Source organism: Embiotoca jacksoni, unplaced genomic scaffold (assembly GCF_022577435.1).
Source record: "Embiotoca jacksoni isolate LCO1_2020_lvr unplaced genomic scaffold, fEmbJac1.0.p SCAF_6, whole genome shotgun sequence".
Classification (NCBI taxonomy): Eukaryota; Metazoa; Chordata; class Actinopteri; family Embiotocidae; genus Embiotoca; species Embiotoca jacksoni.
The window spans coordinates 1,852,305-1,923,058 of NW_027185414.1; the positions used below are offsets into that span (position 1 = coordinate 1,852,305).

Consider the following 70,754-nt stretch of genomic DNA (forward strand, 5'->3'; position numbering starts at 1 on the left):
CCTGTGGTTTGTGTTGTCGTTGAGAAAGATGAAAAACTCCAGCTAAGACAAGCATTGAAACATAACACCAGAGGCTAAGCCTAAACCCCAGGAGCAACACGCCAAGATGTGTGTGTGTGTGTGTGTGTGTGTGTGTGTGTGTGTATGTGTGTGTGTGTTTCGGGGGATTTCTACTGTAATACCGGTGTTTTTATTTTCTGCTTCAGATCATGATGCTTTCATGCAACAATGTACACGAGAAGCAATCATTCCAACGAGTGGCACCTCATTCTGACTAATCAATATCAAACGTAAACAGCTCAGTTTTACTGCTATTTTTAAAGCCTTGTTATTAATATACGATGCAGTACTTACGGTATAAAAACGTGTGCTGATCACTCAGAGCGGTTTATATTCTGGGGGCACTTCTGTTACACTACACTACATTACACTACACTACATTACATTACATTACATTACATTACATTACATTACATTACATTTAGCTGACGCTTTCATCCAAAGCAACTTACAATAAGTGCATTTCAACCATGAGGGTGCAAAACCCAGAACAACAGGAATCAAGACAATATAATTTCTTCAAGAAAGCCAAACTACAAAGTTATATCAGTAAGTGTCATTTTAAGTTCTACTAAAGTTCTACTATTCAAGGTAAAGTCTGAAGAGGTGTGTTTTTAGTTTGCGGCAGAAGATGGACAGAGTTTCTGCTGTCCTGATGTCGGTGGGGAGCTCATTCACCATTTAGGAGCCAGGACAGCAAACAGTCGTGATTTTGTAGTGTTTAGCTTGAAGTGAGGGAGCAACAAGCTGATTGGTGGAAACAGAGCGGCGTGAGTGGGCTGGGATGTAAGGTTGGACCATGTCCTGGATGTAGACTGGACCTGATCTGTTCACAGCACGGTACGCAAGTACCAATGTTTGGAAACGGATGCGGGCGGCCTTTTACATTACACCACTGACATCGAGTGTGAGTTTCTGTGAGACTGTGGATTGTATATTTATATATAAACATATATAGGTCATATTGTATTGAAAATTCTGATATGTAAAGGTTTGTATCCCAAGTCTTTGTAGTTATTTTCATATACATATATGTATATATACATACATACATATATATATATATATATATATATATATAAAACTTTTGTTGTTTTTCAGAATGCCCGTTTGTGTGTCTACACATACAAAGCATCTGGAAAGTATTGACAGCGCTTCACTTTTTCCACATTGTGTTATGTTAGTCTAAAACTCCAAATAAACACACTGAGTGTTTGACTGCAGTCATTACCATATATTGACGTTATAAAGAATATTTGCATAAAACAAATAACCCCGGCGGACCCAACACAAGCACCACTGTGTTTCACAGAAAACTCCCAATAATGAGATCACTGAGCTCACTGATGCTTGTTTGGTTCATCCTGTTCACTTCAGAGGAAAGAACTACTCAATTTTACTGTGAGTTGATTTTATTTTTTTTCTTTATCTTGGTGTGCAAAATGTTTTTATTATCATGGTATTGTGGACTCGTTTGTCAGATTCAAAAAATTACATTTTGTAAGGTGGTGGAATTTAATGAAAATACAGAAGTTTAATATTTTAATTTGTGTTTTAAATTGATTTGGTTAAAATCTTGAAAAAGGATGTCAGAGCTCCATGAAATATTTTCCTCTTTGCTGAAACTTAAATGAGTTATGGCAAATACTGTATGTGTGATTTTTACTTTTGAGTTTTTAATGTTTTTGAGTTTATAATTTTAGAGTGGACTGAAAATCTGGTGTTGCTGTGTGGAGAATTTACCTCAAACGTGTCTGTATTGGTTGTGAGTGGACTGCTGTGTTCATGGAAGAGCAATCTTTCTACTAGAAGAGTTTAGACTTTAAAATGTAGTCAGGTTGAAGAACAAATTATTTGATTAAGGTTAGGTCAAAACATCACGGTTTGGGTTTAAAAAGGTTTTTGTGTGGGTAAAGTTACATATGTCATGTAAGTGTAGTCTATGTAACACTAGATTTCCTGTGTTAAGTTTAGGACGGTCTTTAGGTCGCTCTGGGAGTGAATGAAACACGGCAAATGTTTGCAGTTTAAAACAAGGAACTGAACTGCAAGTTATTATAGTTATTAACACAGAAAATCAAGGGAACAACATAAAAGAAAAATAACAAATTCAAGTAATAACCTCAATACTGGTATTTCTCTCTCAGTCAGTCAGTTTCAGTCTCTTGTCTTTCAGTCTACTACCAGGTAGTTTATGTCTGGAGGCTCTCAGACTAACTCTGATCTCAATCTTTTGCTCGTCGGTTCCTCGGCAGGAGAATCCAAGAAGACCAAATGCAGCTTCACCCACGGTGAAGATGATCAGGGGTCACAGGGTCACTCAGCTCCAGCGCTCTGTGGAGGTTTCTGGGGATCGCTGTCTCCACCACAGATCATACAGAAAAAACAATCTGCATACAGCAGAATTTAATACGATGTCAGTACTATAATTTATAAACTCTATTGTTGGTGTAACAGTAAATAACCAGTAATATAGTATTACACACATATATAATAATATTCACTATGGTCAATATTAACATAGCAACATATTTCACACACACATGTCCTCATGTCTCAGTGACATCTATCACTTATACCTAACAGACATTATTTAAACGTCCACCGTTACTAAGCAACACACTCAACAGCTGTTCTCAATCTGACCGTTTACTTCTGGCGCTAAAAACAAGAACATGATGTCATCGTTCCCGCTCGGTTCAACAGGTCCCGACGCATTAACATAAAATAATATTCATCAACAAATTAATATTTATCTCCGACTGGTTGTTGTTCTCTTCTCTCCTGATCGGTATCTTTAGCCCAACTAACAACTGTTACAACTGGAGTCGGTCTGGTTAACGATCAAATAAATAAAGATCCTCAAAAACAGTGCGCAGAAATCAACCAGACATAAAGGGTCGTCTCCAGGGAGACATGAAGGGTCGTCTCCAGGGAGACATAAAGGGTCGTCTCCAGGGAGACGGCTTTGCTCTTCCGACGTGCACGAGAGCGCCCCTCTGGTGAACGTCGGTACTGCATGTGTGAGTTAACCCTTTAGTTGCTGGTAAAACTAATGTGGCTTACATTAGTAACAACATTTCCAAAGTGAAATACATGACGCTGTGTATGTGACTTTTATATTTATTTATATCACTTAAAAAACCCTCACATGAACTTGAACACCAGTCTCCTGGGTGGAGGTCCTGGGTTTGTTCCGAGTCCCCACTTAGACTTCCTTCTTTGACTTTGTACCTCTTACTTGTACTTCATCACATGACCGTCATCCTTCTTCGATCCTGGTTATACATGTGTGCACGCGTGGCAAAATGTTAGCCTGACATACGATCATCTGGAGGAGTAATGAATATACTGTATACCAGGCACTTCATGTTAAAAGAACATGGTGTCATATACTATATGTTGCTTCTTTTTTTTTTAAAGTGACTTTACAAAAGTATTTCCTTTGGAATAAAAAATAAATGCATACAGTTGAGGTGAACACTGAATGAGTTTATTTATTTTTGCTTTTTAATTCAATCTACTCAGAGGAAGAGAAAATGGTTCCCTTACTGCTGTTACTGCTGCTGCATGAATCCCCGGCTGTCGAAGGTATGAATATCAGTTTTGCTTGTTCAGGTTTTCAGGAAAGAAAAATACCAAAATATTACGGTTTGGTAACTTGTGGTACATAATCCAAGAACAAATATTGAGAGCTAAATGATTGTGCTTTTAGGGGTCTGAAATTCAAGTGTGGTTCATTGTAACATGTACCCTCCCGGTACCAATTTACTTTTGCTATCCCAGCCAACAATTAGATGTAAACCTGTTGTTCTCTGAAGAATGTTTTACCTTCAGATCTTACCTTGGAGCTCCTATTTTTCCTTACAAATATGACACCCAATTAAAAAGGGTGAAAATAAAAAAAAACCAATTCATGTCACAGTGAGTAAAAATGAGTACGTTACAGCGAGTTGGATCTGTTTCTCATCATCTATTTCTGTGTTCAGTTTGTGTCAACATTTCAGATTTCCATGTTACTGTGACTGGGATCAGTTCATACGCTGTTGAGGACCACCACTTTGTTGTGAGCTGCAATATCGATGGACACGCCTGCGTCCCTCTTTGCAAACCTATAAGCCAGGAATGGTTCAATATATTACATGACTGCATAGATGCTGAAGTGACAGAATGTACCAACAACGTTGTGTATAGCGCAGAAGAACGTAAGTACACTGTCTCTTAATTAGACCGCTGGCCCTGCACACTCTTTAAAAGCTGGACAACCATGCGCCCTTCCGTATGTAGCACAAATTATGTCTGATGGGAGACCTTTACAGAAAAATCACGTTAGTTTCTCATGTTTTCCCCATGATACTGATTACATGTAGGATATGTATGTTACAACATATGTAACAACGTGTTACAACATATATTGTGTCACAAAAACTGATAACTTCCACCAGCAAATTTGCAACAGGTGCAGTAATGTGAGCACTGACAAACACAAAGGTGCAGCAATACTGATCAATTAAAGGAATACATGCATAACCTGTAAAAAAAAACAACAACTGTATATACACCACACCGTCAGAGGAAAAAGGGGGAACAAAGGCAAAGAGGATAAAGTAATTGGTAAACATGCCAATAAATAAATGTTCACTTGATTTGTTGGGGGGCATTTTGATCCTTTTTAAAGACAGTTTTGATAATAGATGTGCATTGCATGTTTAAAAAATTAAAACTTGATTTTGTTATGTTTGTTTTTATTTCTTTGTCCCGGTTTGATGGTTTTGTAATCCCATGATGGCAATGCACATGGGTTCCACATAGGTACATGTGAGTTTCATATGGGAATATGCATGAGTTTCTCACGTAATGTCATTGGTTTCTCATATATATCAACGGGTTTCACACAGGTAAAGGTTGTGGTTTTACATCACAATATACAAGAGTGTCACATGTAATACCATACAGTATATGGTATTAGAAAAAAAACAATAGGTTTTACATATAATTTCATGGATTTCACATGAGTGGGGAGGTAAGGGGAGTTCAACAGCTGAATCGTAGCCATGCGTCGTTAAACATATATGCCTTCATCTGATTCCTGTCTCAATTCTAAGATTTTAGATGCTCCAGAATCCCGTGCAACGAGACGGAAATCTTGGAGCTGATGGAACCTTTGAAATGTGACATCTGTGGCCAGGAGGACATGGTGCTGCTCTTCTACATCAGGAATACGTGTGTACAGCTCTTCCGCAGTAATCATGCAGTCAGGAGATTCTTCATAGAGTAAGTGTGCTCCTCTTTCTGCTGCTGATTAGACAAACATATTTCATTCAGATTAGTTTTTTTCTGGGGTAGTTTGTTTTTAGCCATGTAAGCAGCATGTTTCTAGGGATGGCCGTGTCTGTGTGTCTATAGGATGGCTTGGCACATTTTTCTCTACATTGCCTGAGGATGAATCCTCATGAGTTTTGGTGATCCCCTACATAAGGCCAACATTTGTGGTCCAGTATTATCATCTGCCCCCGCTGTATTTTGTTTTAAGCAAATACTAGCATGCTACCACACTGAGCAAAAAGACAAATACGGTAAACATTAAGGGAGATGCTTGCAAATGTCTAAGTCTCTTAAAACAATTGTCAGACGCCCACATAAATATTGAAAGAACATTTTTTCTTGCTGTGATAATTATCCCTGTTCATACTGACTATTTTTGCCACTTTCAATATAAGGGCGGGTCTTTCGACTGTTTAATCATGTTCAAAACCAGATGTGTTTATAATCTTTCTGATTCACTTTAAGGCAGATTGAAAAGAAAGCCATTGGTTTTACCTGCTTCAAAATCTCATGCCACTTACCTGTCTGCGCGAGTGGTTCTTACATGTTACGTAATGTCCATTTCCTTTGCAGAGTAGAGAGACATCTTATCCATAACATTATGGGGAAGACTCAGTTTGAGGCAGGAAACATCACCAACTACAGCCTGCAAATGTTGTCTCTAGCTGTGGTCAACGTCTCTGAGGCAGCCCTCAGCTCTGCAGGAGATAACAACTCCATCCAACTAGAAGCTCCACAGGTACACAAGCTTTGATGAAGATGTTGTTGAGGAATTCAGAAGGAACGATGCTTTATTATATCTGGCTAATGAAGCGATATTACACGAGAGGGTGTGATGCTTACGGACCTTGATGCAAGCGCCTTGATCCTTACTGCATCACTGTCGTGCCAATCATGCACACCCTCCAGTGTAATATTGCGATTATACAACAAGTTACCATCTAAATAAAATATGTGATCAAAATGTATTCACATTGAGACAATTCTCTCTTGAAATATAAAACTTTTTGTTCGTGGGATCTCCGTTACCATGGCAACACATGGGGTATGACTAACAACTAGAAAACAATCAGTCACATCAGTAGACTCTTCTGTCATGTTTACTACTCCAGGAAGTAATACGACCCTTCGCAACAACCTAGCAACTGAAACTATTTCTAGTCTGTTTTATTGCTTTCTGGTGATGGTTTCTTAAACTGAATAAATACAGCACATAGAAACATCGGCTGAAAATTTTTATCGTTGCAGTCATGTATTTTGAATACATTTTTATCACAGCGTGATGTGTTAAAACCAAACCGGTCAAACTTTAAGTGCTCGACTACCCGTGGTGTTACGGTACGGGTGCTCGGAGCGACAAATAAGGACCAAAAGAGACCTAATAGACCTATAACAAGTAAAAATAGCACCATACTGCATATTATAGGAAATTCAATTCCAATTATATATTCCCATTGAGAAGCTGGAGTGACATTTACTGGTGATGATGTCATGATGATTCGAGCACGGTCCAAATGTTCAGTTGACCAATCAGATCTCTGGGTCGGAACTACTTGTTGTATAATGTGACGTTAAGATCAGTGAGAACCTTGTTGACCAAGGTTCAGATTAACATTGGTGATTTCTGTGTTTTGAGTTCAAGCCACAAAGGGTACTGACATCAACATCATTCTTTTATATCCGCTATCAGCTGTTGCCAGAGAACAGGTCATTTGTCCCTCAGACTTGGCTGCCTGTGAACGCCCTGCGAGACATCAAAAATGAGGAAAGGGTTGTTGGATTGGTCAGCTACATGGAGCACAGCCAGTTCCAAGTATGTTCTATAGCCTTCTTTTTTATCGTCCATCTAATCCAAAGTCGTGACTCCCTCATGTTTAAATCACATACATTTCAAATATAGTCCGGGTCGCTCATTTAAAAAAAAAAAAAAAAAAGGGCATATATATATACTCTGCATATGCACAAGCAATAGCAGCCTGTATTTCCATCCATCCCTGTCCCGTAACTGTCCTCTTATTAGTTTGACCAGGAGGAAATTGCATCAATGGTTCTCAGGATCGAGCTGCTCGGCGAACGACACCTCAATGATCTGAATCCGCCAATCAAGATGATTTTCAGAGTTTCTGAACACACAGATATGGATGTAAGTTTGTCTGTGAAAGCATGTTTCAGCGTTTAACATCAATCTGTTTCATAATCAACTGCGTGTGTCTGATGTCTGAGAAAGCCCTGTGTTGGACTGACCTTTAGGCTATAAACAAGACTGACCTGTTTTCCTAATGAGGATATATTGTCCCTTCTCAATGTAATCTCACTGCTCTGTTCAAATTATTTAACAAATTGTCATAATCTTTGTTGACAAAGAGGAACGATTTGATTTCGCCGGAGTTGACCCCCACTTTTATTCTGGTGGAGAAACTTTTGTTTTGACTGTGCAGCATGGACCATTGGTAACTTAAATGTAGCTCTGCATGTTTCTATTTCCACAGAATGACTCACAGTTACTGTGTCACTACTTTGACGAAGACGGTAGGTGAATATCTGTTTTTGCTTCCAGCAAGATCACCAGTAAAGCACTGAAGTTGTTTTCTAGATGTCAATTATTAGATCAGTTATTAGTGTAATGATAAAGTGAAGAACTTATTAGGTTGTAAATATTTGATCATCTCTGCAAAATTAGAAAGCTGGGAAATTAATTTCAAAAATATGAATAACTTTGTGATATGTAATTCTTACATTTAAGCATATTCAAAGATGTATGTAATAAAAGCATATTTCATAATATTTTCAACACTTAATTATCTTTAATATTTATTTTAAAACCAAAAGACTTTCAAACTGCACACGTGAAGTGTATGTGTGTAACAACTGAACATCACGTGTTGTAGAAATGTCTGCCGTATAAGACGTGCAGTATAAGCAGCCTGCACAAGAACATATTTTTGTTTTGCGTCAATGACGAGCAGTTATAAGGAAAGAAGGCCTTTTTTCATGTGTCACTGTTGCATTAGTTGTGAAACAAAAGAAAAGAATGCATGTTTAGAAGTGGATTTTTCTATACAAACAAAATATCAGAGTTTGCATAATTACTCCGTGTTGTTCACATTTCCAGATTGGGGCTGGAAAACAGACGGATGTGAGACAGTCAACAGAAACGACGGTGGCCAAGAACACATTATTTGCCACTGCACCCACACAACTCCCTTTGCTGTACTACTGGTAATGAGACACCTGACTAACTTGTTGCTAATGACATATTTTCTTTTCAAAATATTTCTAATAATAAAGCAATTTCCCAATCAAATATTTATACAGAAAAATAAAACAGCTAACAGTTGTTTTTGAATGATCTTTATTATCTTTTATAAACGTGTTATGAGAAAAATCTTGTTGCCTATTTCTAAATAACTAAATCAGTAACTGGCGCCCAGTTGACCACTGTTCCATATTCTTTGCAGGTCAGAGGACCAATTGCAAACATCCACTGGAAAATACTGTCGTACATCAGTTACATAGGCTGCGGACTGTCAGCTTTCTTCACTGCTTTGTCCCTTGTGATATACGTATTCAGATGGTAGGTAGACAACTCTTTGAAGGAAAAACACTGATATCATATGTGGTTGGAAGTGCACTCATCAGGATTTGACTGAATCAGTCTAATGACAGTTTGTACACTTTTTGATAGCTGTCAATTAAAACTAAGAAACCTCCTACACCTCTGCACACACCTGTCAGATCAGATACTGGAATAACTGAAGATCAATACAAGTTTAAGTTATTAGTGGAGTGTTGAAGTGTATTAATTGGGTCATAATGCTGCATTTGCATATTATGTCTTATCTTGCCTGTGAACTTGTCATATGCTCTTGTGTTTTTGTTTTTCTCTTTCTCAGTAACCCGAAAATGGACTACTCCATCTTCATTCATGTCTGTCTGAGCGGAGCCTTGTTTCTGCTCAATGCCACCTTCCTGCTGACCGAGTGGGGGGCCAGGGTGAAACCCGACTGGGTGTGTGTGTTTGTTGCAGCGTTCATGCATTACTCCCTGCTCTGCTGTTTCACCTGGATGGCCATCGAGGCGCTTCACCTCTATCTGCTGCTTATTAAGGTGTTTAACACCTACTACAAACACTACCTGCTCAAACTGTCTCTTGCTGGATGGGGTGAGTGCTTCAAGATCGACTAATCTATTTATTACGTGCTGATGTGGCGTATCAATGTGACACTGGAATTTAAGATAGAAAATACCATGTTGCAGTTCTTAAGAAAGATGGGAAAAGAGGATTTTTTTTTTTTTTTCCGAAAGCAAAAACCCACTCTGCCAGCGACCCAGTATCACTGCAAAGCTTGAAATAGACGCCCTCGTCCACAACAGCAAAACGTGAAACATCCATGAAACTTACACGCACGTACATTTCATGTGATGCTGGATCAATGTGATCAAGGTCCCGCAACAGAGGCAACCTAGGACATTATCTGGCAGGATAATATTAGGAGGCAGGAGGCTTGCTGGCATTCGTCACAGACTGCCATGTGGGACGAAGAGGTTTGAATCCAGGAGGTTATAACATTTCTGTTGAGTTGTTTTTTTGTTTCCTAACCCCAACCAAATGTTTTAGCTATAAGTTTCATCTTCCTGTAAATCACATGGCTCTACGCATGCTGTAGGTTTCATTTTTTTCCACTTCAGGAAAGCCTGTAACTTTCACGCCTAGACAGCCCAAAGCGTGTCTATTTCACATTTGCCGTGACACTGGGTTGGAGCCAGCGTTCCACAAAAAGCTACTAATCCAGAGGATAGCAAGACAATGACTGGGATCTCAGTGTATGTGAATAATAAAGGTGTCCACCTCTTCTGTGAGGCTGCTCTATAGTGTATGGCTGTCTAAAACTGGTGCCCTTCATTGTTGTGAATGATACAAACACCTGAGGACTGAGTGTTTCCTACCATCAATCTTCACTGTCGCATTTTTTTAGAAATATCTTAATATGATACCAAGTTGTATTTGCTTGATCAGGCACCTTTCATAACATCTGCCACATACTTGATGTTTAAACTGTGTGTGTCATTGTGTGATTTTTAGGGATTCCTGGTGTAATCATTGGAGTCTCTTTGGGAGTGAAGGACTTCAAACAGTTTTACGGAGTATCGGAGATGACCATGGCCGATACTAACCAAACTAACGCCATGTAATCAAATTTACAAACATAATCCGTCTCAGCAAAGTGATTCGAAAGCCATTTTTTCATCAGTATCTGATCATCCACACAGTATAATGTCTTTTGTATGTGATCATTGAGTGTTATTGTATTTTTTTTGCAGGAGTTTTAGCCATTTTCATACAGCTGTAGTACAACATTTTTCATTTTACTTAAATTACTTTTGAATACATTTGCATTTCCCCTCATATTGTGTCGGATGAGATTTGCCCATTTCCAACATAGGAACCAGGCTGTGAATTAAATTCTGGAAAGTTATAATCATAAAAATCTCCCTCCTCTGCAGCTAGTTCTTTTAGAAGCTTCAAGAAGGTTTGGGGGATTTGCAGTGCTGGATGCCAGTGTTTTACTTATTGTTATACTTCAAGCACTTAAAAAAAAAAAAAAACAGTAATGCATTGTGGTTTGCACTCAACAATAATCAGGATTGAGGAGGCCCAAAGTTTTTGCAGCTGAGAGACTGACAATACAGATTATTGCTGCTAAATCTTCTCGCTCCGCGCCCTGCGGTGGAAAGGCAAGTCAAAATGCACTAGACGAACTTTGACCCCAAAGTCTTAAACACTGGTTCTTGGGAAAGTTCTTTGATGTTTGATGGCAAACAGAACCCAACACAGGATTGTCAGACTCCGCCACAAATAAACAAAAATATTATCTAAAAAGGTAATTATGAGGTCTAAATTCATTGAATAGCGACTGTAGGAAAAATGGCAACCATAAAGTAACAAACTCTCTTTGATTTCATAAAAATCTCAAGGTTGGTTTTAATTTAAGCCTTTAAGATTATGTTTCTGTTCTTTGTGCATACGGAATTGTAGATGTCTTGTATACACAGAGATTATGTCTCTTTGCATAGTTATGAAACGTTATTGTGACAGCCCTCTTCCTGTGTCGCAGCTGCTGGATCACAGACGATTCCTTCTTCTACTCTTTGAACCTGATGTATTTCGCCCTCATATTCATCTTCAACTCTGGCATACTGATGGCAGTGGCCTCAAGCATCTGTAAGATGAAGCAAGTGTTCAACAGAAACTTAAAGCTTGGACCAGAGACTGAGGGACGGTCGTGGGGAGACTCAGAAAGGTTCAGTGCGTCCTGCAGACAAGGTCTGACTTTGATGGGTCTCACCTGTCTGATGGGGACCAGCTGGGGTCTGGCCTTCCTGGGCTCTGGATACGTCAACTACCCCATCCTCTACCTTTTCTGCATCCTCAACTCCACACAAGGTCTGCTGTATGATTTCAGTCTTTTGATTAATTTAAGGCTAGTTTGTTTTTTTGTTTCTGAGGGTCTTTAACCAGTTTGTTTGCCATCTGACTGCATTTAGAAGTCGATGGATCTGTTCAGCTCACATCTCTGCCTGTCATGTGTGTCTCTTTGATTAGGTGTCTTTATCTTCCTGTGGATCTGTCTGTTAGTCAACAAACAGAGGAAGAGGGATTTGGAGGACAGGATGAGTTCAACTCCAGTGAAGACTTCAGGTGTCAATTCTACTAGTAGACCTCCTTGACTTTTGTTATTCTGGTCTGATTTGTCCCATAATAACCCTTTTCTACATAATAACAACAACATTAACGCCCACATCCAAACCTCCCATCACGTTATGTTGAACATTTCCTTGACTGTACACTTTAAACGCAACTTTTAAAAACATTTTTCTGTGTTATGTCTGAATTCTTAATTTTTTGGTTTCATTTATCTAAAAAAATGTAGAACATTGTACTGCACAACAAAGTTTTAATCAAGGAACTGAAGTACATATGATAATTGATCAGCAGCTGCCAAACATATACAGCGATTTAATATAGACAAAAACATAAACACGCTTCAATAATCAGTTTAACAACAAGAGAACTGATTATTAATGGGGGAAGACTTGGCATAGACTCAGTCTGGTGCAGAAATGCTTGTAACTCTGAGGCTGGTCTACGACACTGCACCAATATTTATAGTAGAACCCCCTTCTGGCTCATTGGTGTAGTTTATCCGCTGCTGTTTGTCCTCCGTGTTTGGAGCTCAGGAGGAAGGTTGATGTCGAGATGAAGCAACAAGAACAAAAATAACAACAAGATGATAATGATGCAAAGAAAAAACAAACACTGTTTGTGTTTCATAACAGTGTCAAATATCGTCACCCTACTGTGACGAGGATGTGCAAAAAAAATAAAAAAAATCATCATTACATTCTTCTATGCAATACTCGCTCACATTACAAGCACTAGAACGTTTGGTTTATTATTATACATGATTTTAAATAGTGGTATTCGGATAAAGTCACTTCAGAAAGTGTTCAGACAGCTACACCTTTTGCATCCTTTATTGAATTGAACATGTAATTATTTTTAAGTTTATAAAACTGGAATCAGTCTACACTCAATAAGTCAATAACCCATAATGACCAGCAACAAAACAAGACATGAAGTCTAAGGACCTCTTCACCATTTCTAAAACCTTGACTGTTCTCAGTAAAACAGCAGCTTCTAAAATTGTGAAAAGGAAACAGTTTAAAACCACTATGACCAGGAAATACCAGAATAAAGCGGACTCAAAACTGATGTATGACCAAGATGTGAGCTTTATTACTTTATAAAAAATAAAAAATATCTCCAGTTGACTGAATAATCCAACTAAAACACAGGGGAAGATAAAGGGGTTGAAACAACTATGTTTAATGAACAACCAAAGATATAAAGAATGTGAGTCGAAACTGCACTGGCAGGCAGACTGGTGGAAAGTAAGGTATACAACAAATAAACACCACTGCAAAACAAACTAGTTCACAGCACTACAATATGCTGAAACTTAAAAGAACTCAAACAAAACATGCATGAAGACCGCCACCATTTTGTTTTCCCTGGCAGAAATGAAACCACAAACGGCCCAAACAATTTTGTATTTAAAACCAACTAAAACCTAACAAATGGTGGAAATAAAGAACAGTGGCTGGCTTCTCAGAAGTGTCTGGTAAAAGAACTAAGGAAACAAACAAACAAATTAATATACAAAAGAAACTTTAGAACCACATTTTACAAACAAAAGCAAATACCTTCCAGGCCTGAAACAAAGCCCTTCCCCTGGGTTGGGAGCATGCAGGTGCCAAAGACTATTTATTAAAAAAAAAAAAAAAAGGCCAAGTTAATATGTTAAAAAGACAATTGATTAATACATCTTTTATTTTGTCTAAAAAGCTGAAAGGCACAGTGCATCTAGTAAAACCATGTCTTTCAACAAACAATTTAAAACAAAGGGAGCCTACCAAAATCACCACAAAGGTGGGCCTCAGCTTGAGCTCAGATGTGCAGGAAAGAGGCCCATGTGAGCTTCCCGTCTCCCTTTACAGCCTCTCCTCCCTCCCTGGGTCCTAGTGCTCGACCGGTATCTGCCCGGCCACGCCACGATGACCCTTCCTACATCTGTCCTTCCGTCAAACTGAGCGAGTATGTCGGGGAGTTGACCAAGAACCCAGCAGTCACTCTAAGAGGCCTCAGAAGTCCTAAAGAGGTCGAAGAACCTACCAGATGACAGTCGTCTCAGCAGTACTTTATCAATCAGGCCTTTATGGTAGAGCTAGATGGAAGTCATTCTAAATATTATAGCTGCAAGCAACAATAATCAAGGTCCAAGCAAACTGCTAGCAGTAAAGGACAAGAAGCACATGACAGTTAACCATCGATTAATACAATGGACAAGTGGATTTGATTCATGGGGCTACAGAGAAGGTGACTTTCAGACTGTGTCATGCATTTTCACAACCATCTTGTAAATTGAGGGAAATATATTACATGTGCTTATGATTCTGATTATGTCAGGTGTATTGTAGTGAAGTTGGCAGCATGGTGGTGCAGTGGCTAACACTGTTACCTCACAGCCAGAAGGTTATGGGATAGAGACCTGCCAGAGGCTTATCTTGGTAAAGTTTGTTCAAATATTTGGGAAAATAGAAAATGTTGTGCATTCAGTGCAGATTACAAGATGTAGAATAACACTAAGGGCTCACCATTTGACCAAACTGAACCCCTCAATTATATTTCATATCCATAGAACTTCTCTGTCAGTTCTGGTAACGTTTGAATAAAGTTTTGTGGAGTTATACATGTTTAGTGACTTTGCATATTTTAATAAATAGAGTAACGGACTTCTGAATTGACCTTTTCACCGTATAGGTTTTACTGCAAAATCACTTTTAGTGGAGAAAAATGCTAAAAAGCGGGAATATAGCCACAAGTCGTAATAATCAGGGTCCAAGCAAATTCCAAGTAGTAGAAGACAAGAAGCACATGAAAGTAAATCACAGGCACACGGTGCAAGAAAGTTCCACTTAATATTCTGCATGTTTGTTTAAAGCAGGACATGAACCTCTGACATTTTGTACCACGGGCAAAGTCTTCAAACCTGTCTCCTAAAGTATTCACCCTGTCTCCTAAAGTCTTCAACCTGTCTCCTAAAGTATTCACCCTGTCTCCTAAAGTATTCACCCTGTTTCCTAAAGTCTTCAACCCTGTCTCCTAAAGTCTTCAACCCTGTCTCCTAAAGTCTTCAACCTGTCTCCTGAAGTCTTCAACCTGTCTCCTGAAGTCTTCAACCTGTATCCTAAAGTATTCACCCTGTTTCCTAAAGTCTTCAACCCTGTCTCCTAAAGTCTTCAACCCTGTCTCCTAAAGTCTTCAGCCTGTCTCCTGAAGTCTTCAGCCTGTCTCCTGAAGTCTTCAACCTGTCTCCTAAAGTCTTCAACCTGTCTCCTGAAGTCTTCAACCTGTATCCTAAAGTATTCACCCTGTTTCCTAAAGTCTTCAACCCTGTCTCCTAAAGTCTTCAACCCTGTCTCCTAAAGTCTTCAACCCTGTCTCCTAAAGTCTTCAGCCTGTCTCCTGAAGTCTTCAACCTGTCTCCTAAAGTCTTCAACCTGTCTCCTGAAGTCTTCAGCTTGTCTCCTGAAGTCTTCAACCTGTCTCCTAAAGTCTTCAACCTGTCTCCTGAAGTCTTCAACCTGTATCCTAAAGTATTCACCCTGTCTCCTAAAGTCTTCAAACCTGTCTCCTGAAGTCTTCAACCCTGTCTCCAGAAACCAGATTGTGACAAGCATCTTTGCCATCATCGGGGTTCTGTCAGCACGAACAGACAACACTCAGCCAAAGTGCCGCTCAACGTGTTTATTCCAATACAAAAGCTCCACATCAATGTCCGTGTTCTCTTCTGCCGAGCATCCGATCACACGTCCGGTCTGCAGCCAAAGTACAGATTTAATCTGTCTGTTACTTGAACCCTGGGATGCCTCGAAGTATGCGTGAACCTGTGCTGTAGGTAATTGCCAATTTGTGAGGCTAGTAACTACAATGAATGTCTACTTCTGCAGTAGAGGTCATTCTTGGTCATGATACAGTTTCATCACAGCATTTGATTGGTTTTCTAACTCCATTTGTAGAAAACAAAGGGTTGTGTTTTGGTGTGTTTTAACAAGTCTGAATATACAGGAATATTGTTTTCAACATAGTGTATATAATATCGGTGAACCAGATTACAACAACAACCAGATTCAATCATTTGTGTGTCTGTTTAAAGTTTGTGGATCTGTCTGTCAGCCAAGAAGCAGAGATAAATATAGAACACAGAAAGTCTTCAACTGCCTTGAAGATCTGATTGGATTCTCTTTCCTGACATTAGTCCAGATCATGAACTCTTGACACAATAACTGATGGTAATCTCCCTTTATGTAACCACAGCACCAATGACTCATACATGTCATGCATGACTCTTTTTTTTATTTTTTATTTTATTCACTTTATTAATCCCCGAGGGGAAATTTCTTCTTGACTTCTTGAGAATGTCCTTAAATTAATGGAAACATAGTTCTCTGTAAGTTGGAACATTTCCTTATTTCATCATCATCGACAGTTGTTCCTGTTAAAATAAATGTTTTATTTTTCTTGCCCCCTTTTATAGAATCATCAATAAATTATTCAGATTATATACTGAAGAGCATTTATATGTTCTCATGGGCTCTGCCAATTTAAAAAAAAAAACGTCATTCGGTTTCACTTCTCCTCGAGGATGAGTGTCTGTACCAATGTGACTTGAGTAGTTCTTTTCTCTTGCGTATGTAGATTATCAGTAACATTTAGAAACTTCCCATTTCTTCTTCCTGATGTTGGGAGGCTTAGTGACACAGCTAAACTGTTTTACATGATATACAGAATTCACATCAGGCTCCCATACAGACTTACTACTAAACTCTAAATCCTCAGTGTGACATTTTACTATCTCTAGGTAATTTCCAATATAAAATTTAAGCAAAAAACTAAATCATGACACTACCTTTGGAAATAAATGAATCACTTCCTGCTTTGAGCTGTCAACCGCTTCTCCACGGACAGCATGTGATATTTGTAGATGTGAAACTCTAAGCTCACCTCATTAAGCAAAACTCAACCAGGCAGAGCAGCGCTGCGCATGAGGCTGTAACACACAGGGCTCAGTGAGACACGATGCGGATTCATTTTCTTCTCGTCACATTCGTCTGGTTTTCTACATCCCAAGCCAGCAGTGAGTACATTTCACATGTGATTGTTGTTTTGTTTAAAGCTGTGTGCCATTTCAACTGTTAATATATCAAGGTGGTGGATTATCTAGAAGAAAGTTAAAATATGTTAAGGCTCTAAGCACCACGGTGACGGAATCTCTAACCCAACGAGTAGTGTGACGCTAAAACCAGGACCAGGTCTCAAGAGTAAGTCCAACGCAACATTTTGTCTCTCCTCTTTCTCTGGAGTCAGATATGACACCTCTGAGTTTGATCACCTGTCAGTCTGAGGTCCAGTGTCCATTCATCACCTGTGCCAGTTCTGACTCTTTAACTTTCTGTGTTACTTTGACAGAGCAATGTAAAGATCTCATCAGGCAGTGTCAAAGTCGTATGGCCGTTTGGACCAGGTAACTCATACAGTTGATGCTAAACTTATGCTGTTTTCAAGGAGTAAAATCTGACAAGTTGATCTTACTTTTAAAAGTTTTGGCAAACCAATTGCCTTTAAAAAGGTAAGTTAATATCATGATTAGTCTTAAGTTATGTTTACTTTATATTTCACTCTTATCTTGACCTATAATTTATCTGTGTTTACTTAATTTTCTGAAGTTTTTCAAACATGACACAAACATGTTCCTTGTTAGTGTTGAAAACTCGAGTTAACCAAGTTAGTATGACTTTAATGAAAAGTTGTATTTACTCAGTAGAATTTAGGAAACTATCTATCATACTTGACTATGGAAGGAAAGAGAGAATTGTTAACACTCACATTCACAGCTACACTAATTAACCTACACACACGTTTTGGGACTGTCGGAGGAAACCGGAGCGTCTGAAGAAAACCTGTGCAGGTACAGGAAGAACATTGAAACTCAGAAAGGTCCAAGCCGAGGTTCCAACACAGAACCATTCAGATTACCTGCCTTTAGAAACACAATTGCATTTCTCCATTTACAGCACAGTGTACAACCTTCTGAAATCATATGACTGTGTACAGTATTCATTAGGTTTTCACAGAGCGGCCTTATTTGTGTTGAACTTGAATAAAACTTGCCTAAAACCAATTAACACCACTTATAATACTGTATAACTCTGTTTAGATTGCTGAATGTGTTAAATATGTGTTGACAGGTGTTATGAGGACGAAAGTGCGACCTGCACGACCGGACGCCATTTTTCGCCAGACTTCACCCGTGTGATTGTGAACTCATCACAACAGGTGAGGCTGTGTTTTGGGGCCAGTTAAAGAAAAATCGCACTGTTTATGTAACATGCACGAACAAATCAGCAAAACAGGTGTGTTTTCTTCATAATACACATTCACATACAACAGGATGTTACATTTTTCTATATGTTGTAGCTCCAGCTTGAATCATGTAAAAATCAATGTTTGAAATAATTTCCAGCAAAGTTGAGTTCCATAAATAGCCTATTAATTCTTTACTTATTTGTAGTGTATATTCGGCATGTGTAAAAACTTTTTGCATGTTTTTGTGTGTGCTTCTGTTTTTTTAGGCTGACGTGAGACTCGTTGAACACAGAGTTCAGATCCCGTCCTCGGCTCTTCGGATGAGCAGAGGAACCGCCCCCGAGGAGAACGTCGTGCTCGTGGCCTCGGTGATCAACAGCACGCATTTTACGGTGAGTGCTTTCCCTTGTGCTGATTTGCATTGATTTTCATGAAATATGTCCCCTCACAGTCACCTGTTGTGTCCTATGAAACACGAGGAAAGGTTGCTACTGTTTTATTATCTGATTTATTTCTAAATTACTTCACGGCTCCGCTGCCAATTCTATCTGTCATTTCAGCTCAGTCCCTCGCCAGGACAAGGAAGAGCACGAGGAAGAGGGAGACAGTTGCACCCGCCTGCCCCGAGGCAAGCCACTGTTTTAGATGGGTTAGTCCTGGCAGTGAGGGCAGGGAACCTTCCGGTCAAAAACCTCTCAGAGCCCATCAGGTTATTCTTCAAACACAACAAACAGGTAAAATAACTGAAACAGCAGCGCTACACAAACAGCCTGTTTTCCTCTTACTTTCCTCTTAATTTATTCACATATGTTTCAGGTGAACGGCACCTGTGTATTTTGGGAGGAGTCACAGGATGGAACAGGTGGGCTGCAGTATTTTTGGTCTGAAATAAAAGGAAGAACTCAAATTAACACATTGTGTGTTTTTTTAGGTGATTGGAGCAGAGTTGGCTGCAGCACCACCATCAACGGATATGAGTTTATTTGCAGCTGCGATCACCTGAGCTTCTTTGCTGTGCTTGTGGTAAAAGCATTCGTCATCTCATTTCTTCTGGTGAACAAAGCAGGGTAGACAAATCAAGTGTGGTTATATCACCACATGATACACCACAAACGCTGACATGTCAAGTGACGTTACTTCTCTGAGCTCTCAAAATCTTTCCACTAAACTAGAGAAATAAAGAGCTAAACACGCAACAAAATCAAGACTGTTTGCTGTCCTGGCTCCTAAATGGTAGAATGAGTTCCTCAATGACATCAGGACAGCAGAAACTCTGTACATCTTCCGCCGCAAACTAAAAACACACCTCTTCTGACTTTACCTTGAGTAGGTAGCACTTTAGTAGCACTTAAAATGGCACTTGCTTGTAGCACTTTGAAGTTTGGCTATCTTGAAGAAAATTGTACTTTCTTAATTGTTGTTCTGAATTTGTACCCTCATGGTTGAAATGCACTTATTGTAAGTCGCTTTGGATAAAAGCGTCACCTAAATGAAATGTAATGTAAATATTCCCAGTTGAACATATATTCAACTGTATTTCCCCACTCGGACATCAGAGTTTTCCCACTTTGCACTTGCTCATGAACACACCATGAAAACAATATTCCACATTCAAATAGTTTAGAGGATAGTGTCTTTTTTTCAAGCTTTTTCATTACCAAAATCACCAGAGCAAAGGGATAAGGAATGGATTCATCTGCCCCAACGTACGTCAGAGTGTCCAGCTCACCTAACAGAGTAATCTAGCATACTTCTCAAGCCAAGAAGAATATCATTTTATGGTCTTTTGAAAACTACAAAAGAAAATTAAAATGGATGTGCCAAACAAAAGAACATCAAATTTCGGGGTTTTACACTCCACGTTCTATGACTTCCCATCCCACAAACAGGTGGATGCAGCACTCTATAGAGAAAAAGAGCAGAGCTTTATTTGAGACAAATCCACAGAAACTAACAGTCTGGAGTCTCCTGATGTGTCTTCGTCAGATGTGTAAATTAAGTCGTACCTCTTTTTGTTGCAGAACCCAGAATTATCAGTGGATAAACGTCATGCTGTGAACCTCAACTACATCACCTACATTGGATCAGGACTCTCCGTCATCTTCACATTCATCAGCTTGATCATCTACACTTGTCTACAGTGAGTCTGTTTGTTTGTTCGACTTACAAGTGTTGTTCCTGCATGAAGAGTGTTGATGAACGAAAAGTGAAGTGTTTTCCTCTTCAGTCTGACACACAGAATTAGGGTCGTCTTTTTAAAGACGTGATATGTTTCACCATACTGATGTGCTTTAACAAGTTTAAGTTACACTGCGTCACTTTATACATCTTCTTGCAGAAAATAAATCATCTGCATGCTGACAGCTGTTGTCGTGCGGCGGCTGCAGCGTTAAAAACCCAGTCAGAGCCCATAACTTCAGCTCGATGTCGATGAAATAGCTTCCCATACAGAAGCAGAGCTATGGTGTGTTTGAATAGCAAGCAGCCCTCTCCTCCCACTTCCTAAAGCTTCTGACATGACTGAAGATGTTATCTGCAACAATGTCAAAGCTTGTTACAACATCTGTAATTACATTTTGAAAATTAAAGTTATCCCACATCTTGAGATATCTCTAATCTAAATTCCTTTCAGCATACCTGTATTCCTAATTCCACTTTGAGAATAAATAGATCTTAAATTCTGACTAGTCTGAATAAAATACTATTTCAAATTGTTATTACAGATAACCTTAATTACAGTTTTGATCAGAGGAACTGATGTTGCAGAAATCTGTAACGAGAAGCCCATTTTGTCATTTTGTTCCTGCCAAAGTGCTTTAACATCATCTGAAACACTTCTGAAGTCAGAATTAAAGGAAACGTGTCTCACAATTTCTAAATTGCTGAAAGCATTGATCTAATAATTTCTTAAGCTTTCTTTATTGATTTTTTTTTTTAACAACTACTTCTGTCACTTAATATATAAATTGTGCACTGTTATGTCCATATTTAATCTATCATCATGTTTGCTTCCCTTTATGACTATGGCTAAACACTCACAACAACAGACTCATGTCACACAAAGTAGTGCCTTTAAGCTGTGACGGTCCTGCCTCTTATTACCAAATGATAATTATTCCATACCGTTACCAAGACCAACAAAGCACAATCAGGACAGTGTGAAGTCAGTACAGGAGAAAATTTGCCTGCACAGCAAAGTGTTAAATCAGCAACTAAGGAAACGATAAAACTGAACAGGAAGTCAAGTTTGACTGATAGCAGTAATCGGGCAGGAGAACATCAGCCCAGTATCACACCAGAGTGTGTAATACACCTATTATGTCCTTGAAATGAGTATTCCTTAGTCAAAGCTAGACAGAACTAACAGAGTGAAGTCCTCCAAAAAAAACCAAGGCGTAACTTTTCTTGAAGTTAATCAAGATCTAATTTTTCTCTTTTTTACTTTAAAACTGCAACAAAGAACAAATTGCAAACTCAAATCATTACCGAACAATACTTATCACACTCACATTACTAGTGAGTAACAAATAATGCTGAGTCACAGGGCAGGACACACCGTATTAACTTGCATCAAAGCAAATATGCAGTAAATATATTATGCCTGTGATATCAAAAGAATCAATAAAACAAATACTTAGGGACAAAAAGTGTTCAAGGCAACAACGTAGAAGATAAATTGCAGCAGGAGAAGCAGTCGCATATGTTCTCTATTCTGCTGTACTCAAAATAAATGTTTCTAATTTACATGTTCCCAGAGGACAGAACAACACCCGTTTGTCCAGGATGCAGTCACGTTTTCCTTTTTTCACGTGTGAAAAGTACACATGCATGATCATAATCAAAGAAGGAGGTCATGCAGGTTTAAATCCAGGTTACGTAGCCTACATAACACAACCTGTTTCATGTAATATGTATTAACTAACCTAGGTGATGTTACTTACATAAAATTGCCTGTTTTCACACCAAACCATGATCTTTTCCGAAAGCTAATCACGTGGGTCCTGGTGCCTAAACCACATGCGTGTACTAGAGACACAAAACATGACACTGACACAGTATCCTGTAGCGGACCAGCGGGTGTACCACACGCTGTGGCATGATACCGGTTTGTAACAGTAACATATGTGGGAATGCACGGGGCTCATCAGACTGTGTTTAGGTGGAAGTACCTGTCACATTCAGGGCAAAAAGAAACTGACGATGGTTTATTGCTGTTTGTCTTTTAGTCGGCGGCGTCCTGAGAAGGCCATCTGTGTGCACATGCAGCTCACAGGGGCTCTGCTCTGCCTCCACCTCAGCTTCCTGCTGTGCTGTCTCTGGGTGTGGCTGCACAGTGACAACGAGGACAGCTGGGTTTGCCGGGTTCTGGGTCTCCTTCTGCACTGGTCCCTGCTGGCCACCTTCAGCTGGACCGCTCTGGAGGGATTCCACCTCTACCTCCTCCTCGTCCGGGTCTTCAACATCTACGTCAGGAGATACCTGCTGAAACTCAGCTTGGTGGGATGGGGTGAGTGGAGTGTGCTTCGGACCGTGTGTCTGTCAAATGCCGTCAGTCAGATCAAATGGAACTGGACTGTTCACAACTGAAAGCTTTCGTGATTAACAGTGAATACTTCAACTAAATTATTTGGTTGGTATACATTCTGCTGTATTCATGCTTTCATATTGTAATGTTTTATTTTGCATTTACAGAAACTTTTGTACGTAGCGAGTGCAGAAAGCAATGTTTTGTTGTGAGATTGCAGGATTTGTATTTCATGCTGAAGCATTCAATTCAATTTTATCGTTATAGTGCCAGGTTAAACGTCACAACACGGGTTATTTCAAGGCACTTAACACAGTGAAGTCCTTACAACAGAACTTTACAACATTATACAGAGAAACCCCAAAATGTAACAAATCCCACGTAAACGAGGAGAGAAAAACTCCTCTTTAAGGGAGAAAAACCTCCAACAGAGGGAAGGAAAAACTCCCTTTAACAGGAAGAAACCTCCGACAGAACCAGGCTCAGAGGTTGAGGTGAGGTGCGAGATGAGAGAGAATTCAATTTGCATGAACACAAAGACTGGGTGATAAATATGACATTAGGAACTACATACTCCAAACTCTGAATGTCAGGTATTCATGGTGTGGTAAAGATAAAGAAAGTGCGGGGGGGGGGGGGGGCAATAATAACAATGGAGGTCTCTTGATATGCGCTTCCACTTTATCCTGGCCTTTGAAATTAATAATTCAGTTGAATAGAATTGTGACTGTTATTTTTGCAGGTTTTCCAACACTGGTTGCAGGGGTTTGTGGGATTTCAGGTGTTTATGGGAAATACATTCTGGAGCTGAAGGATGGAAACAACGATAAATTGACGGCAGAAATGTAAGAAACCATCATTACTTTGACTTTAAATATGCAGGAGGTTTGACTACTGAGCAAATACATGCTGCGATGTTCACTCTGCTTTACTCACTGCCTTCAAGTTTGGAATTTAAACATGACCTCTTTATGTTTTTCTGATGATGGCCAGGTGCTGGATGAGCAGCCAGTTCCCACAGAGGCTTTTAGTCAGCTACATCACTACCGTGGCCTTCCCTTGCCTGGTGATACTGTATAACTCCTGCATGCTGGGGCTGGTGGTGTTTAAGCTGTGTGGGCTACGAGGAGGTAAAAGAGGCTTTGAGAGGGGCAGTGATTGGAGGAAGACAAACGGAGAGGACAGGAGCAGGTTATGGAAGGACTGTGCCACGCTGCTCGGCCTCAGCTGGGTGCTGGGGTTACCCTGGGCGTTAGCCAGCGCCACGTACATTTCCCTGCCCGGGATCTACACCTTCACGATATTCAACTCCCTGCAGGGTCAGTATGCGAACGATCTCTCATATAAAGTGTGACTTTGGTGGTTTGCTGGAGGGATTCACAGCCTGTCTTTTGTCTCCTCAGGTGTGCTTGTGTTCCTGTGGTCTCTGGCTTTGACCTGCAAGTCCCAATCTGACAACAACTCCTCAGTCAGAGACCCTTCCTCTCAGAAGATGATGACGACCAGTTTGAATAACTGAAGGTGTTGAGTGACCTTTGGACTCCAGTCATATGCAGTTAAACACAGTATAAAAGTTAATTGTCTTGTGTTTGTATACAAAGATGATAAAAATCATGCAACAATGATAATAATCCTTGTTAGTTTCAGAAAGACGTCGACTTGTCGAATCTCCCCGTGGTTAAACAATAACAGTGTGAAAGAGAACAAGAGAACTTGTTGGGCAGCTGAAATAAAGTGGAGGAAAACTGGACTCAGAGTTCACTGTGATATACTGTATATAAGGAGGCCATGACTTCCTAAAACAAAGCAATACGTCTGGCAAGAAAAGATTACTTTTCTAAGATTATTACAGAGGATGCTGGGAACTCAAGAATATTGTTTTCCACCATGGAGCAGCTGCTCAACACTAGCCCCGCCCCCCTACAGGTCTCTGCATCACAATGTGAAAAACTAGCACCGTTCTTCAGAGACAAAGCCACTTCAATCAAAGATGCAACCATGGAGAAATTCACCTCCACCACATTAACTGAGCTTTGTAAGACTCACCGGGTGTAACTCCTCCACTTCCTGTATTAACCAACATACCAACAGCATTTTTTTAAGCAGGTGTTCAACAGCATTTCAAGTCATGTCCTCGAGTTTATAAACGCATCCCTTCAAACAGGCATTTTCCCGGATGCCTTCAAAACAGCTGTTGTAAAACCCAACCTCGACCAGCTGCAGGCCAAATATCCAACCTTCCATTTATTAGTAAATACTTGAATAGATAGTTTCAGTGCAAATAAACTCCCTTCTTAAAGAAAACAACATCCTGGAGGAGTTTTAGGCTTTAGAGCACTGAAACAGCACTGACCAAAATAATCAGCGACCTCTGACAAAACTGTAAATAAATAAATAAATTTAATGGCAGAGCAATAATTTCCTAAAATTAAACGAGGATGAAAAATAAATCCTGCTCGTCGGCCCCAAAAACAAAAGAGAAATCGTAGAAAAAGATCTGGCGCAACTGACTCTGTGGGTGTGACCAGAGGAAACTAGTCTGGGTGTAATCTTAGACTGTGATCTATATTAACCGACGTTAACAAGCTGACCAACATTTATTTTTTTCCACCTGACAAACATTGGCGGCGCGTTGGAGTGCGAGGGCCCGTACATCACTGCTTGCAGTTTTAATTTCCACTTGTATTCCTTGCGATACAAATAAAGTTTATTATTATTATTTTTTTATTAATATTTTTTGCTTCTGCAGTTATCATTCATATGGTTACAGTAATATCCGCTATAAACAGACAAAGATTATCAACAATTTACAAGTGAATCACTCAATAAGAAAATTAACAAAGTTGGTATGTAGCATCTGAATTCTTTAAACTACGTTCTGGATTGGGTAAAATAGAGAGGATGAAAATCCTACATATTTTATCTCCATACACCTATAATTTACTGTTATGGCCCTGTGAGTGCTTCCTGTCTTCACCCATTGTCTGTTTAGTCAGTGCTTTGTTGTACATTGCTCTTCTATCAGTCTCACTTTGATTAGCTTGTTTGTCATCATCGTAGCCTCAGTTTTATTAATTTGTTGTGTTAAATATCCGTTCCGTCTGTTTTGTGTCTGTTTTTTTTTTTTTTTTTTTTACGTGAGAATTTTGCTCTGTTGTGATGGAAACGTTGCGTTAGACTTGGGAGCAACAGTTTAACCTGTTCTGCTGCACTTTCCTTAAAACTAAAACCAGATTTAGATATTGTATCTTATGTCTATTATCTTTTAAAAAATGTAGGCTTTACAAAAGCAAAACAATGTGCACAGACATGTTCAGGTACTTTGGATGAACTGGATGTAATAGTGGCAGATGAGCGCCATCTGATGGCCAAAGTCCAGGGCTCAATTTATTCATCCATACAAATGTGGAGATTTGTTTTTCACATTTCAATCGACCAACACAGATTACCAAACCATAGGACATACCCATAAATCAAAACAACATGAAGCAATATTCCATACCAACTATAACATACAGTGAATGTTTACAGTATGGCCATGTGGCTCAATGTACAGATGTTCAAGATCAATACAATTCTTTGTCGTGTTTTGTTTTTCAATTATATGCATGAATAAATTAGATTAGTTTAGATTAGATTAGATTAGATTAGTTTAGATCAGATTAGATTGGATTAGATTAGATTAGATTAGATTAGATTAGATTAGATTAGATTAGATTAGATTGGATTAGATTAGATTAGATTAGATTGGATTAGATTCGATGAGCAATAATATCCATACGGGATAAATTCATATATGGGTCGATGGTTTCAACTGAACTCAAACAAATCAGCACAAAGAAAGAGATTTAAAGCTTTAAAGACAAATAAAACCAAAGTCGGCTGAATGATGAAATTAATTTGAGAGAAAACTGTAAATTATGTTTTGTGCAACAATCCTTCTGTGACTTCAGCTTTAATCAGTCAATCCCAATCAGGGATACTGGGACAACTTTCAAGGAAGATTTTGGAAGAATTTGACAATGAAATAGATGCATAATAGAACAGGTCAGACAGTCAGAGGGAGAAATAGTTCAAAAGGTTTGTTAAAAGTAAATGACTGTAACTTGATTTCATGTATTAAACTCTTATACAATTCACCCAAGGCCTGTGTAGTTACAAATGGTAAACAATCACAATACTTCACATTGTCAAGAGCAACCCATCAGGGTTGTCCAATCAGCCCACTGTTATTTGCTTTGGCCATAGAGCCCTTATCCATCACAATTAAGTCCTTAACATCAATAAATGGAATTTTTAGAGGAGAAGAAGAGTATAAATTATCTTTATATGCTGATGATTTATTATTATATATATCAGACCCTATTCTAGGTGTACCCCACATTACCCACGCTTTGTTAAGATTTGGAAAATGTTCTGGGTATAGACTGAATTTCAGTAAAAGTGAATGCTACCCTGTTAATAACTTGGCGCTTCAAATTCAGGATAATGTATTACCGTTCGAAATGTCAAGAAATGGCTTTAAATACTTGTGCATTAACATCACAAGAGATATGCAGAACCTTTACCAAGAAAACTTTTCTTCTCTACTTGAGAAAGTCAAATTAGATCTGAAGAAATGGAAAACAATTAACTTATCCTTGGCAGGGAAAGTGAATTGCATCAAGATGAATGTGCTTCCCAAATTCCTTTACCTGTTTCAGTGCCTTCCACTCGACCTTCCTAAATCTTTCTTTATATGTATCAACAAAGCTTTCATCTCATTTATGAATGGTAAGAACCCTCGGTGATGTGTAGAACTTCTACAGAGGCCTAAATTACAGGCGGGGCTAGCTCTTCCTAATTTTTGCTACTACTACTGGGCATCAAATGTTCAAAAAAAAAAATCTTTTGGCTTCATGCTCCAGATACAGACTGGTGTCACTATGAAGCTGGATCTTGCAGTTCAACATGTCTTACAGCCCTGGTCACTGCCAGCCTTCCAGTTTCTATTTCACATTTCACAAACAATCCAATCGTCATCAATACCCTCAAGATATGGTTTCAATTTAGACAGAACTTGGGTTTTAATTATCTTCTTAACATAAGTCCTAAATGCAATAACCACCTTTCCCCCCCAGCATGTTTTGGTCATGCCCTGCTCTGGCATCTTACTGGTCTATGATCTTTAAAACATTTTCTGAGGCTCTTAATATTGATCTCCAACCCAATGCAACATCAGCATAGAGTGACGCAGGCGCGTCTACATACGACGTATGTGTGTTTGTATTTTTTCTTCTTTCTCTGTTCTTCTAGGTGGGTGTACCAGTGGGTGGGGTGGGAGGGATAGGGTTGTTGTTCGTTTGTATATGTTGACAAAAAGCTGAAAAACAATGGAAATATTAATCAAAGAGTATGTTTACTGTATTCTGTGTCTGTCAATATTTCCAAATAAAAAAACTATAAAAAAAAAAAAAAAGTAAAGGACTGAAAAGTTGTCTGCCACCCTAAACTTGAGCGAACCAAACAAAACACCAGTGTACAGTTGTATAGTGCAACAACATCCACATGGTGGTCTTGTTGAAGGGGGTTCTTTGATATGGCTGAAAAAATAAAGTTGAGTATCAACGGTTGAGAGGTTATAAATGATTCAACCAGTTTTATAGCGCAGAAGTCCTGAGAGTTGTCACCACTATCATTAAAGAAGACTGACAGTTGAGGAGCGAGGAGGAGACAATATCTGCAGCACTGATGTCATAAAAGGCGATCATTGTTCCTCATCATCCTCAAACACTCGCAACTTCTGGTGCTGCAAATCTCCGCAGACAGCCCGAGCTGCGTGCTCATGTCATCCCTCATAGGCAGAGTCCAGTAAGAAGCCTCTGGATGTGATCTGTGTTCTCCTGTACCGACTCCGCCCCAAAATCCCATTTAGTTTTAAAGCTTCGATCTCATAGTACTCACTGACGCAGTAAGAAAATCTCTCCGATTGTCTGGGAGATTCCTCATTATAACCCTGCGATTGAACTTGTTTCTCATCCTTAGACGTACGGCTGCACACGCTTCAGCTCAGCTGATCCTCGAGCAGCGTCTCCAACCCTCCGCTAAGTGTCTCTTTGAGTGAAGCCTCAACTGTGACTACAATATCAGAGGATGGCTTTCGTTCAGTCCTCGGAGGGCCGGTCAGGATGAGAAGCCTTTAGATGAGGTGAATATCGAGCTTTAAAGCTGCTTCATCTTCACATTTCTCTTCATCAGATCAGAAAGTGTTCTAGTTTTCTGTCTCTTTCTGATCTGTTCGGTGAGCTCAGCCAGGCCTCTCAACAAATCGTGTCAGAGCAGTGAAGACATGTACACCGACCGCTGACTCTTTGTCTGCAGCCTCCTCGCTGAGTTGTGCTGACTGTCTCAGCTGCTGTACCTTCGGCTGTCTCTCCTGCATCCGCAGCTGAAACTCGGCCTCTCTCTTTCTGTCATTAAAATCCTTCTGTCAGCTGAACAACCTCATGTGAACCGTGCTCTGACTCGGCAGACACAGCGGATCAGTCATGCGGAACAGCTCCACGAGTTCATCTCTGCTTTGTACGTCTTCTGGTCTTCTGGACGAGCCTCAGTGAGCTGATGTGTTGTTTGGCCTGACCCTGTCTGAGCCAAGTTATTCAGGCAGGATTTAAAGGCCTTCAGTTTGATCCCACTCCAGACGTCATAGGGAACTTCTCATTTCGGTGGCCTCCCAGGTTTTCTTCACAGCTGACTGTCTGAACTGAGGAGCTGAGATATGAGATCATTGACATGCAGCTCAGGGCTTTTGACAAAAAGCTTGTTACGCACCAGATACTGATATTTTCTAATGATCCTCGAGCTCTCATGGAGGTTACAGGAGTTGTGAACACATCCAGACAGACGGGTGGCAGCTGACATGGTGATGAACACACTGGGACCAAGAACAAAGATGTTTCCTAATCAGAACTGAATTCATGAATGCTTCTTTGAAAGATAGTCATGCTTGACTATTATAATCGTATCTCAAGTAATCAATCTCTAAATGTGAATTGATGAAGGGCAATTTCAATTTCAATATGTTTAGGAAGACTGTTTTGTCAAATATACAAATACAATAATTAAATACATATGTAGGGTAGTTATCGAGGCATGAATTACACATTAATGTGCATATTTAATAATTGTGTTAGGCTACAATTTAATTGGTCAAAATGAAACACTAAAAAAACAGTTCATCAGTGACACGTTGAGTCAATAAACGAAGGGGGACGTTAAATACTTCAAGTAAATAGTGCCGAGAAGAAAAGCACGGAGCGGGTTTAACGGAGAGTCACGGAGAGTCACGGTGAGTCACGGAGAGTCACGGTGACCACGCGGACCTCTGTGACGTCTGCGGCACGCGGAAATAAAGGCGGGGCGAGTGCGCGCGCGGAGCAGCAGCCAGACGGAGTCGGACAGACGGAGGATCGACATGGACCCAAACACCACCATCCTGCGAGTCAAGAGGAAAAGGGGCACCGACCCCGCAGACGCCTTGTTGCTGGCGTGCAAACGTATCCGGCCCGAAACGTCCCAGAGTCCGGGCGAGGCGGTTCCGGAGCCCGCCGAGGCCGAGGTGGAGAGCTCGGTGTTCAAACTCGTGGCGACCGTCGAGACTCAGGTGAGAGGCCGCCGGCTCACCGAGCCCGGCCGGCTAACGGCGGCGCAGCCGGCGGGGAGCGTGTTAAGCGGAGCTCTGGGGGACATTGGGGGGTTTAATTAGCGCGGAAAGTACAAACGTAACGAATAAGCGAAGTGAAGTGTCCGATGGCAAAGTGAATATAACTATTAAAGAGATGAGTGACGTTTCAAAACAACGTACGCTGGTTGTTGTTAGCTCATGTTAGCCACATCACGTCCCTTTAGCCTGTTAGCTCGTTCTGTTGACGTTGGACGCAGTGATGACGTCATCCCAGGCCTCGGGGATCGTTTGACTTTATTCAAATCAAAACTACGGAAGCTGTGACATGAAAAACCATTGAAACACAGGGTCGACGTGACGTCAGAGATCATCTGGGACGTGTTGTGATACCTGCTAGTTTACTTTTTTAAAAAGTTTTAATTTTAATTTTCGTTGTTTTTTTTTTTTAGCACGAGGACTGGGTTTAAAAGTAGTGGCTGGACAGTGACGTTTCTGAGGGACGATTATGAACGCATTCGTTTCCCCCAAACTTTTAATGAAGAGAAACTGTCCCCTTGTTTCTGTGTTGAGAGCCTAATTGACCCACCCCCCCCCCCACCTCCTCCCCCATCTCCCCCCCCATCTCCTCACCACCTCCCCCCCCCCCCCCCCCCCATCTCCTCACCACCTCCCCCCCCCCCCCATCTCTCTTCTCCCCCCCCCCACACACACACACACCTCCTCCCCCATCTCCTCCCCATCTCCTCCCCACCTCCTCCCCAGGATGCTCCCGTTCAGACGCAGGTCCGACAGGCTCTGGCTCGGCCCCGCCTGGCCCACGCGCTGCGCCCCTCCGCGGCCAGTTCTCAGCGGGTGATCGGGGACCTGCGGAGCACGAAGTGGAGCACCCGGAGGGAGGAGCGCTACCGGATACTCTCCAACCACCGCGCCGGGCTGTCAAATCCAGCTGAGCAGCAAACCCCCCAGACAGACGCTTCTGAGGCCGCGGAGGAAGCCGGGGAAGGAACAGACAAATGTTGGCGTCTCGGAAAAATCCAGGTGGTGGATCTCATCCAGGAGGACGAGCGGGACCCGGACAAACCTTCTGGCAAGGTGAGCTGAGTGTGACTGGTGCTGGCTAGACGTGGCTATTACTGGAGTTTAGTCTGTGGTGGTGGAGGTGGTGGAGGTGGTGGTGGAGTTCACCAGACTGCTCACTGATGTGGATAGTTAGGAGTCGTTTAAAGTTGTTAGAGAGAAGAGAATAAAAAAAGAGGTTTTGCTGCTATTTCACTCGATAGAAACAAAAATAGACACACTGCACTTATCGTTTCCATTCATCTGTATACAAACAGCTGGATTAAACTCAAATGTTGGATTTCAATCACTCTCTCCAGTTTATTTCCCTCTTTGAGGTTTGATTGGTGCTCTTTTAATGATGTCATCTCGTTGTTTATTGGTACATTAGTGAAGAATTAGTAAATGTTTTGGTTTGATTATTGGGACCCGTTATATTCAAGTTGTTGTTTGCCATATCCGCCCTGTAAACATTTGTTTATAAAGCGTAAAGGGCACTACAGAGGCAGCATAGTGGCTTCTCACAACAACACTCACAGAAGAACTTTAATCTCTTATTAAACTTTAAAGTCATTGAAGTTCTTCAATGTTGCTGAAGTTTTGATTCTGTAAAGCCTGAAGAGCAAAAAAAAAACCCGAGCAGGTTTTATTTATCTTTACTGATGTTCAATGCCAGTGAATGGTTCTTATTCTTATTACTGGTAATGTGAGTGTGTGTTATCAAACTAATGATTAGCCTTATACTACAAAAGTGGCATAAAATGAACAGAAAATTAAATGGTCATATTTATCTGGATGACAATTAATCGTCAACTGAAGTTTGATGAATGTGGCGGCCCAAGAATCAGCCTGTTGTCGTGCGACCTGTTGAGCTGCTCACATTTGTTTACTCCGTCTTCATTTCCTGTTTACATCAGTTGGAAGGAGCCGATGAGGGAGCATGGATGAGAGTGATCCGGGTAACACTAATCTAACAAAGCACCTCCAGTACACAGATTAATATGTAATCCTTTTAATGGCAGTGCAAAGTGTTTTTTGAGAAGGTGGGAAGAACAAACTGTGTGTGTGTGTGTGTGTGTGTGTGTGTGTGTGTGTGTGTGTGTGTGTGTGTGTGTGTGTGTGTGTGAGAGTGACTCGGTTCCCCCCTGACATTATTAACCCGTCCTGATGTGATCAGATCACCAGTAGGCAGCTAAAAGTCATCTACTCGGGCCACATTCGTTTAGCAGTGTGTAGTTTGTGTACGCGATTCATCCTCAATGCATTCTGGGAAACATTTGAAAGACGCCCAATCGGCTGTAGTAATAATAAACGCAGCTCCACGTCCCTGAGTTCATGTCTGCTCCCATGTGTTGCCTTCATGTTCCAGCAGGTTTGTTAGTTTTGGATTTTCTTTCTTTCTTTTTTTGCCGTCCTTCTCAGTCGTTCACCTGAAGTCTTCTGACTGATCTGCTGAGTGCAGCTGAAAAGTACAGAAAGAAGATTTACTGTAAACTCGCGCTATGAAGCGACTGTTAAACCATTCAGAGCACGAGGCGTTTCAGCAAAGCCTCCTCGAAACTTATCTTTTTTTAAACATTTAAATTTATTCGGTGTAATTTCCGACACATCAGAGCCGCCGCCCGCTTCATTGATCCACAGCAGCAGATCCAGACACTCCAGAACAATGAAATATTCTGATCTGTTGCTTATGGGTCGTGTTTTTAATTCGCCTACAAACTCACAGAACCACGTTCAGACACTAACAAACGTGAAATATGCCATTTATTTCTGAAACGTCAAAATAAGGCTGATGAGCAGAGACGTCTCATTTTGTCAAACGCCTGTTGCTTCACATCCTGTCCTCGTGTCCGTCCGTGTTCATCTCCGTGTATATTTCCTAGATGAACATTTCCGTTTTGGAGACGCGATGCCAGCTGTGAACCGGCAGCTTAAAGCTGGACGGACGAGGACGGCTCGATAACGGCAGGTGGAAGACCTAAATAATGAAATCATGTTTGTGCCAGCCGGGAGAGAAGACGGGCTGCACTGAACTCTGGAACTTTTATCAACAATTTAACCAAGTTACCAAATCGGTACATATTGTCCCTCCAGCTCCCGGCTGGGTTTTTGTCCCCGCCACGTCCAGCGGGGACGTAACTATAGTTTCATTCCCTCTTCTGAGGCGAGCCCCTCCAGTGTTTCCACCTCCGTGCTGATCACCGTCTGAACTCCTGAGAAAAGCACCGCGTGGAACAAAAGCTTCCAAAGTATTAAAGCCGGCCGACGCGCTGCTGTAGAGTCGGAGGTGAACGTCGGACACGTTTCCTCATGTGACCAACTTCTTACTTCTTTAACTGTCCAAATACTTTTAATCCAAACGAGCGACCTGTGTGACGCCAACAATACAAATGCGTTATTTGTTTCCTGCTTATTGTTATGTTGCGTCGTGACTCGGTGTAAACCTGCCACACGTTGACCTCCACACGCAGTGACGGAGTCGAAAGAGGTCTGAGCATCTCCAGCACATTTTGTTTTTTTTGGTTTTATCTTTGTGCAGAATGTCTGGTCGGGTAAATATGGATTAACGCGTTACGCCCAAAAGTCCAGACGCCGGTCATCCGCCGCCGATACCGATCTGCTTCTGTTCTCCTTCAGGCGCCGTCCTCGGACCCAGAAGTGATCCTGTGTAACAACACCAAGATGCTGCGGGAGAGTCTGAGCATATCTGGCGAGCGGGCGGGGGAGGAGCCGCGGCAGCAGGACGACGACTACGTCTACGACCTCTACTACCAGGAAACGGTCGCACCGGGCTGGATCCAGGACATCCTGTCCGTCAGGGCCTACGCCGACGAGGGAGAACTGGTGTGTGTGGATGGATGGACGGACAGATGAATGAGTGCTGAAACCGGAGTGAGTGAATGAAGACGTGGGCGAAGTAGTAGAAACCCCGTGTTTAGATCAACATGAGTCGGTCCGTGTTCCTTCATTCAGAGACGTCTGCGGATCGAACGCCTTCGGTGCCGCCGCGCGTCCGGAGGAAGTGGGCGGCGGGACCGAACGCACCGGCCTGTCAGATCAACGGTTGCTGTTTATTTCAGGTTCCCGACCTCGTGGTTCACGAAGAGGAGGTGTACGAAGACGACGATGACGAGAACGAGGAAGGCAACTGGAGGAACGACTACCCCGACGAGGGGAGCGACGGGGGGAGCGACAGGGAGGAGCGCTACGGTGGTACGTATTTATCAAGAGTTCGGGACGTTTTTCAAGTTTCTCACCAGAAAACAACAGAACCGGACGAGCTTCAGGTGTTTTTAGTGGAACCGGGTTCGTCGGCTCATTTCCACTCCCGGACAGAGTCCCGACTTTTTAGTCATCGCTTGGCTTTTCATTTCCTCTTGATCAGTCAGCAGGTTATTTATTTTCCCCTCATTGCAGTATTTTTATAGTCCGTCTGATTATAGTCTGGAGACTCTGAAGGATGAACCAATCAGAGACCGGTGTTCGGTGCTGAAGTGTGATGATGAGTCGGCTGTTTTTTCTGTGTACTTGTAGCAGCGTTAGTTTCATCCAGGTTGGGCTGACTGCTGATTGGTTGAAGCTGCTGCGACGGTTTCTAAATGAGCCCGAGGTGCTTTTGACCGCTGAGCCGACGGCATTCTGTGAAAAGTAAAGAGCTCCGGTTGTTTTTCTGACAGTCTGCTGCCTTTCAGCGCAACTTGTTAGTGAGGAAGGAGCGTTGGATCGGACCGATCTGATTGGAAACCCGGCGATACTACGTCCCGCCCACCGATAGCATTTAATTAATGACGGGATTATTATTTTCAGATGGAAAAAATGTATTGACAAAGGATTTTATGAGACTAGTTAAATGGGAGTCTGTGGAGCCCGGAGGCTTTTCGGATCCAACCTCTAGTGGCGCTCGGTGGTATTGCAGCTTAAGGCACTTTTGCACCGACCTCATTTTTCGGACCCGGAAGCTACGAACCTTTTTATTTACAGTCTGCGGTCGTGCGTTTTGCTCCGAAACCCACCGAGCTGTAAACAACGGAGACCCTTCGTCAATGTGAGGAGCGCGATACCGTGTTGTCAGTCCTGTCGTTCATTGGCTGACGCGTGTCATGTGTGCAGGTTACTGGGAGGAGGAGCACTCGTACAGCCAGAGGAGCTGGCAGCGCTACCAGAGGGAAGTTTTGCACGAGCTGGGCCGCGACGAAGACGACGAGGACGACGACGAGGACGGAGACAAATCTGATTGAGCCGCTCTCCTTCCCTCGCACCCGCTCAGTGGATCGTTCCGGTGCCCTCGACACAAATAACCCCGCACGCCTCCGTGGAGGTGAGAGTGGAAGACAACGGCTGCTACGAAGAGAGAAAGAAAGAGAGAAAGTGTAGCAGCGTACGTGTAGCACGCAGCAGATTTTAATGTCAATTTGAGAAGCATCCCGGGACCAACATCGTTTCACAGATTCAATTTAATGTGCCAAAGTGTTAAAAACATCACGCAGCCTGTTGACCTGAAAGTTGAGTTCCTCTCTACCGAGCAGACGGTGGAGGAGCGGGTGTTATTTCCAGAAGGATCCTGAGTGTCTTCTTTTTGTTTTGTTTGTTTTAAACTGTGGTGGAGTGGATTTGTGGTGTGTGTGTGTGTGTGTGTGTGTGTGTGTGTGTGTGTGTGTGTGTGTGTGTGTGTGTGTGTGTGTTAGAAACGTTGCACATTAGTGTGGTATGCCTCGTATGCTTTGTGGTGTTAGTGAGACGTCTCGGGCCGCGCGTGGTTGCAATTTAGGGTGTTTGCATTTTGTGCACGGTAGTGTGTGTACGTACAACGGTGTGTGTGTGTGTGTGTGTGTGTGTGTGTGTGTGTGTGTTAGACTTTTTTGCATAATGTGAAAGCGTGTTGCATCATTTCTGTTGTGGGTGTGCGAGTTTGGTTCGGAATATTTTTCCCTTTTGAAGTTCAGATCGTTTCTCGGATGCTTGTTGAATTTAACTTTTTTGTAAATATGTAGATGTGTATAAATGAAAGCTTTCAAATAAACACAAAACATCTCTGTGAAATTGTCCTGCATGATAAACACAAACTGATTCATTTGAAGAATTGATTTATTGACCGTGTCATTAGTTAAAACATCCGAAGATGTTCTGCAACCAACAACTGAAGAGGTCACGGTTCTGGAAAAACTCCATTTTCTTTTAAAAGTGGAGGACGAGAAAGGAAGGTGTAGAAATCCTCCAACTCTGGTCTGAACTGGTGATGTCGGTTTGAGGTTGAACATCGTGTGATCAACATTTCTCATGTTGGAAACTTGAATCAAGGATTCAGTCAAAGACGACACGTCTCATTTCATATTGAGTTCAACAAACTGTTTCCTCTTTATTAGACTCGTCTTCAAAAACGTTCAACACGGCTGGAGGTGGAAAAAAAAACAAAACAACTTTTGCGTGGAGTTCTGTTTTCGGTGCATCATCCTGCTTGTAGAGCTCAAAACAGAAAGAGTGTGTACGTGTAAATACACCATTTGGAACACAGTGAAAATGCCTGCTGTAAGAAAGCAGGAGTAACGATCTCCTCATGTCTTCAGATGAAGCGTGGAGGCCGAGACGCCGGATGTTTGAAGTGTACTTTACTTCAGAACAACGTGTGCAAATGTTCCAACGCTAAAGCAGCACAGCTGATAACTGAAGTGTTCGTCAGCACGATGAACACTGTGACGCGTAAAGAGCAGATTCGGCCGACAGTAAACAAACCTCAGGGGAAAACAAAACGGCAAGCTGCAGGAGGTCAAATGCAAAAAAAACAAACAACCTAAACAACAAAATGATGGCACCACGAGTTCATAAACAAACAAACATGAGGATGACGAGTCAACATCTCATAGCAGCAGACACGGTCTCGTCTTCCTTTCCTCTCTCGGGAGATGAACGTGAAACGTGCTTTATGACGCTGCTCGCACAATCTGAGGAGAAATGGATGAACATCATCATCATCATCATCATCATCAGGTGTCTGATGTCATACGCAGCACCGGCACAATCTCACAGGCACACACGATGTCATCGAAGGCATCCAGGACACGAAATGTTTTCTAGTCGAGGTCATTAAACGGTGCGATGAAGACGTGGGACAACGTCCACAGAGTGAGTGAGCTCCTCCGTCTGCGGCGCTTCAACGCGGTGACCAGAGAAGTCCCGGACGGTCTTTCCCAGCAGCCTCTCTGCCGGCGGAGGTTAGCGACGTGTCCGAGGCGCTACTGGCTCGTGTCCAGCTCTGTGAGGACGCAGTAGCAGGCGTGCTGAGTGACGCGGGTCAGAGAACCTGCGGGACGAGACGACGGCACGTCACACGCTGGACTCTTCTAGAAATGACCGGGTGACGCCGGCGTTTTAAACTCACGCAGGAGTCCGGTGATGACCGGCGGCCGCTCGGACTCCGGCAGGTAGACGCCCAGGAAGTAGACGGGGACGCCCGACAGGGCGATGCCGATGCCGATCAGGGAGTTGACGGTGTCGCTGTAGAGAGGGACGGCCACCAGGAAGACGGAACACAGACAGAAGACCACCGGGTACAGCAGAGACAGCTGCGGAGGGAGACGCCAGTCAACACTCGCACGGGTACTCTGAATCTGAAAGTGTTATTTGTTATAATGTGGGTGAACCTCTGTGTCTGTGAGGGGTTCAATGTCGGGGCGTCCCTTTCCTTTCACTTGCAAATTAAAACGCACAAATCAAAACTTCACATCTGGTTTCTACGTCATCAGCGAAGCAGCCGGCCGACGTCACGTGTACGAGTTGTGTTTGTGTTATTGGGCCAGTTGTGGTGTATTAATATACTTCAGCGATGAGTTAATACTGCAACAGAGGTGTTCTGGAAGCGCAGAACTTCTCACGTCAGCAGAAACAATGAAAACTACCTCTGATAATCTACTTTAGATGCCAGAAAAACAACAACAACAACAACAACAACATCCCGATTGTCGAGAGGAAACGATATTTCTCGACGGCTCGGACGCTGCTGCATTTGGAAACCGAAGCTGTTTCGAGGCGACCCGACTCCTCTGGAGTTTGGACGCGGTCCAATTCGAACCCTCCGGCGGTGAACGGCGCGGGAGGCCGGGTGTGTTGACGCGGTGTCACCTTGAGAGGTCGGGGTCGGTCGGGCTCCTTCCAGCGGAGGTAGATCTGGCCGGCGATGGAGAGTCCCATGAAGAACCAGTAGCTGAAGCTGTAGTAGTTGATGAGCTGGAAGACGTCCTCCACCGTCAGGTAGATCAGCGCCATGACGCACTGGGGGGGGGGGGAGGGGGACGTTACAGCTCGGTGTGAAGCTTCACGGCCTCGTTTACCAGAGCGATAAATGTGGTTTAAATAAAGGGTCATTTTTTTTAATGAGCCGGGAGATACTTTTAGTTTTAGCTTCACGGCAAAAAAAAAATTGATTTTATTTCCTAGTTCCAGACGGATGATAATATTCTTTATATTTGAAGTTTCACACGAGTGAGAGAACTGAAGGAGATTCGTAAACAAGCCGGCTCCCCTGACAGTAAACAACAGTACGTGGATGTTTCCTGCTCTTGCAGCACCACAATTAGCACGTAACAGGGTTAGGGTTCCTGGGAATTGTGGAATTGTTGGGTTTCTCTGTATGACGTTGTAAAGTTCTGCTGGAAGGACTTTAATGTGTTACGTAACATGAAATAACCTGGGTTGGGATTTGGTGCGAATTGAACTGAACTGAACTGAACTGAACTGAATTGAACTGAACTGAATTGAATTGAATTGAATTGAATTGAATTGAATTGAATTGAATTGAATTGAACTGAACTGAACTGAATTGAATTGAATTGAATTGAACTGAACTGGTCGTACATTGAAGATGAGAGCCGGGACCGGAGTGAATCTCTGGATGTGGATCATGGACAGAGCGTCTGGAAGGTGACCTTCACGAGAGCCCACAAAGAACAACCTGCACACAACAAACAGGAGTCGACACCACGCAGAGTATACAGACACGTGTGTGTGTGTGTGTGTGTGTGTGTGTGTGTGTGTGTGTGTGTTGTACCTGGATGCAGCTATAATGGAGGCGTTGAGGCCTCCATAGCAGGACAAAGCCACAGCGATGGGGATCGTCCAGCTCATCACACCCAGAGTGTGATCTGAAAAAGTCTGAGGAGCACACAAGGAACAGGAACTGGTTTACACACACACACACACACACACACACACACACACACACACACACACACACACACACACACACATCTTGTTCTTCATCCCACCAGCTCACCACTGCCACTGCATCACTGGCCAGTATGGCGTTGACATCCAGAACAGCGTAGTAGGCCACGTTGGTGAGGATGTAGATGATGGTGACGACGGGCATGGAGATGGCGATGGCCAGCGGCAGGTTCCTAAACACAGAGGCTCACTTCAATATTCGGACAGCTCGTACCTTCTACAGAAGAGGAACCAAAACAAAGGAAAGATGACCTTTCAGGGTTTTTGATCTCCTCTGTTACAAAGTTGAGGGTGTCCCAGCCGGAGTAGGAGAAGAGGGCGGAGTAGAGCGCCAGCGCGATGTCTCCCGGGTCTGTGGACGACCCCTGAAAGGACGACTCAAAGTTGGTCGTGGCGCCTAAGACGGAGACACAGACATTAAAGGAACAGGCAGTCAAATTCACTGTATTTGGTGGCAGCTCAGCATTGACTGAGACGCTGGCGACGCCGTGTGTTCGTGGAGTCGACCCTCTGCAGAGCCCACGAGACAAAAGGGTGAGCGGTTCGATGCCCGGCTCCTCCTCGTCCGCCCGCCCGAGTGTCCTCGGGCGAGACACCGAACCCTGAACCGCTCCCGGCGGTGACGCCGTCAACGAGTGTGAATCGGCGAATGGGAAACAGTGCAGAGACGAAGGCGGCGGCGTGCGGGACGGCTGCAGACCTTCCGGAGTTTGCGGTGTCTCACCTCGGCACAGCCGGACCAGGCCGGTGACGATGATGACGATGAGGGCGGCCACCTTGGCGTAGGTGAACACGTCCTGCACGCGGGTGCCCCACTTCACGTAGGCAGAGTTGATGAACGTCAGCAAGCCTGGGGAGACAGGGCGGCTTTCATCCAGATGTGCCTCCGGGACGGTGTGAACAGCTGGACGGGCTCGACGAGGAGTACTTACAGATGCAGGCGGCGGCGCCGAGCCGCGTCGCCGCGTACGGAGGCTCGCACGTCGGGAAGAGCGGCTGCACCAGGTAGTTGGAGAACGTGATGGCGATGACGGCCTGGCCGGTCGGCTCGATGATCAGCAGAGACGTCCACAGACGGATGAACGCCACGAAGCCGCCGAACGACTCCAAGATGTACGCGTAGGAGGCCCCCGATTTGGTGACGGTGGTGCCCAGCTCGGCGTAGCAGAGGGCCCCCACCACGGAGAACAGGCCCCCGACCGTCCAGATGACCAGCGACAGCCCGTAGGAGGCGCTGTAGGCGAGCACACCTTTAGGGGAGACGAAGATGCCGGAGCCGATCATGTTGCCGACGATCAGGCTGACTCCGTTGAGCAGCGAGATCTCCTTCTTCAGCTGCATGCTCTCTTTGGGCCGCTCCTCCTCCTCCCCCGCCCCGCCGCCGCCGCTCATCTTCTCCGATTCTTCCCGGTCGGCCGCGGCGCCGTCGTCTCAGGGCTGGACCGGCGGTGGACGACGCAGCCCGTCCTCCCTCCCTGCAACAACCTGTCCAACGGATTCACGAGAAGAAAGTCATTCGTAGTGGAAAAGAAGAGACAGATAACAGAGAGGTGGAATCAATGATGTCAGAGGGGGAACATGGTGTCTGATGTTCTGACGTGGACATTGTCCTGGATGGGAGTTTTCAGCGGGGGGAAAGGCTCACGCCTGTTCCAGTGTTTGATTTGCCGTCTTGATATTCATCGGGAGACATTTTGGGGGATTTAAGGACCAGAAACCATCACAACATAGTTTTATATCTCCTTCGTCTTCTCTCCGGAGCTCTTCGAAGGACAGGCTGTTTAATGTCCATGTCGGCGCGTTGACATGACCCTCTCTCCTGATTGGCCGACAAACCTAAAATTGACTTCCGTCCCCGGATTCCTGCCGTCCCCTCCCCCCGTCCTATTGTCCCCCTTTCTTCCATCTGCCCGTTAACGAAGCACGGCGTCGCAGCAAAGGCGAAACACCTCCGACCCTGTTTTTATTTCAATAATTAGAGCTGAATCACGGGACCGAGGAGTCAAACAGACAAAAGACAGCAGCAGCTTCGTCTGAAGCTCCGAGTCAAAGCGGTGCTCGTGTCTCCTCACGAGCTACGAGCTACGTGGGACGCCGCTGCGATTCAGACGCGTGCGTGAAGTTGTGCGAGTGGACCTGTGAAATGCTTCACGCAGCTCAGTTAACACTCCTGAAGACGTAACAGGTCGACCTGATCATACGTCACCTGCTTTTATTGTTTTCAGACTAAACTGAACACACAGGAGGAGCAGCAGCACTGGAGCTCTGAGATGTTGTTGTTGTTGTTTGTTTTTTTGATGTGGCTGTGATGTTCTGGGTTTGAACTCGACCTCTGACCTTTTGCTTCACCCTGCTCTCTCCTTCAGGGTTTCTAATAAAGACTCAACACACAAAGACGTAACTTTAAAAGTGAAACAGAAGCAGAATGGCAGCTGATTGGTCGACGTTGTTCAAAGAGTCCAAGTTTCTCCGTTGTTTTTTGTTTTTTTTTATTTATTTTTTTTTATCAAAAGTGAATATTTGGGGGTTTTGGACTGAATGTTCAGACAAAACAAACTCTGGATCTGCACCAGATTTCAGCTTTCAGAGATGGCATCAGGCCTTGTTTTATCCTTCTCATCGAGTGTGCGTGCACACGAGCATGGATGGATGTGTCTGACAAAGAAAGATGGTTATCTGGAGCTGTTTTCGACTCCCTCGGTAGCCACAGACGGGTACGTGACAGTGTGGATCAGGGAACAGAATGAAAACTGGACCCCGGTACCAAACCTCAGTTCTGGCTTTAAACACAATACGTACTTTACATCAAATAAACCTGACAATGAACGTGAGGGATGTTCCGCAAGAAGGTTCGAGGTTACATCTACAGCGTAGCACTGTCATTACAAAGTGAGCTGAAATGGCACAGGAAGACATTACATTTTAATATTTGAATCCCAGAGAGTTTGTGCTCTAAAATGATGCTTCAAAAGCCCCTGGGTCATCTCAGCAAGTACAGGAGGGAGGGTCGTGCTGAGTCAGCTGCTGCTCAGCTGGGTTTGATCAGCTGATGTCGGTGTTCAGCCCGGATCCTTCTTTTTCCCGTTTGCCGCATGATAATAAATATGAATTAAAACATCTGCTGACGTCACCCAGCAGCCGGTGTTTTCTCCCGAAAACAACCGGTGTCAAGTAACACGGAGTCACTACGTCCCACTTCCACTTACAGCTTTCAAAATAAAGCCACAAACACGTCGGTTCAGTTGGACAGATGAAACAAACATACGTCGCATGACGCTTTTACGAGCTACGAGGTCATTTAGTGAGACAGTAGCAGATATTTAAAGAAAATACCTGCGTGAAAGCTTCCGTACAAATAACGTAGGTAAACGAAGCAAACCGTACAAAAGGTTAATAGATCTTATCAAGAGGCCTATTTTACCTCTCCGGTTATAACAATGTTAGAATATATAACATATGTTATCTTATTATCACCCCACACGGAAAATATGTCCACCGTCAGCTTTACTTCATAAAATGACCCAGTGTCAAACTGTCAAACACCCACATTGAAATGATAAATTTCTGACGCTGCTTTCTTTTGCATGAAGCTGCTCACCTCCTGCTGAGTCGGCTGTCTGCGGGCGACTTGACGCGGCCGCCGACAAACACGCTTCCCTTTTGTCCCGTTTCTGTCTCTAAATTCAGGAAGTCATTTCTTCACGTTAGCAGAAACTGAACCTGCTCAGCAGCAAAAAGTTCCAGGTTGTTGTCTCCAGTCGTGCCTGTGCTGCTTGGTCCTCCCGTCCAGCGGCTTTGACAGGCGGCCACCGCGGGGTCCGCGAACAAAGGCTTCAGAGAGCGGCCGCTGCTGCGCGACACGTCACGTGACGCCGCTTCGCTGCAGCGCATCGTGACCGAACAGCGCTGAAACATACTGTACACATGTTCACTGAAACATACTGTACACATGTTCACTGAAACATACTGTACACGTGTTCACTGAAACATACTGTACACGTGTTCACTGAAACATACTGTACACATGTTCACTGAAACATACTGTACACATGTGTCCACTGAAACATACTGTACACATGTTCACTGAAACATACTGTACACATGTGTTCACTGAAACATACTGTACACATGTTCACTGAAACATACTGTACACGTGTTCACTGAAACATACTGTACACATGTTCACTGAAACATACTGTACACATGTGTTCACTGAAACATACTGTACACATGTTCACTGAAACATACTGTACACATGTGTCCACTGAAACATACTGTACACATGTTCACTGAAACATACTGTACACATGTGTTCACTGAAACATACTGTACACATGTTCACTGAAACATACTGTACACATGTGTCCACTGAAACATACTGTACACATGTTCACGGAAACATACTGTACACATGTGTCAGCACAGAAACATACTGTACACATGTGTCCAGTGAAACATACTGTACACATGTTCACTGAAACATACTGTACACGTGTTCACTGAAACATACTGTACACATGTGTCCACTGAAACATACTGTACACATGTTCACTGAAACATACTGTACACGTGTTCACTGAAACATACTGTACACATGTGTCCACTGAAACATACTGTACACATGTGTTCACTGAAACATACTGTACACGTGTTCACTGAAACATACTGTACACGTGTTGGCACTGAAACATACTGTACACATGTGTCCACTGAAACATACTGTACACATGTGTTCACTGAAACATACTGTACACATGTGTCCACTGAAACATACTGTACACGTGTTCACGGAAACATACTGTACACATGTGTTCACTGAAACATACTGTACACGTGTTCACTGAAACATACTGTACACATGTGTCCACTGAAACATACTGTACACGTGTGCACTGAAACCTACTGTGCACATGTGTCAGCACAGAAACAGCCAGTTTATTCACATACTGGCTGAGAAGTCCTAATATGAACATATTGTTTCTGTTCCAGATTTCCAGACTCAATATGAAGAAATGTAGCCGATAAAATGGACTGACAAAATCATTTTAGGAAACACAAATAAAAAAAATAAAAAAAACCTCTCCTATCAATTCACAAAAAACACTCAACGCTGAATTATTTTGATCTTTTTATCATATTAATGTTGGGATACCCAAAAAAAAAAAAAGATAATACATGATAAATCTGCCACCTATAATAATTTGACCTAATATTGTCATTATGAGCTGATGTATCACCTCCCTGTTCCCTGTAATATATATTAAGACTGAGCTGCTGGTGTGTGAAGAACAGACATGCAATTAGAGCGGCCCTGTGAGAGCTGTGGGCCCCTACATACGTATGTGCTATCATCGTGTGAATGTGTCGGGTAAGGTGACACAGATGTGACAGCAAAAAATGCCCCAAACTATGGGGCACCAGCTTTACAAGTTAATTACTTGGCTGGCTTTACCGGCATATATGATCGTAAACTCAAAATGTGAGACCATTTAGGTTTCAAGGAAAAATGATTGGCATTTTGACTTTTATAAACTAAAAATTACACTAATATCAAATATAGATACATCTTTTTTCAACTAGATTTTGGAACAGGATCTCCGAGGATAGTCATACCGCGGTTAATGTTCTCCCGTGGTGAACATTTCTAACAAATCTGCAATAATAGAAATTTTGTCGACCCACATTACATACAGTAAACCTGAACGTTTTGGAGCCCTGCATAGCTGCCCTTTTAATCCATCCTTGAATCTGTCCTTTGGTGATAAAAAGTGGAAGGTAATGAAGGAGAATATTAAAATAGGATAAAACAAAGCCATATTATTTTAGCTGCAGTATTACATATATGCTATCTATATCATGTATTTTAATAAGAAAGATCCATTTTATTATGTAACTCTATTATTTGAGTTTAGAGGGGCCATTAAATCATATAATTAACACACTGAGGATGACACAATAAAGACACAAGGTTCCGTGCATCTTTGGAAACCGACCAATCAGAGCCACCATGGCAGAAATAAAGAAACAAAAACAGGTGTGGCAGAATTTAAACGGCAAAAAAGCAGCAAGAGATCAACAAATCTGAAAGCTCAAGGGAGGAAGCACAGGCACAGATAAGAGGGAGGGACCAGGAAAACAGCAAGAGCTAAATGTGCTTACTGTGCACTGCTACACACACACACACACACACACACACACACACACACACACACACAGAGATACGCAGTCACTGTTTCTTTTTTAACCAAACGATTTTTATTAAAACTCTGTACGTACATCAAAAATAGTTCATATATACACAATAATTCGAGTGACATAAGGTTTTACTTTAGAAAATAAAGGTGCAACCGTCACAGTATGTACAAACTCTCCATGTTCCCCGTGACCAACTTTTCATTATCTGTCAGGGAGTTCTCTGTTTCTCACTGTCGCTCATGTGGGAACCGTTCAGGTTTTTGGTTCCTCTATAATGCTGGAAGGTCTCCGCCTGACTGTGTGAAATGCCCCGAGATGATTAATGTTGCGATTTAATGCGACATTATTGAATTGAATTGAAATTATACTTTGAGTTCTACTGGACATGAAAGAAACATCCCTTCATTAAATGCATTTTTGGTCCATTTTGAGGATGAACACCTGCAAATTAAATTCTGGTCGAAATCTAATAAAAGTCTGAATTCGTTCAGGAAAAACAAAACAAAACAAAACAAAACATGAAGTCACTCTGGAGGCATTGATTACAAAACACTATTATTTTATAATGCTTACATCTTGTGTATGAAAAGTCTTCCATGATGCACATAAAAACAACACAAACAACAACTCACTGAGGTTCTATAATTACATGTTTTAACAGACTGAAAATCTAAAGTGCTATTTAATAAAAACATCATAAAAATAAATCAGCTATGAAAAAGTACAAGTTTAAATATAAAGCTTATCTAAGGTTGAAGGAGCTCTTCAATAATAACATTTTTTTCTTTATACACAATATATAAATCACAGCACAGTAACCTGCAATCATTTCACTTCCCCATGTTTCCCTTTCTGGAAATAAAGCTTATCTTCATCCCCAATTTATGATTCTGAATCTCAAATAAATTATTTCTATAACTAGAGCCAGTCTAGATATTCTGCAAATACAGGCTCCAGGCGAGTATCACGTGTCCCTGAGTGATTCTTATTCACTGGCCCAGAGAAGAAGACTCATGTCATCAAGTATCTTTTTCACCTGACCTGGCTGCTAACTGGAGTTTACCCACACCAGGCTGGTTAAAATGCTCCCAGCAAGGTTTATTTACATGTTATATTTGTTTAATCTCTATCCAAATGTAACTGAGACAACTGTGAGTTTACATGTCTGGAATGAAATAGAAATCCTCATTTGACCGCATTGTTCTTCCTCTTCACCTCATGAGATGATTAATGAACACAACCCACCATTCGGTGATCTAACTAACACTGATTGGTTCATGCATAAACAGATCATTGAATTTGAGAAGATCCAGCCAATAGATGGGAGTTATGGAGGGAATGCTGACTCATCAGTTCATCACCATCATCGCCACCTCTGCAGTAACACAGAGCGCGAGCTGCAGAGAGCAGGTCCAAACTGATAGTAGACCAGCAGGTGTTTGTGGATTCAGCTCCGTGTGATTGTGTTTACCAATAAAGCAGACCTGGGATGTTTACTAACAGAGGAGGAGGAGGAGTGTGGAGAGCTCGCTCACTGCTCGTCGGCGCTGTCACTCATATTTCCCAGCGGTTCCCAAACCTGACCACAGAATTATATCAGAGCAGTGAAGCTGGAGTGTCTCGGTCGGCGGTGGAGCGATCCTGTCCATTGAGACGTTTACCTTGGTTCGAAGACAAGTTTGACCGCTGCAGCTTTGATTCTGTCCCTGTTCTCTGTCCCACACCTTTTTTGGTTTTGTCCACTTATCTCCTCTCCGAAGCCTGCAGCATGTGCTGCCTGGTTGATCCGGAGCTGGTGCTGCCGAGGGGAGAGCCACCGGCCTGTTTCCGCATCCAGTCCAGCATGCAGAACCGCAGCATGAGGAGGAAACCTGGAGGACGGACCACAGCCAACATTCAGTCACTCATTATCTCTGCTCATTTCTCCATTTCAGAATCAACGCGACAAAAGCCTGTGTAATATACAGTATATATGTGGCTTTACTGCATGTCATCACAGTCGATGTATGATTTTCAAACCAAATGATGCTGCACTATAAGGAGCTGAAAGCTATATGATGGATCTATTCCATTGTCTTTAATAGACGTTGGGATGTGACATGACATTGGTTGGTGCATCATAACATGCTTCAAGGAAGTCTGTTGCACAAAGACTGTGAACACTTCAGCTAGATTTTAGTTTTTAAAATCCTTCCTGTCTCTGATCACTGGTTTAAGCTGCAAGTGTCCAAGTTAAAAGCCGGTTTTAGGTTAGGTTAGGTAGTTACTTTATTAATCCCCGAGGGGACATTTTTGTTGCTGCTTATCACTTAAAGCTTGGTTCAACATGTTTCATAGGATTAAGTTTGTTATCTACACACTATTCGCCAGTGCCTGGATATACAGTTGGTTTACTTTATTCAACTATTCTTTGCTCATAAGTTCTTCAGGGAAAAGAGACAACTTAATGTCTATTCACTGAATCTCTGAAGATACTGTTAAAGTTGTAGGAAACAGGCTTTAGGTCGATTTAATGGATACTATAGGTAGGCAGGTCGGTAGATCGGTCAGTAGATCGGTCGGTAGGTAGGTAGGTAGGTAGGTAGGTAGGTAGGGGTAGGTAGGTAGGTCAAATTTAGATAGATAGATAAATAAATATTAAACTGTCAGTTGAAATAGAAAATTATCTTTCTGACCAATGTGCAGTAAACATAGAGTTAATAAAATGAGTGTTTGGATCTGAATCAAAAACAAATGTGGTACATGTGAGAGGAAGCAGCTTTGCTACTGATAGGCGCCAGTAACAGAAGGCCTTGATTAAATACGGCCATTGTCTCATTCCCACACTGATACAATGGACTACTGGCTCCAAATACACACGCACCAATGTCTGAGCCAACAATGAACATACCTCTGTCCAAAGACTGAGAAATACCCGTGAAGGTGTTAATAATGCTGGAAAACTCTAATACACAAGTCATTTCCATTCATAGATTGGTGTGCTTACTTAGGAGAAAATATTATTTCAATTCTGAAAGTATCAAATAATGCATAGAAATTCGATCTAGTTCTAAAAGCGTTCTCACATGTTTCCTTCTAAATGATAACAAAAATACTAATTAGTTGCAAACACAAGTATTTTCAACTGGCTGTCCACCACAGACCTTGAAAGGCATTCAGGATGCAGGAGAGGAAGAGGATGAAGTCAGAGAGGGGTTCAAAGTCCAGGAAGGTCAGACCCCAAGTGGTCCCGAAGAGACAGCTGAGGCCCCAGATGCTGAGGAAGGCCACACGGTTCTGCCTCCACTCGTCCCGGATGCGGATCTTTTTGTAGACCAGGAAGAGCATCACGAAGCCCGACAACACCATGATGGTCAGGATCGTCATGTTGGTGAAATAGTGAGCCAGCATGGCCTTATGGGTAACTTTCATCCAGCACCTGGAAAAGCAAAATACTCTCAAATAATCCCCAAAAGAGACAAATCATCCCAAAAATCTGAAGTGTTTTGCTACTGAGGCGGTTAAACACTGTGATTTACAGCTGTTGCTTTCAATTCTTAACTATCCAGACATGACTGCACATGTTTCACCACAGCAGTCCAATGATCTGAGATCAGTTGAGGGGAAGCTTACATGCGATAAGGATTGGAGATGTCATCGCTCTGCACCACCTCTCTCAGTCCATAAATATCACCGACTGAAACCAGAATGATAACAGGAACGACAGGGACCACTGGAAAAGAAAAAAAATCAGGAGTCACACACACACACACACCTTAATGAGCCAATAGATGCATTCTCAGAAATATTACTTCACACACTCACCGAAGCCGACCAGGTTCCAGATGTAGGGCTCTGGGGAGAGGCTGAACACCATGTAGACCAACCAGAAGGTGTGGAACACCTCTATACCCATCCAGGTGAGGGAGCTGAGCAGGGCGTAGTGGAGGGCCGGCCCCACCCAAGCACACATAATCTCCCCTCCCACGTTGGCCAGGACCCCCGTGAAAAAAAAGAGCAGGCTGAGGAGGGCCAGGGACCCGGCTAAGCCCATGTGGATGGGGATGGACTGCTCATCAGATCGCCTCCTGGAGGAGGAAGGAAAGGAAATGAGGAGGGGACATTATCATATATATGTGTGTGTGTGTGTGTGTAATAGACTATATGAACCCTCAACAGTAGTTTTACCTTTTCCTGCAGAGAAAAATAATGAGAACGACGCAGCTGATCAGCGATATGGCACAGCCCAGATATGTAATGACAGTGAGCGCCAGAAGGTGGCGCACTGGTCGAGGCTTCAGTTGCTGTTGGAGGACAAAGTGAAATGAGTCCGATCAACTGTCTAGATTTCTATTTCTATGTATTTCCTGCGTGACAGTTTCATTCCTGTTACTTTGTGTCTGTTGTTTGTTTACTGAATGTAAAACAGAGCGGTGTGTCTGCTGCAGGACTCACCACCAGCACGGTGAAGTAAGTCAGATGGTTACACAGGCACTCGGTGTGGTTCGCTCCTCCCTGCCGAGTCTCACATCCATCCACCAACCAGTTCACCTGCCAAGGATCTGCACAGAAAACACCGACTTCAACATCATATCTGGGATTTCAGATACATAAACAGGGAAATACGAAGGAAATCGTTTACAGTCTTGATTCTAAACAGTACCAACCTTCCCTGGTGTCCCAAGAAACACATTTCCTTGAATACATTTTCTGTAATAAAGAGAAGAGACACATGATTTCCAATCATTTTCAAATAAAATGCTGCACGTATTTTCGTCAGATCAAAGTTCTGTGTGCTTTCATTTCGTCGTGATGGACACTGCTGTTTGTAAACTGAGGGATTCATGACCTGCTTCCGACGTGCAAACTCTGGTGTGCTTTGTGTCCCCATAACCCAACATAGTGTGGTGTGTGTCACTGTGTGGTAAGAATACAGCCGCTGGACGCTGGTTTTATGTGCTGTTGTGTGAACTGCAGAGAAGAAGCAACCGCCGGTCTTCAAGACGTATAGCGCACAATCTGTTTTTGCAAGACGTGAAGGAAGATGAAAAAACCCGACGTGGTTTCTGTGTGTTCTTTGTCACCGAGCAGGCGTCATGAAACCGAAGAGGAAAATAATCATTTCTTCAGACAACATCTGCAGAAAACCACATTCAAGAGCCTGTTTGTTGCTTGACATCTATAGAACACACTGTGGTGAACATGCTGGCTTAATGTTTTCAACACTTGCAGTATGTGGACCAGCTTTATTACTAGACCAATGCGTGTTGCCTTGTGCCCTTCATCAGGGTCAACATGATGACGTTTTGACCTCTGTACATTCTCTTTCCTCCCCGTGCAGCTTGGCAGAAGGTAAAGTTGTGGCAGAACCTTGTATTTGTTCCACAGTTCTGTTCAGTGCTGTGGCAGCGGTGGGCAGTGATTTGCCTAAAAATGCACTTTCATGCAATTTTGGACTGTTGACATCACAATACTTATTTAAAAATGCACTGTCTACCATAAAAGAATGATAGATCACCAATAAGTGGTAAAATAAGATTATAATTAGCTTTATTGGTTTAAGTGCTGTGAATATTACAATAAAAGGGAAAACCATGGGTACAGGGAGCGTTTCAGTTTCACGGAACCAGTCCAGGCTCAAAACATGTTACTCTAGGTCATAAAAACAATACGTCTCTATGGCAACTAAGAAACTAAGGACCACCAAATATTTAAGCGTAAATTAGTCGACCATACTTTACTGTAAGTAGCGCCAAGTACTTGCTTAACTTTAGATTAGAGACCTCGAATGTTCAGCTGGCATGATTTTAAAGTGTATCTAAAAAGAACCCTTGAAAGTAAAGCTTTAGACAATATAACATGGGCAGTGATCATTATTGGACAGATTAAAGGCCACTAAGGTACAATAACTTACAGGTATGACATCATGGTGAAAGCCAATCCTAATTGGCTCAGACAGATCCTTGATGACCTCGTTGGCCTTGTTCCCCACAGTGATTCCCACCACATTGTTGAGAGTCCATGTTTCATTGTTGCCCACCTGGAACGGACACACGCTTCAGTACCTTCCTCTCATGTAACACAGCCCATAGAGCTACACACAGGGGAACTGTGCAGGTCGACGGTTGTCAGTGCTGACTGAGAGCGAACAGAAGCCTCACCTGGAACATGGAGTTGTTTGTGAAGAAAGACAACACCACTTTGCTCTTCGGTTTGGCAGCGTGTTTTAAAGCAGGCGGGAGATGGACGGTGGTTGTGGACTCTGAAGATTCACCTGCAGTTGTCTGGAAAACACAACACGCAAACGTTTCACAGCTACAGATGGAGCACGGTCGTTTGGGTACATTTACTTTCATATTACATGAAAAGTCAGCTGCTGGCCATCAACTGGCTGCTGAATTCTGTATTATTCTGAAGATGATGAGACGTTTTCAAAGTTCGAGCGACACCAACGACACCAATTCGTGCCCCTGCGCAGCTCTGCTTGTGAGCGTGAATCACCCCCCCCCCCCCTGCCCACCCAGTGTACACAGTCGTAATGAGTAGATGTGTGTGTAGATTGCAGGGTATTTACACAAATGGGTCTATTTTAAGGTAGTTCGGAGGACTAATGTCAGCTTTCAATATCCATCCTCTACTTGTCAGTAAAACGCCGCCATCATTCACATTCATGTGGCTGACCTCTCACCTATTTCTCTAAGCTAAACCACTACACCACTACACCACTACACCACTACACCACTGCCCTCAGCTCGAATGAAAGCTCTCCGGGTTGTTTAAAAACGTGCCACAAAGGAAGCCCCTGATTAAAAATGGATGCCCACGGTCGCAGATGGGAAGCAGCCTCCTTGCTGAAGTGGAGATACTACTGAGAAATGATCATAGTCATTACTCTGTCATGCAACTCTTCGTGACAACACTGCTGTGCGAGATAGAAAAAGAATCTTCGACTGTCCCTCCAGCAGGAGTAATGTGCAAAACCAGGAAGTGAATTAATATCTGCAGATGATACGGCTGAGTTGAGTTGATTTTGTCACACAGATGTATTTCACTTTGTCTCAAGAGGTTTTTGTTCTGAATCAGCACATCAAAACATGACTAATATAAAACCTGTGTGGTCTAATTATTACTCCACGACTGGGGATTGTAAAAGTCTAATGGGCATTTTATGTTAAATGAGGATATTTATCTAGTTGATCAAGGTGGATTCAATCGGCGCAGGTCTTTGTCATTTCTTTGTGTTTGTGTCATTTCAAATTGTGTCATAGTTATTGCTGTGTTTACTGTTTTACTTGTGTAAAACACAGAGGTCAAGGAAATAGAAATATAGAAGATCTATATAAATATATTCATCTAAAACCAAGTTGATTTTGGTCTGTTAATGTTTTTTGTTGGTAATTTAATACAAATTAAATTTTTAACATGGAATTGAGCTGTAGTATCTTTGTGAATGTGAAAATGAATCTGTTTTCGCTGTGTTTGTCTTACAGGTGATGTGACGTTGTAGCCTCCGAGGTCTTCCTTCAACTCCACCTCGGATCTGTGAGCGCAGGGATGTTTGATGTTCTGGGACTTCAACGTGGTCTCTTGGGGTCTGGACACAGACATCAACACACACCACCATCATTTTAAGTTGAAAACCCTGGTTGCAGATATCCATATCAAAAAGAGCAACTGTATTTTTGTAACTCCCTCCCCAACACAGTTTGTAGCTCAGCTTCCTGTTTGTAGGCAAACTTTGCGAGGGTGATTATGTGAAACTTCACAGCAGTGGTCTCAGCAATGAAGACAAAGACATATGAGGAAGGGTGTTGTCAGAAACACCCGTCATGACACTTCTACAGTAAGTGCAAATGTGCTTTTGAAGAAAAACAGAGGAAATTACGTGTTGACGTGGGCGGATCCCTCAGTTGCTTGGTAACATAATGCCACTGGGAAAAAAAAGGAAAAGAAGAGCAGAGTTGTTCACATTTTATACTGAAACAACAAAACTCAACAGAACAAAACAAAAAACTTAAGTTACTTCGACTGACTTAAACACACTCGGCTGAACTGAAGGAAACTGCAAAAATGAAGGTCTTTATGCAGCAGGGGGGGTGATGAATGAACTACATGAAAATGGAAAATGCCTCATGGCAAATAATTGTATTTATATATATAGTGCTTGAAAAAAGGTTGTAATAGATTGGTGTCAGCTAATTCTTTAGAAAAATGATAGATTCAAACATCAGCTGATCAAGATCTTGTCCTGCTCCTCCTTACTGACAAAAGAGGACATCTTGGTACTTTGTGGCAGTGCGGAAATACTGACTTACAGAATAATACAGAAAATCTATTTATGTGCAACTTTCATCTTTCATCATCAACTTTTCATCTTTCCGCTACATATACTAAATGTACAGATGTCCTGTAGATAACATCCGTTCTCTTACTGCAGTTGATGGACTGTCCTCCGAACATGTAGCTGCTGTGTACTTCCGTGGAGAGGTTATCCGTCCAGACTCTTCCTTTGCCGATGCCGTACTGTACGACAGGTGTTTTGGGCCCATAAGACAGATCAGTGCAGCAGGAGTCCTGCAAGCTCGCAGGCCAACACAGAGTCAGGTTCTTCCCTCCAATCTGTACAACAAAACAACAACAAACAACCTCCGTCGATTAAACTAGTGTAGAATATGGAGCGTATGCTGCACACATTTTCAGTTTGTTTCCAAGCTTTCTATTTGGTGAAACAATGACGGAGACATTTCACATGCATGTATTTCAGTATAACATGTGAATATTTCACTTTCAGCGATTATACTAGTTTCCCCCCCCCAAACATTAAGTTGTTAGTTGTGTTTTCACACTTTATACTTCAAACAGGATGTCACATTGACACGTTCTCATATTTAAAAAAGGCAGACAAACGTTGACAAATCACAAATGTGTCATTTAGGGTCATCCACAAAGTGTCAACGCCAAATGTCTTAGTCAAGTTTTCATGAGTCGTTTAGTTGCACGAAGATTAAAAAAAAAAAAAAAAAAAAAAAAAAAAAAAAAATCCTCAAACTGCGCCTTGTAAGAGACTTTTCAAATAACTCACTGAAAGGCTGTTACTGGCCGAGCTTTATTCTTTGGGAAGGCGGCCTTGTGGGAGGTGAGCGATTCTCTCCTGTAACATTATCCGTACTTAGCCGCAGCCACTGTGAAGCGCATGCCGGCAGCGCTGATTTAAGTCCGAGTCTAGAATAACAGCTATCCAAATGTTGTCAACCTGGTTCACTGACCCAGAAAAGGAAATAAAGGCCCGGTTCACGCAGACTTTTTCAAAGAAGCACTTAGCAACTTTGCGAACACACCTTAACATCTTTCTATAGAGGAGAGTTTCCCCTCTAGTGAAAAGGCACACCTCCCTCTGCTCTGCTCTGCTCTGCTGTGTTCAGCAGTGACAGACAGGATGTGTGCTGCGTGAGACAAGAACGAGGAAAGGTATTCTGCCAGTTCTACTTTTCTCTCTAAATGATCATTTTACATGTAAATATAGCTGAAATCACAGCAGTGCCATTGTCTTTAAATTATGTGTACGGCGAGAAGTTAGAAAATCTCAATCTGAGCGGTGCACAGGCCGGAAATGTTTTTAAAGTGACCGCTGGTTAATGACTTCTGTTTTAATCACCATTTCACACTCGTCCGTCTGTCTGACAACACACACAAATATTTAAATGAGAACTGCTTTATTGAGAATTCGGCTGCATTAAAATACAGTATGTGAGCACAGAGATAAAGAGAGAAGTAAATGGAGCAGGTGTTGAAATGGCGCCATGATATGCAGAGTTGCTTTTTCAACACAGCGAGAAGAAATCCGTACCTGCAGCTTCAACTGGTCCAGCAGCGGCTCCCAGTACAGACAGAAGTCACTGTCCTCCTGGGAATCCAGTCCAAGTTGTTTGAAGGGGAGCACTTCCTCTCTCTGACACTGAGATGTGATCTTCCCACTGATGGACAGAGAGCTCTCATTGGCTAAAATGGTGATGGCATCACAGCCCGTGGAGAGGTTGAGGTTCAGGCTCAGGGGGCCCCGACCATGATACCAGGTGCCACAAAACTCCAAGTACAGGTCATTGTCACATGAACCTGTTGAAACACAACACGTGAATAAGAGTTACGGATGCATATTGTAATAATACAACACAAATAAAGCCACAGACATGAGTGAGAACAGACTATAAAAAAATATTTAGCATAAAAAAAATGTTTTTTGTAACCACATTTTCAACTAATGCTCGTTGAGATTTTGTGAATTTGTTTTGTAAAATGATGCTCAGAAAATAGTCTGTTTTAAACCGGTATGTAATTTTAACTTGGAAAAAAAACAAAAAAACATGAAAAATGCCTGAATTAGTTGGAAGTGTTGCTCAATTTGTTTTGTTGCAATAGTTTGTTTTTCAAAGTATTTGGTCGTAAAGTTAATACTTTATTTATGGCATAAATACCTTGAAATATTGTGGTATTATTTTAGGGCCCCTACTTTGGTTCGAATTTTGTGTTTAAATTACGAGTGCTGAATTTGACTAACACCTCAAGATGTTATGTATATGAGTAACACTTGTTTTCACAGGAGTTTCACACTTTTCTGCTTTACGTTTGCAGGCTGCTTGTGTAGCGTGCAACTTAAAACCACACATAGGACTCATAACCTCAAACGTTTATGGACCCATTTAGTCTGCCTTGTTTCAAGAAACTGACCCCGAAACAACTGTTTTGAACAAGTGAAAGTGCATTCGTGGCAAATGCGATCTTCCTCATGTGTCGGCAAAATACTGCGCTTTTAATTCTTGAGGCACTTCAGTTGCCGGATGCCCGCAAACAGAAGTTACACACACATGTACTCAGTAAATGCCCCAAAATCGAATCATCTCCTCGATGAAGGAAACCTGTTTGAGGTTTCTGTCTCTACACATGACAGCACACAGTATAATGTACCACATACAGAGAGAAGCGCGATGGGGCTACAGCGTGAACTCAGTTACTAATGAACAGATGAACATAAGGATAGAAGTGTGGTGATCTTACCAGGGGAGAGGAGGACGATGAAGAAGAACACGGTCCTCAGCTGATCTGCCGGTCGGGGCTCCATCGCTAACAACTATCAGAGAGAAACACACAGTGTGAAGTGCAGCTGAAAAGAGGAGCAAATCAATCATTTATTTCTGCATATGCAAGGAGAACGACTGTTCAGCAAATCGGAGACCCCACAACAGAAAGAAGCTGCTGATAGGGTCAAATTAAAATGCACAGTGTGCATGTGGTTTATAACCCTACAAGGCAAATTATAACAATACGCAAGCATATCTTTTACATTCTTTGAATGTGCAGACACGCATCCGAAATAAAACAAAAAGACCCAGGTTTTTTTTAATGATACTATTCTTACCCAGATTCCTGGTTCTTTATCTACACCCTCATATCAATGAGTACCAATGAGCTCAGGCTCAAAATACACACAGGGACCCTTAGAGGCTCTTATCAATGGAAACAGTCTTCCCCTTTAAACTGGCATGTACACAGAATTCACTGGACCAGCGGATAGCTGGTGTCGCCTGTTTCAACACTGCAGAATGGAGTTCCCTTAAAAAGAACACTTTGCATCACATTAGAGAATTGTGAGTGTTTCCAGACAGACATGTGTCAATTAACCACAAACACATATTTTTGTCATTTTCAATTTCATTTCTTCCCACACAGTTTCCCTCACACATGTTTTCAAAGGTCTACTTGTTGCCGCGTGATACCAGACTCCTCAGATGCTGCAGATGCTGGGTTTTAGGAGGGGAAACGGAAGAGTTGCGGTTCTCCTCGACATCAAAAAGACTGACAGATACAGAGACAGATACAGACAGAGAGAGACAGATAGACAGAGACAGACAGACCGAGACACAGACAGACAGACAGACAGACAGACAGACAGACAGGACAAGAGACAGAGCCCGAGACAGAAACAGACAGACAGCCGGACAGACAGAAACAGACAGAGAGAGACAGATAGGCAGAGACAGACAGAGAGAGACAGATAGACAGACAGACCGAGACACAGACAGAGAGAGACAGACAGACAGACAGACAGAGACACAGACAGACAGACAGACAGACAGAAAAAGAGACAAAGCCAGAGCCAGAAACAGACAGTCAGACAGACAGACAGAGACATAGACACAGACAAAGAGACAGAGCCAGAGAAACAGACAGACAGCCGGACAGACAGAGACAGACAGACAGATAGATAGATATCAAACTGCACAGGCTGGAGGGTCAGTTGGTTATTTATAACTTATGTATGCTGAAACACACAACTGATACTCCAGACAGGCTTATAACACACACACACACACACACACACACACACACACACACACACACACACACACACACACAGTTTAAAACAATACCTTTTTCTCTCATATGACACCGCAGCAGATGCTGATAGCACGCATTTGATTTAAAAGGTTTATAATTCCCGAGCCAGCGGCGCTAACATTCATCCCCCTGGGAAATATCTCCTTCACTAGCCTTCAGTCGGGATGACATGACAGCAAGTTAATCTTTTAACAAACTGTCTGGAAACTCCTGCAGCAAAACGCTCATTAAGGTCTTCATGTAGAGGCTCAGTAGGATTTCAAACAGACACTGTACAAACTGTATTTGATCTTTGTTTGGTGGAATGCTGCATTTGATATTGAAGTCGTTGAGTTAATGAACCCCAACTGGTATTAACATTTTACAGCCAGACTCATAATTTAACACTGGCTACATTTGCCTGACTGTAAGATCAGATATTCACAAATCTATTTTACAATATTGGCACAAATATGTGATTTAAAAAAATAATAATAATAATTCTGGCACTGACAGTATGTACTTCTATCCAACCAGAAGTGAGTAAGTTTAACATTATGTTAATATGTTGTTCTGAAATGTGTTTAAATATCTTGGTGGCAAAATAGCATCACAAACGTCTAAACATCACAACTGAAGTGATGTTTTGATTTAACGCATGACAAAAGAGTGTGAAGGATATTTAAACATTCACAAATTCCCTTTATAAAATACAGTAGTGTACGTTCATATGCATATTATTTTTGACAATATTAGTGTGTTTTCACATGGTATGAAAACATTATTCTTCTAACTGGACTAGAAACCTGGAGGACATTATTAATTATTTATTACTAATAAATAATAATAATTATTATTATTACTACTGCATCGAACTAGATGACAGTGGGACTGAATTCAGAGTCGGTTCAAGCTGGTGGTCGAAAATGCTTCTCGACACCTATAAACACTATCAGTCTGCATTATACAGGGAATTTAGTTTCTCTGTGATGAATTATGAATTGTGACTTCTCCATCTTCTAAATTATGAATTGATATAATGTCCTGCATTTAAACCGGGTTTAATCCTTAATCCTGGTTTAGGACGAATCTGATTGGTTGGGCTCATTCAAACAAGACCTTCACAATAAGCCAAGTGCTGTTCAGACCTCCGTTCACCCAACAGCTGACAACCTCTATCTGGTTTAAGAAAGCAATTAGGCCAAATACAGGATTAAAGGTCTCCCTGTTTATCACCTGTTTACACAGAGGATTATTAGAGCCCGAGCACCGATGGTGCGAAAGCCCTTTTGTTATTTAAGGATATTTTTCTTTTTCTCGTTCCTTATTATTATTCTTTTCAAATTGATTTTCCTTTTTGGAGTCTTTATCATATTCAAAAACTCATGAAAGTGTAAACACATATGTCTCCCGGCGAAAGATGTTGTATTCTCCTGGAGTCGCGAGTGGACGTGGCCAAGCGGCTCGAGAGCGCCCCCTACAGAGATGCCCCGGCGGCCACATTTAATGTGGCAAAGTTTGACGTCTCGCCGTGACACAGGAAGTTGATGTTTAAGGTCAAAGGATGGTTGAAACATCACGAAACGTGTCACACACATCCGGCGTGGTGAGACGATACATCGGATGTGTTTTGCGAGTGGTCGTGGCCCCCTAAACTTCAGCTCCGGCACCTAGTTTAACCTACTTGCACCAAATCTGTTGGACTTGTGCATCACACTGAGATGGACCGAAAAGTGTCTCGGCATCATGAATTTGTTTTCGTGGATCGGTGACCGGGTCGTGGCGGCCATTTTGAGCGTCTCGCCATGAACCGGCAACTGACTGTAACTTTTATGAACATCTTCCTCAAACATTACATCTTTGATAGCAGTCCCGCCCTGAAGACACCTGATAGTAATATTTCGTAGCGCCCCCTGCTGGAGACAGGAAACGAGACAAAAATAGCAACTTTAAGCGGGGATATGTGATCCCTCGTGCGCTGCACGTTGGAGAGACGGCTTCGGGGAGGCGGCGCACAGAGTGCAGTTTTAATTGGTATTTATATTTGCCAGTTTTATGTCCACTTAAATTAATAAATTTGACACTGAGGAGCCTGGATGGCCGTCTGATCTTTATTCAAGCCGAGATAAGCAACATACAATAATTGTAAGCAGAGTTTCCTATTATACATTTTCTATTTGAACACGATGACTAAAGTCTGTTTGCATCGGAGTCAATCAGTACACCAAAGCTGCATAAAAGATGCACAAACAGAGATCAGAAATATGACTGTATATTCTGGAGAGAGTCAGCTTTAACTTATTTAGTGATATTACGTCTTCTTATAGCATTGTTGTACACCTATAAGCACATCATAAACACCACAGATTACTTCTCACATCAGTAAAATACACATCGATATGTCAAACTGAAACCTCGATTTCGCATGATGACTTTGTGGTTTTGGCATTTCCCTTTTCTTATAATGAAGTAAGACATGAAGGCCGTTTTCACACCTGAAAGAGAAGCTTGATCTGAACTAAGATTTGTGTTATTTCCCACCATGTTCAGGATGAGACAGCTCTTCATAGAATAGGGGATCGCCACATTTTACTTCATAACTAATTGCCATACAAATAATTTAAATGAATGATTAGTCATCTTTTCCTTGTCATTTTATGCCAAAATTGTTGAACTGGCCTCATCATAGTTCAATAGTGGATTACACTCTCAGGAAGAAAGAGCCATTTGTTGATATTGAACATTGAAAATATAAATAAAATCAACATTTCTGTTTGCCTTTTAGGCTTTTTAAACACAAATTTCACAGCTCAGATATGACATAAATATCAACTTAAATATATATAGCCCGTTAGTGAAATATATAAAGAATCTACTGAAAATGACAGGTACCAATAATCCAAGTAACAAATGTAGTATGTTGGTATTCATTTTCCACTGTCCCACTGTCATTAAACTACAGCAGAAGAAGAGGCAACAGGATGACGTCATTAAAAACACAAAAAGCACCAGTAAAACACGGAAGTCTGACATTTGTGTCTTTCAACAGACGAATGGACACGATTCTGTCAGCTTCAACTATTTCAATCAGGCCATTATGGAATAATTATGACAGGCCTGGTATAGATAATAGTCGGACTGAATGTCTTCACAGACTAATCGGACATAACGCCACACATGCTTGGACCGATGCCCACATTGGCTGCATTCAGACAAAAACGGGAGGTTTGGGGATGAAGCGATGGCTCAACAACAAGACTCTACAACAGTCACTCTGCATCACGCGCGCCACTAATGTGTAACTCACTTCAGCATCTCTGACTGCAGGGGGGGGGACAGTGAACTAGTGTCCCGCCACTCGAAGACGGCTCGTGTGGACACAGTGGAAAGCTCAGTTCTCCACACACAGTTGAGAAAAGGCGAAAATACACCCGCAGTACACACAAAACCCTTTTATGTGAGTGTGTGTGTGTGTGTGTGTGTGTGTGTGTGTGTGTGTGCAAATGCCTGCCCTATATTGAAAGTCTGTAATGCCACACCTGTAGAGTCAACAGCAGCTCATTTTTCTTCATAGTGTACAAATTGTTTGTGTACGATGTACATTTATAATACAAACAAAAACAAATATTTCCTTTGTATGAGGCTGGAAAAAAGAATATTCATTTACTCGGACTCAGTTCAAACCACCATATTCTCCGTCAATGTTGAAACTTCCTGAATTGGCATGAAATGTAAACTAACCCGTCTCCTCCCACTCACTCTCTATTGTGCCGGCAAGGCGGCCGGGCATCAACTTGGCACAAGAATCCCCCCTTTTCTTTCACTTTCTTTTGTGTGTGTGTGTGTGTGTGTGTGTGTGTGTGTACGGTTGTGAGACGAAGACTGAAACACTGCTCACACACCGGAGACTTTGCGTCGACCTAAAAAGTTTTCAGTACGAAACCAGTACTCATCCTGAAACTGGTCACTTCACTGCACTTGTCACTCACGGGCGCTCCGAGGAAGATGAAGCCCTGAGAAGTGCCTGAGGCAGGCGCCCCAACCCCCCCCCCGTGTTCCAGTAAACCGTGTCCTCCGATTCCCACGTCATATGACTCATTATCGCCCTCACAAATCGTCTTTCACCTCGCAGACTGCAGTCAAAACAACGTGCGACGTGTAGCTACCGTGACAGAGGGAGTCGGGAGTGAGTCGTATTCACGGAGAAGCGCTGGAGCCATTTCAAGATCTACGGTCGCGGAGCATTTTGCGATATCGTGCACCACGTCAGTCCAGGCTGAAATATCTCAACAACTATTGCAGATAATGCCAAGAAATTGAGTTTCCTTTCCTGCCACTTTGTGGTTAACATTTTTGTGTTTGGGTGAAAAGTCTAAACGAGTCCTGAAGAGATGATCTTTGGTTGCCATGGTGTCCAGGTTGTAAAAGCTCATGAGTTTGGAGATCACCAGACTTCTTCTCTGCAGCGGAGTGTTAGTTTGTCATCAAACATGCAAAACTAAGACATTGAACACAGCGAACACAGTTGTTAGCGTTGTCATGGTGATGCTGACGTAGGCGTTTAGTTCTCAGCACCAGAGCCAGACACAGCTACTAGCACGGCGCCCACTTTCTTAAACGACGATGACGACACTGCTGTTGTTTGTAACGGCTTTGTGCTTTCATTTAAAACCCCTGTGATATAACTTGTGACCTATTTTCCGTGCGGCAAAGCAGCTTGAAAACACCACTTGCAGAAGTCAGAGCACCTTTTTAAAGCACCTGAGTTTCCTGTGACTGCGTTTCATGTCTGTGTTTCTAAGTTGCCGTCTGTTCACCGGAAGTCATCAGAATTTCCTTGCGAGGTCTGTCAGTACTTTGCTCGTCTCAGTTTCCTTTGGAATAAATTGTAGCTTGCGTTTTGCATTCAAGGTTCAGCTTGCAAAAAAAATTGGAGGTGATTATTTTGCTACATTTACCGCAGGCCGAGCTGGTAGTTTGGATGTTTGTGCTGCAGCAGCCTTCGGCCTACGTTTACCCGGCTCTTCTACAAGCAGCCGAGCGAAGCGGCAAAGAATGTGCACGGAAGAGCAATCGAAGGAACAAAAGCTGCTCTTTGTTGTCGGGCTTTAGAGCTGAAGTGACAGCGAGCGTGAATGAGGGTCAAAGATCACCGGCTCGTTTGGAGGCTGTTTAAGCCAACGCATGTACACAAAGACACACACACACAACCAGCTCTCACTCTCTGCACCGGACGGACAAAATGAAATTAAACTGACCGTATCAGATCAGGCAAAACACAACACAGCCACATTGAGGAACAATTTACAGGAAATAGTCTCTTCTGGCATTTTCTGCTGAAAGAAAAACACACTGTGTCATCTGCGGTGCGATTTCTCGTTGCTCCAGTGTTGTCGTCTGTCAGCCCAGACAAGATAAGATTTGGGGTTTGTTTTCCTCACTTTACAAGAAGCAACTGGCTTGTTGTGGCTGCTGCTGTCACGTTGATTTACAGCCCAGACGACCGGCGGCTCAGGACTCGACAGGTTAAAGTCACACACACAGGAGCATCCACTGAGAACGCTTTCTGAAAGTGAGACTCATGACATGAAAGTATTCACAGTAATGTTCTTCATCTCCACCGATGCTGCAACGAAGCCCGGCAGAGCTGTGTCAAAGCAGGAATGAGCATCGAAGCCTCTGCGCAGAGAGGTTTGCAGCTGAAGTGGAGGGTTGGATGTTGTATTACTGATGGGGAATGCTCCCGAGGCGACATCTGCGTGAGGGTGCGTACTTTGTGAAAACACCGCGGGGATTCGACGTGCAGCGTTTATGTGCGTGTTGGTGTCTGCTGCGGGGAAATTGGAGGAGCAGGTGGAATGCTGCAGAGCTTTCCTTCGGGACTACGATTAAATCAATACAGCAGCAAACACGCACGCGCACGCACACACACACACACACACACACACACACACACACACACACACACACACACAAAGCCAGTATATCATGAAGCCTGAATCACCCCCAGCGTGGTCCTGGGTGTGGGTCATGAAGTTTATTCAGCCATTACATTACATTTCATTTAGCTGACGCTTTTATCCAAAGCAACTTTCAAAAAGGCATCAAGGACTTTCTTTTCCTCTTTTATAAAATATGAAGTGACAAAGGAGAAGTGGTTTCTACAATGACTCACACGTTCACAGCCATATTTTAGTTTCAAATGCTTTTCTGATCTTCATGTGCTGCTTTTTTCTTTTCTTTTTTTCTTTAACCACTGTTTTCACCGGGGAAATGTTTTAGTCAATTTTTTCACACATCTGTTGTTTTCTTTGCCAGCGAGTGAAGCCTTTTGATTGTGCACCTCTGCACTGGCAGGAAACCACATACTACTGTAAGAGGAGCAGCATGAAGCTGCAAGGTTCCCGCTGCCTGCCGGTCAGCTCAATGAAATGAAATGTAATGTAATGTAATGTAATGTAACGTAATGTAACGTAATGTAATGTAACGTAATGTCTACCTTTCAACACCAAAAACCCAACATCACCTGGTAACACAGGCAGCTTATGAGGATGAAGAAAACAACACACCCGGCCGACCACAACCCTGTGACTGTCAACAATGAATGGATGGAAAAAAAAAAAAAAAAAAAAATTCGAAATACTTTGAAACAAATTCGTGTGAAATGAATGAATAGCCTCATATAATTATTAGGGGGCTTCTGCAATTCAACACGAACAATAAAGGGGTGCAAACTAGGCAAATATAGGATTATTATAGAAAATCAATTCAGAAGCTGAAAACTGCATTTTAACTGACATGCTAATCACATTCATAGGATGGGAGATGAGACCTCTTTATCACGTTATTTGACTGGATAATATAAAAGAAACCATTGTAAAAAAAAAAAGATATAATCAGACAGTGGTCCCGTTTCAAAAGGTCGCTCATGAAAGTGCTCATAAATATCAAACTGCGCTGGTTCTGAAACGTCAGCTTGTTTCTAAAGCAGTAAAACGAGAGATTAGTAGTTTTATAGACTCACCTCGTCTTATCGGACTTTCTGCAGACCAAAAGACTGTCTGATGTTTAAGGCCCGCAGGTAAAACGTTCACCCACTTTTCCACACAAACAGGACTGAGACCAAATAAAACGAAACAGTATCCTGACGTTTCAACACCACGGCGACAACTTGGGATGGTCAAACAAACTCAGTCCTATGAAAGCGCCTCGGGTTGACCAGAGACACAGAGAAAGGGTCAATATCGGTAACGTGTTGCTTTTAAGTCATTCCGGTTGTCTTTAGCACACGAGAGGCAGTTGAAAATGTTATAAAAAAATAGAAAAAAAACCCTGAAGCTCAGACGCCGGGTAGGAGCACTGACTACAGCCGCCGACCGGAGCGCGGTTCACGGGGAAACAGCAGGTCCGCAGCGGTGCTGTCAAAACAGCGTCAATGATGCAAACTATTTCCGGTTACGACTTTCACAATATATGACTACATTAAACTATGTAGCCATAGACTGTATATAAAATCACAAAATTATTGTATGTATTTATAACTTGTCAGATTAGTTTTATCCCCCCCCCCCAAAAAAAAATAATAAAAGTTAAAAAAAAAAATAACTCAGCCCAACCAGTTATTAGGTTTAGGGGGCAAACACTTTTTCACACGGGGCCATGTGGGTTTGGATTTTTTTTGTCTCCCTTAATAATAAAAACCTTCATTTAAAAACTGCATTTTGGGTTTACTTGTGTTATCTTTGACTAATATTTAAAGTTGAAATGTCATTCTGTGGCAAATACCTAATTCTTTTTTTCATAAATTCCTATTTGCGCTCTTATTTTGAAGGCACAGCCTTTTTCCCAGCAGTGTTGTATTTGTTATTCGACACTTGACTCGGCGGTCATAACAGCAAGGTGTTCAACCGTGACTGGAGCTGACCGAGAGCACAACCAGTCCATTCCCTCCCTGAAGACACTCCCAGTCCAAGAAGCAGTCAGACCTTAGTGTTTGTTAAACAAATAAATAATAATTTAATATCACTGTTATTGACGTATAGCCGTTTATCACATTAGGTTTTGCAATAACATGTTGTAATCCTCCTCAAATGTATAACTGGATTCATTTGGATGTTCTGTGCAGGTCTTGTTGGCGCCACATCATTTCCTGGAAAGGCCAAAAATCGATCTGGATGGAAAGCTGTGGGACCAGAACAATTTTAGTTTTGTAAAAATTACATTCCATTAAAATGTATTATAGTTGAGTAACATTTTTTTAAAATTCTAAATCAAAAATAAAATTCTGTTTAATTAAAGAACTGTTTAACCTGCATAATCGTAATTTTATTATTTTTGCAGAAATGGTCAAAAACAGTCATGTTAACATTTTTTTTTAATATATATAAATGTTCTCTTGTCTGAGCATCTGCCTCGACCTCATCTTGACCGAAGCTCCAAGTCAATGAGGCAGGACACAAACAACACATGACATCAGAGTAGTCATTCTTCATATATACACTCTAAAAAGAGAATTTGAGCAGTAGTTGAAGTAACGTAATGTTTTGAATGAGTCTCATTCAGTTTTCTGCTTTAGTGATGGTAGTCTACATTTGTGGACTATATCAACTTAGTATTACACTTCGCACTCTTAACTTACTATTCTTATTTCAGTAAAAACACGTCAGTTAAGTTTTTCTTCGTATTGTACGTCTGGCGTCACGACGTCCACACCTTTTACCAGATTTCCGCTGCCCTCTGTTTCTGTTTGTAAGTGTGGAGGTGACGGTGATAACATGCGCTCTACCTTTCTCTCTTACAGTTCAGTGGTCAGATGGACTCTTTCATGTAGTGTGGCGGCATGCAGCCAAGAAATAGCACATAACACAAACACACACTGGCACATCAACCGATAACTGGCACATTGTGGCTTAATTACCAAACAATATACAGAAAAACAAGATATAGTATTATTAAATTACTTTGTTACATTGAAATATACTCAATTTCAACTTCACTTTGAGCCTTTTGCAGCAGCATCTTAATACCAGACTTGGCCAATCATGAGTTGTGTGGCTGATCATTTACCAAATTCATACAGTCTGATCCCATCGGCATCATTTAGTGAAATTGTGTCATTATGTTTATGTAGCCGTTGTCTTTAGTAATTATGCAAGCCGTAGCAAAAACCTTTCATACCCTGTGGCGCAATAGAGTTTTATTGTTTTGATTAAGCCGAGGAATGGGAATAAATAGTGAGTTATCCCAGAGTAGGACTCAGGCCAGGGCCATTTTTAGTGCAAAGTTACCATATAAAGTGCAAAGTGATGCCAGGGATGTTTTGTGTTTGTGTCATTCTGTAGGACTCTGGAGCTGGATTTACTGAGCGGCTCACCATGAGAGTGTTTGTCATTCAGAAAGAGGGGGAAGGAATACAAGAGCCACCTGAAGACATTAGATTGTCATGGAGGGTGTGGAGGTGTTGAATGGACGGACCTCAGTTGCCTCAGCTTGTGACCTGCTTCTAAGTTTGATATATGTACTCAACCTAGCTTATCCCAAACACCTTCGTTTCACTTTTGAGGTTCTCCAGAAAATCTTCATGCAGCTTGAGCAGCACAAGCTGTCCCCCAAAATCCAAAATCTATCTGGCAGACTTCAAAGCTCACAGTAAGGATACACTCTGATTTATTGCTCCTCTGGGCCACAAACTGGCCTACTACCATGTTACAGGAGCACAGTAGTGTTCATGAAGCATGGAACAATTGAGCCTTTTTCGGATGTCAGGCATTTGTTTGATCCAAGAGACATTATTAACACAACAAATATTCCTGAAAGCACAATGTTATATGCTTTTTCACTCATTTTGCAACACTTTTTTTGTATAAGGAATTCGTTATTATTTCCTCAGAACATGATTCGTTCTCTTTGTGGAAAAAAGTTTTCATTTAACTTTTGATGTGTTCGAAAAACCAGTTACATAGTGCACAGTATCTGTAGTACAGATCTGTAGTACAGATATGTAGTACAGATATGTAGTACAGGCTGTGTGTAGTGTTAAGATTAGGGTTTTATGTGTTATGTCTGTTTACTACCTATTAGTTTTACAACAAAACCAGTGAACATGACTGATCTTGGCATGTATGTTATGTATGTTTATTTTCATTGATGCCATCGGAAAGTTTTTGCCTCATGGCCAAATTCTGTTGCACAGTTTTTTGGGCCAAAATGTTATGTATTAAGAGTGTTGGGCATTATTTGCATATTTGTTTGTCTTTGTGACCATAAAGTTAATAAAGTCTTAATATTAACAAATTCAAGTCTATTTTTTGTCTCTAGCCAACTTAAAATTGTAATTGTTTGAGAAGTATTTTAATGACATTTAACAAAGTAAAATAACACAATTAAGGTACTACAAAAACTACTGTAGTATACGAATAGTATAATGTTGTTGAAGATCAGTATTTTACTTTAGGATAAGGCAAATATTTGAGCTGGAAAAACATTACATTTTAAGTTGACTTGCTTTAAATTTAAGTTGCACGAATGTAAACTGTTGATTTGAAATTAATCCAGTTTTTAAGTAGTTCTGACTTAAATCAATTGTGTTAATATAACTTGATAAATTAAGTTGAACAAACTTAATTCAATTGTGTTTTACCAATTGAAGTAATTTGATTCAGCAGGTCCAACTATTTTCTTTTTAGAGTGCACACAGGACAATGTTTTCTAATTGGGAAGCTTAACAGCCCTATACTTTTTAGCTGCACAAAATGGACGGTTTGTAGTCATTCCCGTTAGGATTGTAGAGCACCTGTAACATAAGGTGTAAGTACGAGCTCATCAAATGCTTTGGTGTGCCAAAAAGAAGAAGCTGCGACCCAAACTTGTGGCCAAAAGTTGGGCTGCTGTGCAATTGAGGAACCTCGCCCTCTCTCCCCCTCTCCGCCTCTCTCTGTATATATGGGCTACTGCTTCAACACAGACAGCTGGCACACTTGCAGGTTTCGGATGATACCGCAGACCGCAGCTTTCATCTCTTCATCAGCGCTTTGAACGATGAAAAAAAACCCAAAAAAACATGAAATAACTGCTTCCAAAAGGCAAAGATCTAAACTCTCAAGGTCAACTGAAACTTGCCGTCAGCGTCATCTAAGTATGAGAGTCCAAATATTCCCCGTTTAGATGATGACCATCACCGCATCTACTAAAACACGTTTAACACTGCGTCACATTTCCTGTTACTACAGACAGAACGTGTGATGTTCTTTGTTACAAACAGACCAGAAGAACTGAAGTTGTTCTGGTGTCTCTCATTCAGTGAACATTAGATTTGACTTCATGGCTCTGCCGCCTGTCTAGAAAGCTCCTTATGGCACCACAAAAAATGTCTGTCTGTGTTGTAAGACACGAGAAAATGAAGCTCTGAAATCTTCTGGTTCTGGCCTCTTGAAGGGAAAAAAAAGAACTGAAATAACCTAATTTTAGCACCTGTCCATGTGTACGTGTCCAAAAAATGTATATGTACAAATTTGTCCAAATACTGCATGTACTCTTTCAGTGGCATTTCTTTACTTTCTGATGTATTGTGGTGCATTTTATGTAAAGCATGTGCTGTTTCCTTGCCAATGAAAACTGACCTTGAATTAAATATTTTAAAAAATATGTTATTGTTATTCTGCCTTACAAAAAAATATCTATGATGGACCTGCAGCTGTAGACATTAAAGCAGGTAAATGTTTCATCCCAGAGCGTTACTGCCTGATGTACTGTCGACACGGATTTAAAAGACATTTTCTACTCCAAACAAAATTGCATCTATTTTTTTCCACTTTACTGAAGAGGAAAGATGAGGGAGAAAGGAGGAAGGAAATGTCTCCGCTCAGCACCTGGCTGCTCTCTTCTGTTTAACTGTCTACATGAATGCTTGAGTGTGTGTGTGTGTGTGTGTGTGTGTGTGTGTGTGTGTGTGTGTGTGTGTGTGTGTGTGTGTGTGTGTGTGTGGTTTTGTGGAGCAGGATTTGTCAGTTGAATTGCGTGGGCTAATAAAAGGCATATTGTCTCTGTGACGGCAGGTGCGCACACACACACACACACACACACACACACACACACACACACACACACACACACACACACACACACACACACACACACACACTCTCTCTCTCACACACACACACACACACACACACACACACACACACACACACACTCTCTCTCTCACACACACACACACACACACACACACACACACACACACACACACACACACACACACACACACACACACACACTCAAGACAAACAGAGACAAAAGTGACAATATGCTTTTTAACCCAGAGGAACTGCTGGGGGGTTTGTGTGCACAGAGATACTGTGAGTGGCAGATAAAGA

General features: G+C 42.2%; 5 protein-coding genes across 6 annotated transcripts; 3 read left to right on the top strand and 2 right to left on the bottom strand.

Moving 5' to 3' along the window:
- Positions 1-4,153: 4,153 nt before the first annotated feature.
- On the top strand, positions 4,154-12,240 carry LOC138213148 (adhesion G-protein coupled receptor G2). The gene is made up of 12 exons (XM_069174049.1): positions 4,154-4,265; positions 5,166-5,334; positions 5,959-6,124; positions 7,076-7,198; positions 7,406-7,528; positions 7,875-7,914; positions 8,498-8,604; positions 8,844-8,959; positions 9,279-9,547; positions 10,469-10,574; positions 11,502-11,830; positions 11,990-12,240. The coding sequence occupies exons 2-12, from the start codon at positions 5,216-5,218 to the stop codon at positions 12,112-12,114; spliced, it is 1,623 nt and encodes a 540-aa protein (XP_069030150.1). The 5' UTR covers positions 4,154-4,265; positions 5,166-5,215; the 3' UTR covers positions 12,115-12,240.
- Positions 12,241-17,048: 4,808 nt separating this feature from the next.
- adgrg3 (adhesion G protein-coupled receptor G3) lies at positions 17,049-25,586 on the top strand. Its single transcript, XM_069173829.1, has 12 exons — positions 17,049-17,144; positions 17,477-17,531; positions 18,256-18,343; positions 18,640-18,765; positions 18,934-19,107; positions 19,190-19,235; positions 19,305-19,396; positions 20,395-20,513; positions 22,600-22,880; positions 23,641-23,743; positions 23,892-24,217; positions 24,302-25,586. Exons 1-12 carry the CDS (start codon positions 17,087-17,089, stop codon positions 24,415-24,417), a joined length of 1,584 nt encoding a protein of 527 aa, XP_069029930.1. The 5' UTR covers positions 17,049-17,086; the 3' UTR covers positions 24,418-25,586.
- A 4,692-nt stretch (positions 25,587-30,278) lies between these two features.
- slc7a6os (solute carrier family 7 member 6 opposite strand) lies at positions 30,279-36,657 on the top strand. The gene is made up of 5 exons (XM_069173391.1): positions 30,279-30,540; positions 31,324-31,653; positions 34,255-34,461; positions 34,698-34,830; positions 35,728-36,657. The coding sequence occupies exons 1-5, from the start codon at positions 30,352-30,354 to the stop codon at positions 35,853-35,855; spliced, it is 987 nt and encodes a 328-aa protein (XP_069029492.1). The 5' UTR covers positions 30,279-30,351; the 3' UTR covers positions 35,856-36,657.
- Positions 36,658-36,948: 291 nt separating this feature from the next.
- On the bottom strand, positions 36,949-43,680 carry slc7a6 (solute carrier family 7 member 6). The gene is made up of 10 exons (XM_069173390.1): positions 43,433-43,680; positions 40,767-41,319; positions 40,559-40,684; positions 40,087-40,231; positions 39,884-40,007; positions 39,659-39,762; positions 39,466-39,562; positions 38,734-38,883; positions 37,994-38,177; positions 36,949-37,915 (listed from the first exon to the last, which is right to left on the bottom strand). Exons 2-10 carry the CDS (start codon positions 41,224-41,226, stop codon positions 37,848-37,850), a joined length of 1,458 nt encoding a protein of 485 aa, XP_069029491.1. The 5' UTR covers positions 41,227-41,319; positions 43,433-43,680; the 3' UTR covers positions 36,949-37,847.
- A 2,386-nt stretch (positions 43,681-46,066) lies between these two features.
- LOC138212810 (adhesion G-protein coupled receptor G5-like) lies at positions 46,067-65,761 on the bottom strand. Of its 2 annotated transcripts, none has more exons than XM_069173387.1 (15): positions 65,405-65,761; positions 57,061-57,133; positions 55,856-56,121; positions 54,441-54,627; positions 53,894-53,939; positions 53,497-53,602; positions 52,170-52,292; positions 51,923-52,048; positions 50,676-50,718; positions 50,464-50,570; positions 50,197-50,312; positions 49,834-50,096; positions 49,642-49,741; positions 49,173-49,447; positions 46,067-47,900 (listed from the first exon to the last, which is right to left on the bottom strand). In XM_069173387.1, exons 2-15 carry the CDS (start codon positions 57,122-57,124, stop codon positions 47,773-47,775), a joined length of 1,950 nt encoding a protein of 649 aa, XP_069029488.1. In that variant the 5' UTR covers positions 57,125-57,133; positions 65,405-65,761; the 3' UTR covers positions 46,067-47,772. The 2 variants fall into 2 exon arrangements, with proteins under 2 accessions (XP_069029488.1, XP_069029490.1); XM_069173389.1 differs by lacking the exon at positions 65,405-65,761 and adding an exon at positions 57,743-57,814.
- Positions 65,762-70,754: the final 4,993 nt, after the last annotated feature.

Bases quoted from the DNA above. Each gene is read 5' to 3' on its own strand.
- LOC138213148 (XM_069174049.1), top strand. From the start codon at position 5,216: ATGGAACCTTTGAAATGTGACATCTGTGGCCAGGAGGACATGGTGCTG. The intron at 7,199-7,405 runs GTATGTTCTATA...TCCTCTTATTAG, and splicing joins TGGAGCACAGCCAGTTCCAA to TTTGACCAGGAGGAAATTGC. The intron at 8,960-9,278 runs GTAGGTAGACAA...TCTCTTTCTCAG, and splicing joins GTGATATACGTATTCAGATG to TAACCCGAAAATGGACTACT.
- adgrg3 (XM_069173829.1), top strand. From the start codon at position 17,087: ATGCGGATTCATTTTCTTCTCGTCACATTCGTCTGGTTTTCTACATCC. The intron at 19,236-19,304 runs GTGGGCTGCAGT...GTGTTTTTTTAG, and splicing joins GGAGTCACAGGATGGAACAG to GTGATTGGAGCAGAGTTGGC. The intron at 24,218-24,301 runs GTCAGTATGCGA...TTGTCTCCTCAG, and splicing joins GATATTCAACTCCCTGCAGG to GTGTGCTTGTGTTCCTGTGG.
- slc7a6os (XM_069173391.1), top strand. From the start codon at position 30,352: ATGGACCCAAACACCACCATCCTGCGAGTCAAGAGGAAAAGGGGCACC. The intron at 31,654-34,254 runs GTGAGCTGAGTG...GTTCTCCTTCAG, and splicing joins CGGACAAACCTTCTGGCAAG to GCGCCGTCCTCGGACCCAGA. The intron at 34,462-34,697 runs GTGTGTGTGGAT...TGTTTATTTCAG, and splicing joins ACGCCGACGAGGGAGAACTG to GTTCCCGACCTCGTGGTTCA.
- slc7a6 (XM_069173390.1), bottom strand. From the start codon at position 41,226: ATGAGCGGCGGCGGCGGGGCGGGGGAGGAGGAGGAGCGGCCCAAAGAG. The intron at 40,232-40,558 runs GTGAGACACCGC...TCTCCGTCTTAG, and splicing joins CCTGGTCCGGCTGTGCCGAG to GCGCCACGACCAACTTTGAG. The intron at 40,008-40,086 runs GTCATCTTTCCT...CTCTGTGTTTAG, and splicing joins GAGATCAAAAACCCTGAAAG to GAACCTGCCGCTGGCCATCG.
- LOC138212810 (XM_069173387.1), bottom strand. From the start codon at position 57,124: ATGGAGCCCCGACCGGCAGATCAGCTGAGGACCGTGTTCTTCTTCATC. The intron at 53,603-53,893 runs GTAATTTCCTCT...GTCTGTGTCCAG, and splicing joins GGATCCGCCCACGTCAACAC to ACCCCAAGAGACCACGTTGA. The intron at 50,719-51,922 runs GTAAGTTATTGT...TCTTTATTACAG, and splicing joins TTCACCATGATGTCATACCT to AAAATGTATTCAAGGAAATG.